At 43.3% G+C, this 72,089-nt stretch overlaps 1 long non-coding RNA gene across 1 annotated transcript; it reads left to right on the top strand.

Moving 5' to 3' along the window:
• The first annotated feature begins 28,141 nt into the window (after window positions 1-28,141).
• Window positions 28,142-63,917, top strand: LOC140741160 (uncharacterized). The gene is made up of 6 exons (XR_012102014.1): window positions 28,142-30,551; window positions 35,464-35,921; window positions 49,506-51,381; window positions 54,243-54,434; window positions 57,265-57,741; window positions 60,386-63,917. It is a non-coding gene; the product is annotated as an uncharacterized lncRNA (long non-coding RNA).
• The last annotated feature ends 8,172 nt before the right edge of the window (window positions 63,918-72,089 follow it).

Below are 72,089 nucleotides of genomic sequence, written 5' to 3'. Positions count from 1 at the left end.
AATAAATAAAATTCCTCTGTTCTTCCACACTGCTAAGAACCCTGTCAGTAACTCTGTAGTCTGTCCTCAAATTTGACTTTCCAAAGTCAATCACTTCACGCTTCTCCAGGCTGAACTCCATCCGTCACTTCTCAGCCCAGCTCTGTATCCTATCAATTACCTTTGTAACTCTCAATGACCCTCTGCACTATCCACAACCCGCCAGCCTTTGTGTTATTTTCAGACTTACTCATCTACCCTTCTACTTCCTCATCCAAGTCATTTATAAAAATCACGAAGTGCTGTCCCTTTTGAAACACCTAAGCCCTGGTAATGGCCACAAAATCGTAGTGACAGCTAAGCCTTGTAATGGCCACAACATCATAGTTCTGTGTATTAACCAATGCTCTGTTCATCGCCCTTATTTCTGATACATCTTGCATTAAAATAGGCACACTTCAACCCATTTAACTGCCTTTTTAAACAAAAGAAAATCTGCAGATGCTGGAAATCCAAGCAACACACACAAATACCGGAGGAATTCAGCAGGCTAGGCAGCACCCATGGAAAAGAACACAGATGACTTCCTGGGCCGAGACCCAAGTGTCTCATCAGACCCAAAGATCCCGGCCCAAAACGTCGACCACGCTCCTCTCCATAGATGCCGCCCAGCCTACCGAGCTCCTGCACCATTTGTGTGTGTAGCTGCCTACAATTTTGACCTATTAATTGTCTATCCGTCCTCATGGTCTTTCTACGCACTACATCTACCTGTACAATAATTCCCCATCTTCTGACCTAGCAATCGGGTTACCGTCCCCCTGCCAAACTAGTCCAAACCCTCCCCAACAGCTCTAGCAAACCTACCTGCAAGAATATTGGTCCACCTCAGGTTCAGGTGTAAACTGTCCTTTTTGTACAGGTCATACCTTCCACAGAAGAGAACACAATGATCCACAAATCTATAACCCTGCCTGCTGCAACAATTCCTCAGCTGCACATTTATCTGCCATATCAACCTATTCCTACCCTCACTGGCACGTGGCACTGGAAACATTTCAGAGAGTACTACCCTTGAGGTCTTGCTTTTCAGTTTCCTACTTAGTTCCTTATGTTCTTTTTTCTCTCCATGTCATTGGTTCCAATATGTACCAGAACATTAGGCTGCTCACCCTCACCCTTTAGAATGCTCTGAACCCTATCTGGGATGTCTGTGATTCTGGCTCCCAAGAGGCAACATACCATCCAGGAGTCTCTCTCATATCTACACAATCTGCCATCTGTTACTCTAACTATTGATCACCCCTATCAACCTATCATCACCACTCTCCTTTTCTCCTACTTCCTTCAGTGCTGTGTCATTCCTCTGGTCTTGTTCCCCCATCCCCCCAACAGTATGTTTTTGAGGGGAATGTCTACAGTAGTACTCCCTGCCTATTCCCTTCCCTGTCCTGAGAGTCACCCTAGCTACCTGCCTCCTGTAACTTCAGTATGACTACCTCCCTGTAATTATCGATCACCTCCTCATTCTCCTGTATGAGAAGGTATTCCAACTGCAACTCCAGTTCCCTAACATGGTCTATAAGGAGCTGCAGCTCAATGCACTTCACACAGATGTAGCTATCAGGGTAACTGGAGGTCTCCCAGATCTCCCACATCTGGCAAGAACACATTACCTACCTTGGAACCATTCCGACTTCTCTAGCTAGTAATTCTGGAACAAATTATGTTTTAAAAGGAAGGGATATTAGCGATTTTAGTGGGATTAAAAGTGTGGCTAAATTCTTAGAGCTTCATGAGATGTATTCCATGCTGTTGCGGGAGGGTTGCTGGGGCCTTCATAGATGGTGTCAGTTAAATGACGGACAGCAAACCCTATACCTTCATTCAAGAAGGTCAGTTGAGATAAGTGAAGGCAGTGAGTCTAACATCAGTGGCAGGAATACAGCCTTCAATAATGTGTGCATTGATTATAAGAGTAGGGAGATTGCAAATATACAATATATGAGTTAGCTCCTAGCTGGAGTAGTGAGTGTGATTCTATAGGAAAAAATGTGATTTTACTGGAGAGAATATAGAGGAGGTTCACCAGGATGTTGACTATGATGGAGCAATTATGAGGAGAGACTAGATTTGTTTTCCTTGGGTACCTGACAGAGGAATACAAAATTATGACAGGCATTATTAGGGTAGATAGTGAGAAACTTTACTTCTTAACAGAGATATGAAATGATCAGAGGTCATAGATTAAATTAAGTGGCAGGAGGGGAATTGACGATGAATTCTTTCATGTAGATGGTGGTTGAAAACCAGGTGTTGGAGGTAGGTACTCTCATAACATTTAATAACTATTTACCGTAAATGAACACTTGAGATGCTATGTCATAGTAAGCTATAGGCTGAATGCTAGAAATTGGAATTAGTACAGATGGGTACTTGATGGCCAAATAGACACAGTGGGCTGAAGGGCTTGCTTCTGCATTATTTTAACTCAATGATAAGGGTGACCCAATGACCCAATAATGACTGGAAATACTCAGCAGTTCAGGCAGCATCTAAGAAGAGATAAACAGGATTAATGCTTCAGATAAATGTCCTTTCATCAGAACTGTGTACACTTAGAAATCAGGCTTGTTTTAAATTGCAGAGGGGTGGAGGGTATTGAAGAGAGCAAAAGAAGTGCCTTTGGAAGGCTAGAAGCCAGGAGAAAATGCATGACACAGATAGGTATCAGCTGAGGGAATTTGAAAAAGGGCTTGGTAATGGCAGGAGGGAGAAGAAAGGAGAGGGAAACAAACACCAGAAAGGAAACATGTTCTAACTGTGACAACATTGCGGCTACTGCAAGACAGGAGGATGCAGAGAAAGCTCAGTGGAGTTACATCATAACTAGCCAAGGATTGAAAAGTATAGTAAAATGCAGGAGGTAGTGGATGATCTTGAACGTGCATTACTATTATTTGCCATCATCAGTTTGGTTGCAATAACTTAGAAACGAAAAGTTGATACATTTGCCTTTTTATTAAATAATTGAAAAGCCTAATTTTGCAAGATAACTGAGTAGACTGTGAAACACCAAAATAAAAAGCAAAGAATTCAAACCCTAGATAAGATTGAGTGAATTTGTATCCATTATGAACCAGATGGCACATACTTAAGGTAATTTGTAGAAGAACCAGTGGGAACTGGAAAAGAAAGAGTTGTAGGAGATGTGACAAGAGAGTCATGGCTTTGGAAGAGCAATTTCAAACAAAATATCTGTATGGCTTTCTTTTGTGCTGTATTCTCTCCCAGTAAGATGCTGTGCCATGGGTGGTTTTATTGTGATTCTGTTATAGGGACAAGAGTTTAAAGAAATGGGGTTTTATCTGTTATGATCCTGGGAAATAGAGTTGAATGAGAAAGAGTTTGAGCCCTGTATTACCCAAAGAAGTGATAGATCAGTGAGCATTTAGCTTAAAAGAGATAAGACAATAGATCAATGAATGTCTAAATAAAATTAGGAAAATAAATTTTAAGAGTCTATAACAGGCAAGACTGTATCAAGTGGCGTGTTGTCCTGGCAAGATCATAAGACCATATAACGTTGTAGCAGTATTAGGCAACTCAGCCCATCGAGCCTGCACTGCCATTCCATCAAGGCTGATCTATTATCTCTCTCAACCCCATACTCCTGCTTTATCCACATAACCTTTGACACCCTTACTAATCACGAACATATTAACAACTGCTTTAAATATATTTAAAGACTTGGCATCCACAGATTCACCACCCTCTGGCTAAAGAAATTCCTCATCTCTGTTCTAAAGCAAAGTCCTTCTATTCTGAGTCAGTGCTCTCTGATCCAAGATTCCACCATTATAGGAAACATCCTCTCACATCCACTCTATCTAGTTCTTTCAATATTCAAACAACAGGAAAATCTGCAGATGCTGGAAATCCAGGCAACACCTACAAAATGCTGGAGGAACTCAGCTGGCCAGGCAGCATCTTTGGAAAAGAGTAAACAGTTGACATTTTAGGCCAATATCCTTCATCAGGACTCATTGTTCAATAGGTTTCAATGGGTTCTTCCCACCCCGGGTCTAAACTCCAGCAAGTACAGGTCCAGAGCCATCAAATGCTCATCATGACATTAACCCTTTTATTCCCAGATAATTCTTGTGATCCTCATCTGGAATTTTAAGGGATTCTACAGAGGGATTAGCCAATGTTGTTCCTCTGTTTAAAAAAAAAGGGTCTAAAAATAAACCAGGAAATTATAGGCTAGTAAGCCTGACATCCATAGTGGGAATGATGAGAAGGTATTCTAAAGGACCAGATATATGAATATTTGGATAGACATTGTCTGATTAAGGATAGTCAGCATTGGTGTGGTAGGTCATGTCTAATCAATCTTAGAGTTTTTTGAGGAAGTTAACAGTAAAGTTGATTAAACAGAGGCAGTGGATGTTTTGTACATGGACTTTACCAAGGCATTTGACAAGATCCCGTATGGAAGATTGGTCAAGAAGATCCAGTCACTTGGCATTCAAGATGAGGTAATAAATTGGATTAGATATTGGCTTTGTGGGAAAAGCCAGAGTGGTAGTAGATGGTTGTCTCTCAGACTGGAAACCTGTGACTAGTGGAGTGCCGCAGGGATCAGTGCTGGGATTGTTTTTTGTCATTTATGTCAATGATCTAGATGATAATGTGGTTAACCAGATCAGCAAATCTACAGATGATACCAAGATTGGGGTGTAACAGTGAGGAAGACGTCCATGACTTGCAGAGGAATCTGGACCAGCTGGAAAAATGGTCTGAAAAATGGCAGATGGAATTTAATGCAGACAAGTACAAGGTGTTGCACTTCTGTAGAACCAACCGGGGTAGGTCTTATATAGTGAACAGTAGGACACTGAGGAGTGTGATAGAACAAAGAAATCTGGGATTACAGGTCCATAATTCATTGAAAGTAGTGACCAGGTAGACAGGGTTGTAAAGAAAGCTTTTGGCACATTGGCCTTCATAAATCCAGGTATTGAGTACAGGAGATGGGATGATATGTTGAAGTTGTATAAGACATTGGTGAGGCCTAATTTGGAGTATTGTGTGCAGTTTTGGTCACTTATCTATAGGAAAGATGTAAATAAGGTTGAAAGAGTACAGAGAAAATTTACAAGGATGTTGCTGGGACTGGAGGACCTGAGTTATGTATTGTGTAATGAACCAGACTTAATGAGGGAGCTTTAAGGTAAAGGAACCCTTAGAAGATAGTGATCATAATATGATAGTGAAACCCCGCTGGTCTCCATGGCTGCATACGTCTAGGGAATATACTCTCTGGTCCTGCCAAGCTCGTGAGATTGAGACAGCTCTCCTACCCTAAACCCCGGTTTGTGTGGGTGCTATGTAGTTTGCTACCCTGTTACAACTCAGCGCAAAGAAACAACAGACAGCACACTGCATACGATTAAAGGAATTATATGTATGAATCTTAACTAAAGGGTTAGTAAAGAAAAGAAAGAAAAAGCAAAAGGGGCTCATTATAACTAAACAGTCAAATGTGAACAAGTTGGAGCTCAACTCTTCCCACAATTCATATTCACTGATCCTCAGTCAACCTCGCTGCCTGGCTCCATCGAATCACGGTCCCCCACCAGGTCGAATCCTATGACTGGTACTCTCCAGAGTCTTCTCTCTTCATCTCCCATTGAACAAAAAAATCCAAGACCAACCTTCCTAATTGGATGACACACATTCCTCAGCATCCCTTATCTTCAACAATAACCCAAAACAGCTGAAAGCAGAACACACTGCTCTTACAGAACTGTTAAAATGTGAACCAGGGTGTTACAATAGAATTCATCCTGCAATTTAGAAGGAGAATCTAAAGTCAGATGTATCAGTATTACAGTGGAGCAAACAGAATTACAGAGACAGAGAGAGGAGCTGGCCAAAGTTGATTGGAAGGTGATACTAACAGAACAGCATTGGCTGGAATTCCTGGGAGTAATTCAGAAGGCACAGGATAGATATATCCCAAAGATGAAGAAGTGTTCTAAAGGGTGAATGAGGCAACCGTGACAAGGGAAATTAAAGACAGCATAAAAGCAAAAGAGAGAGCATTTAATATAGCAAAAATTAGTGGAAGGTTAGAGGATCTGGAAGCTTTTAAAAACCTGCAGATGGCAACCAAAAAGCCATAAGGAGAGAAAAGATGAAGTATGAAGGTAAGCTATCCAATAATATAAAAAGAGTGCACCAAAAGTTTTTTTCAGAAACATAAAGAGTAAAGGAGAGGGGAGAGTGGATATCAAAGCACTGGTAAATGATGCTAGAGAGGTAGTAATGTGGGACAGAGAAATAGTGGACAAATGTAATAAGTATTTTGCATCAGTCTTCACTGTTTTGGACATGAGCAGTATGCCAGAAATTCAAGAGTGTCAGGGAGCAGGTGTGAGTGTAGTTGCTATTACTAAGGAGAAGGTTGTTGAGAAACTGAAAGATCTGAAGGCAGATAAGTCACCTGGACCAGATGGCTCTGAAAGAGGTAGCTGAAGAAATTATGGAGGTATTTGTATTGATTTTTCAAGAATCACTAGATTCTGGAATGGTTCTGGGGGACTGAAAAATTGCAAATGTCACTCCACTCTTTAATACTAGAGAGGTATAAGAAAAGAAATTGTAGTCCATTTAGCCTGTCTTCAGTGGTTCAAAAGATGTTGGATTCCATTATTAAGGATGAGGTTTTGGGATACTTGGAGGCACATGATAAAATAGGCTGAAGTCAGCATGGATTCCTTGAGGGAAAATCTTGCCTGACAAACCTGTTGTAATTCTTTGAGGAAATAACAGGCAGGATAGACAAAGGAGAGTCAGTGGATGTTGCTTACTTGGATTTTCAGAAGGTCTTTGACAAGATGCCACATATGAGACTGCTTAACAAGATAAGAACAGGAAAGATACAGCATGAGTAACTGGCAGTTTGGCTAACTGGCAGGAGGCAAAGAGCAGAAATAAAGGGGGCCTTTTCTGGTTGGCTTCCAATGATTAGTGGTGTTCTATAGAGGTTGGTATCGGTACTGTATCTTTTTACATTTTCTGTCAATAATTTGGATGAAGGAATTGGTGGCTTTGTGACCAAGTTGGTGGACGATGTGAAGATAGGTGGAAGAGCAGGGAATGTTGAGGAAGCATAGAGTCTGTGAAGGACTTAGATGGATTGGGAGAATGGGCAAAGAAATGGCAGATGAAATCTAGTGTCGGGAAGCATATGGTCATGCACTTTGGTAGAAGGAATAAAGGCATAGACTAATTTCTAAATGGGTTGAAAATTCAAAAATCAGAGATGCAGTTTTGGGTCCGTTATCTAAGAAAAGCTGTGCTGCCATTGGAGAAGGTGCAGGGGACATTCACGACGACGATTCCAGGCTCTGCGCCTTTACTTGCTGGAGTTTAGAAGAATGAAGGGGGATCTCATTGAAACCAATTTAATATTGAAATGCCTAGATAGAGTGAATGTAGAGAGGATTTTTCCTATTATTGGGAGTCTAGGACCAGAGGGCACAGCCTCACAGAGACAGAGACGAGGATTTTATTTTAGCCAGAGGGTGGTGAACCTGTGGAATTCATTGTCACAGATGGCTGTGGAGGCCAAGTCGTTGGGTATATTTAAAGCTTAGATTGAGAGGTTCTTGATTACTCAGGACATCAAAGGTTACAGGAAGAAGGCTGGAGAATATGGTTTGGAGGGATAATGGATCAGCCATGATGAAATGATGGAGCAGCCTTCATGGGCTGAATGGCCTCATTCTATTCCTATGTCTTACGGACTTATGTGTCAACTCTCTTACTTTGTTCCTCTGTTAGGTTCTGCCTGCTCTTCTCCCAATAGCACAGTACCATTCTTTACTCCTCAGTCAATATTCCCTGTCATTTTAATGCTTTTCAGCAGTGCAATTCTCTGCTGGACTCTGGCCAGAGACACATTTAACATATAATATTTGCCAGATGTGATTCAAAGCCAAGCTGTAAATGCATTGAAGGTGGCATTCAAGTGCTGGCGCCATATCACTGCCATCACTGGTGGACAACCGGACATTGCAATCTATTTTTTTTCCCCAGGGAATCTATGGAGGTAGTGGGCCATTAGATGTGCTGGTGAAATGCAAGGACCCTGCAGTGAGCAGTCAGGAGTGAGACCTGTTTCATGGATAGTGCAGTGCAGCCTCTGAAGGAGAATGCAGGAATCAGTTTTAAGATAAGCCGTGTAGTTCAGTAAGAGAGGATGTAATTTAGAGTTACTGTAAGTATCTTGTAAAGCTGCACACAGTAATATGTAGGTCAGACACAACTGGATGAGATTCATATTTCTCTGTTAGTGCCTCTCTTCTAAAATACTAGTACATTTACTTGAAACTGTGCACCACATTTGAGTTCTGACTAAATCTCTCACTTTCTTGCATAGATCAGTAACTTTAGTAACTGGATTTCAGTAACTTAAGACAATGTACTGTACGAGAGCGCTTCTGTGTACCATAACATCAGTTATACCTTTTTAATCACCTATCTGAAATAGTGCTATGGGATCATTAGCACACACCCAAGAGAGCAGGCTGTGCTTTGATTTTGTATCTCATCGAAAAGACATAGTTGTTGGCAGGATCAAAAGTGGTGATGAATCAGTACATTAGGGAGATTGAAAATCTGGCTGAGTGGTGCCACAACAACAACCTCTCACTCAATGTCAGCAAGACCAAGGAGATGATTATTGACTTCAGGAGGAGGAAACCAGAGGTCCACCAGCCAGTCCTCATCAGAGGATCAGAGGTGGAGAGGGTTAGCAAATCTAAATTTTTCAGCATTATCATTTCAGAGGATCTGCCCAGAGTCCAGCTTGCAAGTCTCATTAAAAAGAAAGCACGGCAGTGCCTCTATTTTCTTTAGAAGTGTGAGAAGATTTGGCATGACATCTAAAACTTTGATAAACTTCTATAGATGCACAGTGGAGAGTGTACTGAATTGTTGTATCACAGTCTGGTATGGAAATGCTTAGAAAAAGTAGTGGACAGTCCATCATGGGCAAAGGCCTCCCCACCAATGAGCACATCCACAATGTGCGCTGTCACAGGAAAGCAGCATCCATCAGAAACCGTCACTATACGTGCTAACCAGAAGTCATGAATGACTGCAGAGGTGCGTGCGCTGCTGAGGACCTGCGACTCTGCCTTCAGAGCAGGCGACAAGGCAACCCTAACAACAGCAAAGGCCCGGGCTATCAGAGGGGCAAAGTCACACCCAGCGAATCCACAGCCACTTCCAGGACAGCAGCAACACGCGGCGCATGTGGAAGGGCATCCAGGACATCACCAATTACAGGACAACATCACCTGACTGTGCAGGTGATGCCTCCCTCCCAGATGCGCTGAATAACTTCTACGCCAGGTTTGAGGCAGCAAATGACATGGCAGCGAGGAAATCCACCCCCCCTACAAATGTCTCACCGTGGCCGATGTGAGAAGAACCCTGTGCAGGCTCAACCCACGGAAGGCTGCTGGACGAGACAACATCCCTGGTAGAGTGCTCAGAGGATGTGCAGACCAGCTAGCAGATGTTCTCACTGACATCTTCAACATCTCCCTGAGCAGCGCCACCGTTCCAACGTGCTTCAAGGCCGCTACCATCGTTCCCGTGCCGAAGAAGTCTTCAGTGTCCTGCCTAAATGACTACCGTCCCATTGCACTCACATCCATCATCATGAAGTGTTTCGAGAGGCTCGTCGTGAGGCACATCAAGACCCTGCTGCCCCCCTCACTGGACCCCCTGAAGTTTGCGTACCGTCCCAACTGCTCAACAGACGACGCCATTGCCATCACCCTCCACCTGGTCCTAACCCACCTGGACCAAAAAGACACATGCGTTCGGATGCTGTTCATAGACTTCAGTTCGGCATTCAACACAATCATCCCTCAGAAACTGATTGGAAAGCTGAGCCTACTGGGCCTGAACACCTCCCTCTGCAACTGGATCCTAGACTTCCTGACTGGGAGACCTCAGTCAGTCCAGATCAGGAGCAGCATCTCCAACACCATCACACTGAGCACGGGGGCCCCCCAGAGCTGTGTGCTCAGTCCACTGCTGTTCACTCTGCTGACCCACGACTGTGCTGCAACACACAGCTCGAACCACATCAACAAGTTCATCGATGAGATGACCGTGGTGGGTCTCATCAGCAAGAACGACAAGTCAGCTTACAGAGAGGAGGTGCAGCAGTTAACGGACTGGTGCAGAGCTAACAACCTGTCTCTTAATGTAAACAAAACAGAAGAGATGGTTGTTGACTTCAGGAGGGCGGGGAGCGACCACTCCCCGCTGAACATCGACGGCTCCTCGGTAGAGATCGTAAAGAGTACCAAATTTCTTGGTGTTCACCTGATGGAGAATCTCACCTGGTCCCTCAACACCAGCTCCATAGCAAAGAAAGCCCAGCAGCATCTCTACTTTCTGCGAAGGCTGAGGAAAGTCCATCTCCCACCCCCCATCCTCATCACATTCTACAGGGGTTGTATTGAGAGCATCCTGAGCAGCTGCATCACTGCCTGGTTCGGAAATTGCACCATCTCGGATCACAAGACCCTGCAGCGGATAGTGAGGTCAGCTGAGAAGATCATCAGAGTCTCTCTTCCCGCCATTACGGACATTTACACTACACGCTGCATCCGCAAAGCAAACAGCATTATGAAGGACCCCACGCACCCCTCATACAAACTCTTTTCCCTCCTGCCATCTGGGAAAAGGCACCAAAGCATTCGGGCTCTCACGACCAGACTATGTAACAGTTTCTTCCCCCAAGCCATCAGACTCCTCAATACCCAGAGCCTGGACTGACACCTTACTGCCCTATTGTCTTGTTTATTATTTATTGTAATGCCTGCACTGTTTTGTGCACTTTATGCAGCCCTAGGTAGGTCTGTAGTCTAGTGTTGTTTTTTTCTGTGTTGTTTTTTACGTAGTTCAGTCTAGTTTTTGTACTGTGTCATGTAACACCATGGTCCTGAAAGACGTTGTCTCATTTTTGCTATATACTGTACATAGCAGTTATGGTCGAAATGACAATAAAAGTGACTTGACTTGAAAGGACCCCCACCATCCAGGCCATGCTCTCTTCTCGCTGCTGCCATCAGGAAGGAGGTACAGAATCCTCAGGACCCACACCACCAGGGTCAGGAATAGTGATTACCCGTAGCAATCAGGCTCTTGAACCAGATAACTTCACTTAACTTCACTCACCCCAACACTAAACTGCTCCCACAACCAATGGACTTATTTCAAGGACTCTTCATCTCATGTGCTTTATTACTTATTTATTATTATTATTATTATTATTATTATTATTTTGTTTTTTTTTCCTTTTTACATTTGCACAGTTATCTTTTGCACATTGGTCATCTGTCTTGTGTGCAGCTTTCAACTGATTCTATATTGTTTCTTTATATTTACTGTGTATGCCCACAAGAAAATAAATCTCAGTATTGTATATGGTGACATATATGTACTTTGATAATAAATATACTTTGAACTTTGACATAGTTCAGTTGTCACTCCAGATTGCTCTGGAGTCTGAACCTATTTTTTGTAGTCAAGTCTCAGGAATGGGGCTTGAACCTCAACTTTCTAACTGAAACCCAGGAATGAGACCCACTGAGCCACGCCCAACACAGGAATGGAATGAGGTCTTTCACTTCCCATTTGATACTGACCCACACCATTACTCTTTTACTGTTACAGCTCAGATGTTCAGCAGTGCAAATGTAAATTGTGTCTCAGGGTTGGTGTACCTACATATAATTGACTTTTGGTGGTGCTGCTGAGTTTGGCTGGTGCAACAACGCCACCAGTTGATATCCATCCTGTCTGTAATGTGCAGACTATTATAAACTGGGTTCAGTGTTGCTTTCAAAACTAACAATTTCAACAGATGCAAGAATAAACTACCAGCAGTATTCCACTTTTTCATCAATCCTTGTTCCTTTTCTCTGAAAGGCAGCTGGACCATTCAGTATTCACCCCTCTGATAACTTCCTAGGCAGACCCTCAGGATGGAGGGTGACCTGCTTTCTTTCGAGTAATATGGGTTCTGAGTTCTGTGATGAGGTCAGTGTGCGACAATAGACTCTTGCCACAAATGGGGCAGAAGGTGGTTGATGGGGCAGGGAGGTGAATAGTCTATGAGATGGTGTACTACTTCTGCCCTTTACACAGTGCTTCTGTGTGTTCTTGATTCATGAACTCAAGTGTCTCAATGCCACTTCAAATGCCCCTCCATTTTGAACGGTTATGGGCCAGAGGTTGTTGAAGTCAGCATGGATCAGCATCGAGAATTATGATATTGTAGCCATTAGTGAGACTTGGTTGCAGGAGGGGTAGGACTGGCCACTCAATATTCCAGGCTTCCATTGTTTCAGACGTGACAGAGCAGGAGGGATTAAAGGGGGAGGGGTGGTGTTACTAGTCAGGGAAAATGTCATGGCAGTGCTCCGTCAGCACAGACTGGAGAATTTGTTTGGTGAGGTGTTTTGGGTGGAACTGAGGAATAAGAAAGGTATGACCACGTTAATGGGACATATTACAGACCACCCAACAGTTCAAGGGATTTAGAGGAACAAATTTGTAGCGAGGTTGAAGACTGTTGCAAGAAACATAAAGGTTGTTATAGTAGGTGATTTTAACTTTCCACATATTGACTGGGAATTCCATACTGTAAAAAAACTCGGTGGGATAGAGTTTGTTAAATGTGTTCAGGAAAGTTTTCTTAATCAGTACGTAGAAGTCACAATGAGAGAGTGTGTTATACTTGATTTGTTGTTAGGGAATGAGACAGGGCAGGTGACAAAAGTTTGTGTAGGGGAACACTTTGCATCCAGTGATCATAATGCCATTAGTTTCAAAGTAAATATGTAAAAAGAAAGCTCTGGTCTGTGGGTTGAGATTCCAAATTGGAGAAAGGCTAATTTTGATGGAGTCAGAAATGATCGGGCAAGTGTGGATTGGGACAGGCTGTTTTCTGGTAAGGGTGTACTTCATAAGTGGGAGGTTTTCAAAAGTGAAGTTTTCAGAGTACAAAGCTTGTATGTGCCTGTAAGAATAAAAGTTAAAGATAACAGCTTTAGGGAACCTTGGTTTACAAGAGATACTGAGACCTGGTTAAGAGAGAAAAGGGAGGTGCATAGCAAGTATAGGCACATAGGAACATATGAGGTGCTTATGGAGTACAAGGAATGCAAGAGAACATTTAAGAAAGAAGTCAGGAGGGCTAAAAGAAGGCATGAGGTTACCCTAGCAGACAAGGTGAAGGAGAATCCCAAGGGATTCTATGGATCTGTTAAGGGCTAAGGGATTGTAAGGGACAAAATTAGTCCTCTGGAAGATCAGAATGGTAATCCATGGGTGAAGCCAAAGGAGATGGGGGAGATCTTAAAAGGATTTTCTGCATCTGTATTTACTCAGGAGATGGGTACAGAGTCTATAGAATTAAGGCAAAGAGGCATCAACTTCATGGACTCTATACAGATTACAGACGATGAAGTGTTTGCTGTCTTGAGGCAAATTAGGGTAGGTAAGGGTATGATAATTAGGGTACACAAATTTGGGTTGGAAAGTGTATGGTCATGCACTTTGGTGGAAGAAATAAACAAGCAAACTATTACTTAGACGGGGAGAAAATTCAAAATGCAGAGATGCAAAGAGACTTGGGAGTTCTTGTGCAAGATACCCTAAAGGATAATCTTCAAGTTGAGTTGGTTGTGAAGAAGGCGAATGCAATGTTGGCATTCATTTCTAGAGGTATAGAATATAAGAGCAGGGATGTGATGCTGAGGCTCTAGAAGACACTTGTGAGACCACACTTGGAGTATTATGTGCAGTTTTGGGCTCCTTATTTTAGAAAGAATGTACTGTCATTGGGGAGGGTTCAGAGAAGATTCATGAGAATGATTCCAAGAATGAAAGGGAACTGTATGAGGAACGTCTGGCAGCACTTGGGCTGTATGCCCTGGAGTTCAGGAGAATGAGGGGGGATCTCATAGAAGCATTCCGAATGTTAAAAGGCCTGAACAGATTAGATATGGCAAAGTTATTTCCCATGGTAGGGGATTCTAGGATAAGAGGGCATGACTTCAGGATTGAAGGTTGTCCCTTTAGAACTGAGATGCGGAGAAAGTGTGGATAGTCAGAGGCTTTTTCCCAGGGCTGAAATGGTTGCCACAAGAGGACAGGTTTAAGGTGCTGGGGAGTAGGTATCGAGGAGATGTCAGTGGTAAGTTTTTTTACTCAGAGAGTGGTGAATGCGTGGAATGGGCTGCCAGCAACAGTGGTGGAGGCGGATACGATAGGGTCTTTTAAGAGGCTTTTAGATAGGTACATGGAGCTTAGTAAAATAGAGGGCTACAGGTAAGCCTAGTAATTTCTAAGGTAGGGACATGTTCGGCACAACTTTGTGGGCTAAAGGGCCTGTATTGTGCTGTAGATTTTCTATGTTTCAATGTTACTAAATTACTTCAGTCAGAGGGTGGTAAATCTGTGGAATTTGTTGCCATGAGCAGCTGTGGAGGCTAAGTCATTGAGTGCATAAAAGGCAGAGATAGATAGGTTCTTGCTTAGCCAGGGCATCAAAAGGTATGGGGTGAAAGAAGGGGAGTGGGGATGACTGGAAAAATTGGATCAGCTCACGATTGAATGGTGGAGCAGACTCGATGGGCTGATTGGCCTACTTCTGCTCTTATATCTTATGGTCTTATAAATCCCCAGGGCCCGACAAGGTGTTTACTTGAACCCTGCGGGAGGCAAGTGCTCGAGTCCCTAGTGGAGATACTTAAATCATTCTTAGTGACAAGTGAAGTGCTGGCAGATTGGAGGATAACTAATGTTGTTCCACTGCTTAAGAAAGGCTCTAAAAATAAACCCAGAAATTATAGGCTGGTGAGCCTGACATTAGTAGTGGGAAAGTTATTGGAAGGTATTCTAAGGGACCAGATAGGTGAGTATTTGGATAGATGTGTATTGATGAAGGAGAGTTAGCATGGCTTCATGCCTGGTAGGTTGTGTTTAACCAATCTTATAGAGTTTTTTGATGAAGTTACCAGGAAAGTTGATGAAGGCAAGTCAGTGGATGTTGTCTCCATGGACTTTAGTAAGGCTTTTCACAAGATCCTGCGTGGGAGGTTGGCCAAGAAGGTTCAGTAGCTTGGCATTTAAGATGAGGTAGTAAATTGGATTAGACATTGGCTTTGTGGGAGAAGGCAGATAGTGGTAGTAGATGGTTGCCTCTCTGACTGGAGGCCTGTGAATCCCTGGAGTGTCGCAGGGATTGGTGCGGCATCTATTGCTGTTTGTCATCTACGTCAATGATCTGGATGATAATCTGGTTAACTGGGTCAGCAGATTTGTGGCTGACGCCACATTTGAGGGTAGACAGCGAAGCAGGCTCTTGTGGCTTGCAGCAGAATCTGGACCAGCTGGAAAAATGGGCTGAAAAATGGCAGGTGGGATTTAGTGCAGACAAGTGTGAGGTGTTGCACTTTGGTAGGGCCTGTCAGCGTAGGTCTTACACAGCGAGAAAAGTTTAAGACAATAGACAATAGGTGCAGGAGTAGGTCATTCGGCCCTTTGAGCCAGCACTGCCATTCAATGTGATCATGGCTGATCATCCACAATCAGTACCTCGTTCCTGCCTTCTCCCCATATCCCTTGACCCCGCTATCTATAAGAGCTCTATCTAACTCTTTCTTGAAAGCATCCAGAGAATTGGCCTCCACTGCCTTCTGAGGCAGAGCATTCCACAGATCCACCACTCTCTGGGTGAAAAAGTTTTTCTTCAACTCCATTCTAAATGGCCTACCCCTTATTCTTAAACTGTGGCCTCTGGTTCTGGACTCCCAACATTGGGAACGTGTTTCCTGCCTCTAGCGTGTCCAATCCCTTAATAATCTTATATGTTTCAATCAGATCCTCTCTCATCCTTCTAAATTCCAGTGTATACAAGCCCAGTCGCTCCAATCTTCCAACATATGACAGTCCCGCCATCCCGGGAATTAACTTCGTGAACCTATGCTGCACTCCCTCAATAGCAAGAATGTCCTTCCTCAAACTTGGAGACCAAAACTGAACACAATACTCCAGGAGGGGTCTCACTAGGGCCCTGTACAGCTGCAGAAGGACCTCTTTGCTCCTATACTCAACTCCCCTTGTTATGAAGGCCAACATGCCATTAGCTTTCTTCACTGCCTGCTGTACCTGCATGCTTACTTTCAGTGACTGATGTATAAGAGCACCTAGATCTCGTTGTACTTCCCCTTTTCCTAACTTGACACCATTCAGATAGTAATTTGCCTTCCTGTTCTTGCCACTAAAGTGGATAACCTCACATTTATCCACATTAAACTGCATCTGCCCACTCACCCAGCCTGTCCAAGTCACCCCGCATTCTCCTAACATCCTCCTCATATTTCACACTGCCACCCAGCTTTGTGTCATCTGCAAATTTGCTAATGTTACTTTTAATCCCTTCATCTAAATCATTAATGTATATTGTAAACGGCTGCGGTCCCAGCACCGAACCTTGCGGTACCCCACTGGTTACTGCCTGCCATTCTGAAAAGGACCTGTTAATCCCTACTCTTTGTTTCCTGTCTGCCAACCAATTTTCAATCCATGTCAGTACCCTACCCCCAATACCATGTGCCCTAATTTTGCCCACTAATCTCCTATGTGGGATCTTATCAAAGGCTTTCTGAAAGTCCAGGTACACTACATCCACTGGCTCTCCCTTGTCCATTTTCATAGTTACATCCTCAAGAAATTCCAGAAGATTAGTCAAGCATGATTTCCCCTTCGTAAATCCATGCTGACTCGGACCAATCCTGTTACTGCTATCCAAATGTGCCGCTATTTCATCTTTTATAATTGACTCCAGCATCTTCCCCACCACTGATGTCAGGCTAACTGGTATATAATTCCCTGTTTTCTCTCTCCCTCCTTTCTTAAAAAGTGGAATAACATTAGCTACCCTCCAATCCTCAGGAACTGATTCTGAATCTATAGAACATTGGAAAATGATTACCAATGCGTCCACGATTTCTAGAGACACCTCTTTAAGTACCCTGGGATGCAGACCATCAGGCCCCGGGGACTTATCAGCCTTCAGACTCAACAGTCTATCCAACACCGTTTCTTGCCTAATATAAATTTCCTTCAGTTCATCCTTTACCCTAGTTCCTTTGGCCACTATTACATCTGGGATATTGTTTGTGTCTTCCCTAGTGAAGACAAATCCAAAGTACCTGTTCAACTCGTCTGCCATTTCCTTGTTCCCCATAATAAATTCACCCGTTTCTGTCTTCAATGGCCCAATTTTGGTCTTAACTATTTTTTTGCTATTCACATACCTAAAGAAGCTTTTACTATCCTCCTTTATATTCCTGGCTAGCTTACCTTTGTACCTCATCTTTTCTGCCCGTATTGCCTTTTTAGTTATCTTCTGTTGCTCTTTAAAAGCTTCCCAATCCTCTGGTTTCCCGCTCATCTTTGCTATGTTATACTTCTTCTATTTTATTTTTAAACTGTCCTTGACTTCCCTTGTTAGCCATGGTCACCCCCTACTCCCCTTAGAATCTTCTTTCCTCTTTGGAATGAACTGATCCTGCACCTTCTGTATTATTCTCAGAAATACCTGCCATTGTTGTTCCACTGTCATCCCTGCCAGGGTATCGTTCCATTGAACTTTGGCTAGTTCCTCCCTCATGGCTCCATAGTCCCCTTTGTTCAACTGTAATACTGACACTTCCGATTTTCCCTTCTCCCTCTCAAATCGTAGATGAAAACTTACCATATTATGGTCACTACCTCCTAATGGCTCCTTTACCTTGAGTTCCCTTATCAAATCCGGTTCATTACACAACACCAGATCCAGGATTGCCTTCTCCCTGGTAGGCTCCAGTACAAACTGCTCTAAGAATCCATCTCGGAGACACTCCACAAACTCCCTTTCTTGGGGTCCAGTACCAACCTGATTTTCCCAGTCTAGCTGCATGTTGAAATCCCCATTACAACCGTAGCATTACCTTTGCGACATGCTAATTTTAGCTCTTGATTCAACTTGCGCTCTATATCAAGTCTACTATTTGGGGGCCTGTAGATGACTCCCATTAGGGTCTTTTTGCCCTTACAATTTCTCAGTTTTATCCATACTGACGCTACATCTCCTGATTCTATGTCACCCCTCGTAAGGGACTGAATTTCATTCCTCACCAACAGAGCCACCCCACCCCCTCTGCCCACCTGTCTGTACTTTCGATAGGACGTATACCCTTGAATATTCATTTCCCAGCCCTGGTCCTCCTGCAGCCATGTCTCTGTTATTCCTACAAGGGGTACATGAGGGGAAACATCTTCACTCAGAGGGTCCTGAGAGTGTGGGACGAGATACCAGTGCAGTATGTGAGTTCACTTCCAATGTTTAAGATAAGTATGGATAGTTACATGGATGGTAGGAGTATGGAGGGCTATGGTCTGGGTGAAGGTCGATGGTAGTAGGCAGTTTAAATGGCTTGGCATGCATAGATGGGCCAAAAGGCCTGTTTCTGTGCTGTACTTCTCTATGACTCTATATAAACTAAGTGACACAGTTCTAAAAGGGGTGCAGTAACCCAGGGGTTTATATTCAGATGTCTTTGTGGGTGGGAAAACAAGTTCATAAGACTATTTAAAAAAAACCTGACAGAGTTTTCTTAGAGACATGGAGGATCTCCATAAATATGTAAAGGAAAAGTATGTAAAGCTTCAGAAGTCAGGATCAAATGAAGTGCATGAGGAATATAAAGGAGCCAAAAAAGAACTAAAGAAGGGAATTAGAAAAAACAGGAGGGGCCATGAAAAGTTCTTGGCAAGTAGGATTAAGGTGAATCCCAAGGCATTCTACTGTATATATACATTGAGAGCGAGAGAATAACCAGGGAGCACTCAGGGATAAAGGGGGGAACATTTACTTGGATACAGACAATGTGAGTGAAGTACTTAATGACTACTTTGCTTCAGGGTTTACCAAGGAAAAGGATGTAGAGGACCAGGATATCAGTGCTGTGTGAATATATATGTTTAGAGGTCAAGGAAGAGGCAGTGTTGGACTTCCTAGTGAATATTAAGGTGGATAAGTCCCCAGGGCCTGATGGGATTTACCCCGGGTTATTGAAGGAGGCAGGAGACTAGAATGCTGGGCCTTTGCCCACAACCTTCGTGTCCTCTCTAGCCATAGGCAAGGTCCTGGAGGACTAGTGGGTGACTAATGTTGTACCTCTATTCAAGAAGGGAAAATTCAACAAGGGAAAATCCTATGAACTGTTGACCAGTGAGTCTCATGTCAGTTGCAGGGAAATTGCTGCAGAAAATTCTTCGGGATGGGATATATGAGCATTTGGAATCCCATGGCCTAATTAGAGCCAGCATGGCTTTGTGCATGGCAGTTCATGCCTTACCAACTTGATTGAGTTTCTTGACAAGGTGACGAGAGAGATTGATGAGGATAGGGCAGTGGATACTGTCTACATGGATTTTAGTAAGCCATTTGACAAAGTCCCTCATGGGAAGCTAATCCAAAAGATTAAGATGCATGGCAAATTGGCTGTTTGGATTCAGAACTGGCTTGCGCATAGAAGGCAGAAGGTAGTGGCTGAAGGGACTTTTTGGAGGTCTGTAATTAGTGGAGTTCCGCTGGGATCTGTGCTGGGACCTCTGCTGTTTGTGATATATGTAAATAACCGGGATGAAAATGTAAGTGTGTGGGTTAGTAAATTTGCAGATGATACCAAGATTGGTGGATTTGTGGATAGTGTAGAAGACGGGCAAAGAATACAGCATGATACAGATCAGTTGCAGATATGGGCCGAGAAATGGCCAATGGAATTCAACCCAGATAAATGTGAGGTGTTGCACCTCAATAGGACAAATGCAAGGAGGCTGTCAAGATTGTCAAGATTCTTTAAGTGTTGCTGAGCAGAGAGATCTTGGGATCCAACTTCGTAGCTCCTTGAAAATGGCTATGCAGGTTGTTAAGAAGGCTTATGGAATGCTTGCTTTTTATTAGTGGAGCCATTGAGTTCAAAAGTCAGGAGGTTATATTGCAACTTTATAAAACTCTGGTTATACCACGTCTGGAGTACTACATACAGTTCTGGTCGCCCCACTATAGGAAGCATGTTGAGGCTTTGGAGAGGGTTTACCAGGATACTTCCTGGTTTAGAGGGCATGTGCTATCACAATAGGCTGGATAAACTTTGGTTGTTTTCTCTGATGCACTGGAGGATAAGTGGAGATCTGATAGATGTTTACAAGATTATGAGAGGACCAGATAGTGTGAATAGAGTATCTGTTTCCCTGGGTTGAAATGTCTAATACCAGAGGCATACATTGAAGGTGAGAGGAGGTAGGTTCGAGGGGAATATGAGGAGTAAGTTTTTTACTCAGAGAGTTGTGGATGCCTGGAATGTTGATAAAGGCAAATATATTAGAGCCTTTTATGAGAAGCTTGGATAGGCTCTTGGATGTAAGGAAGATGGAAGGATATGGTCATGGTGTAGGTAGTAGAGATTGGCGTCTGGGTGATTTTGATTTGCTTTCTAGCTTGTTAGGCACGACAACATTGTAGGCCAAATGGCCTGCTCTTGTGCTGTACTGTTCTTTGTTTTATGTTCTAAGTGATGAAGTACTGCATGCAGTTCTGGTCTCCTTACTTGAGGAAGGACATACTGGCTTTAGAGGTGGTGCAGAGGAGGTTCACGATGTTGATTTGGAGATGAAGGAGTCAATCTATGAGGAGAGATTGAGTCACCTGGGACTATACTCACTGGAATTCAGAAGGATGAGAGGGGATATGACAGAAACATACAATTATGAAAAGAATAGATAAAAAGGAGGCAGGAAAGTTGTGTCCACTTGCGTGCGAGACGAGAACTAGGGAACACAGGCTCAGGATTTGTGGGAATAGATTTAGGACGGAGATGAAGAGAAACTGCTTTTCCCAGAGAGTAGTGAGTGTATGGAATTCTTTGTCCCAGATAGCATAGAGGCTGTCTCATTGCATATATTTAATGCGTTTAATGAGGTCAGTGTGGGACCGTAAATTTTGCCATAGATGGGGCAGGAGGTGGATGATGTGGTGGGCAGGTGTATAGTTTATGAGGTAAAGCACTTTTTAATAAATATATTTAATTTGGGGTTATCCAAGATGGCTCTGATGAATCACAGCGACATGTTGTGGGATGCTTCCAAAACTTCTAAATACACTTCTTTTGAGTTACTTTACTGCAATCTGCAGCCTGTAAGTTCCCTTTAAGCAATGTATTTTTGAACCATCTTAACGAACTAGGGATTTCACAACCTTCTGAAAGACTCAATGGACTTAACTCTCAAGCATGCAGGTACAACACCTTTAAGTGGACGAAGGTACATCGCCACGGCTGAAAGAGAGGGTGGGAGGGAAACTTCAAGCCAGGATGCAAAGCTAAAGAATTAAACTCCCTCTACCCAGCATCTTGTTAGCAAATGTACACAGTCAATGGACAGCAAGACTGAGGATCTAAGGGTAAGATTGTGCACTGGCTGGAAATGAGGAATTGCTGCGTTTTGTGTTTCACTAAGACATGGTTCACTCGAGGTATGTTGGATATGTCGGTAAGATCCGAGACCTTTTCAATACACCGGATGGACTGGATTACTGATTCAGAGAAGGCAAAAGTTTGGGTTTGTTTTTCATGATAAACTCATTGTAGTGCTCAGATGGAAGAGGTCTTGTTCTCCCGACCTGGAACATCTGATGATTTAGCGCTGGCTGTTCTACTTAACAAGAGAGTTCTCTGTGATCCTGACAGGAGTTTACATACCACCAAAGGCAGATGTTAAACAAGCACTCGATGTATTGAATGCTGCGATTGGAAAACAAGAAATAGCCTACCCTGATGCCTTTCAAATCATTGTCAGGGACTTTAATCAGACTTGTTTGAAGGAACAAATGCCCATTTATCATCCACATATCACTTGCAGCACCATGGGTCCCAGCATAATTCACTGTTACACTATGATTAGAAATGCCTGCCGTCCCATGCCTAGATCACATTTTGGGAAATCTGATTACTTAGCTGTCCTTCTCCTACCTGTATACAGGCAGAGGCTAAAGAACAAGGCTCCAGAGATTAGGACAACAAAGAGGTGGTCAAAGGAGGCTGAGGCACAGCTATGAGATTGCTTTTAGTTGGTAGATGGAGCTGTGTTCAAGAAGTTATCAGAGGATTTGAAAGAATACACCCCAGTTATCACAAACTTTATAGAAACAGTCGTAGATGAGTGTGTCCCTACAAAATCATTCAGAATCTTTCCTATCCAGAAGCCGTGGATGAACCATGAGATCTAGAATCTGCTGAAGGTTAGATCAGTGTCATTCAGGTCTGGTGACCAACTCAAATACAAGAGGTCCGGGTACAATCTCCAGAAACCCATCTCACATGCGAATTGGCAATTAATGAACCCATCACCTAGGTTATGCCTCGTTCTCATTGCTCTCATCAGGGAGGAGGTCCAGAAGCCTGAAGGCACACACTCAGCAATTCAGGAACAGCTTCTTCCCCTCTGCCATCTGATTTCTGAATGCATATTGAACCCATGAACACTACCTCACTACTTTTTAATTTAGAATTAGGCCATCTGGCCCATTGGGTCTGCTCTGCCATTCAATCATGGCTGAATGTACTGCTACCACAAGGACAACAAATTTCATGACATATGCCAGTGATATTAAACCTGATTCTGATTCTGGACCAAACTTGAATGATGCCTAACACCTGTGGCAGGGTTTGAATGCTATCTCCTCCTACAAAGTGAAACCAAGTGACATTGGTGAAAACAAGGCTTTGATCTCAGATGAGTTCAATGCCTTTTATGCTTGCTTTGACTATCAAAACCTGGAGGCAACTCCACGAACTCCCACAGTGCCTGATGACCCTGTGATTTCAGCCTCTGAGGCCAATGTGAGAGCATCCTTCAGGAGGGTGAACCCATGGAAAGCATCTGGGCTAGACAGGGTACCTGGCCAAATACTGAAGATCCATGCTGAACAAATGACTGAAGTGTTCACCAATATCTTCAACCTCTCACTTCAGCAGTCTGAAGTGCTTCAAGTAGGTTTCAATTATACCGGTGCCAAAGAAGAACTTGGTAACCTGCCTCTGTGAGCCTTGTCCAGTAGCACTTATATCCACTGCAATAAAGTGTTTTGAGAGCATGGTAATGAACCATATCAACTCCTGCATAAGAAGCAACTTGGATCCACACTAATTTGCCTACCATCACAACAGGTTAACAGCAGATTCATTGGCTCTTCACTCAATCCTGGAACATTTGGACAGTGAAGATGCTCTTCATTGACTACAGCTCTGCAGTCAATACAATCATTACCTCAAAACGAATCAATAAGCTCCAAGACATTGACCTCAGTACCTCCTTGTGCAATTGGATTCTTGATTTCCTCACTTGCAGACCCCAGTCAGTGCAGATTGGGAACAACGTCTCCTCTACAAGCATTATTACCCCAAGGCTGTGTGCTTAACCCTCTGCTCCACTTGCTTTATACTTATGAATGTGAGGCTAAGCACAGCTCCATGCCATATTTAAGTTGGCTGAATCAAGGTTGGTGACAATTCAGCATATAGGAAGGAGACTGAAAATCTGGCTGAGTAGTGCCACAACAACAACCTCTCACTCGATGTCAGTGAGACCAAAGGGAAGATTATTGACTTCTGGAGGAGAAAACCAGAGGTCCATAAACCAGTCCTCATCAGGGACTCAACTGTGGAGAGGGTCAGCAACTTTAAATTCCTCGGTGTTATCATTATAGAGGACCTGTCCTGGGTCCAGCATGTAAGTGACATTACAAAGAAACAGCAGCAGTATCTCTACTTCCTTATGAGTTCGTGAAGTTTCGGTATGTGATCCAATAATTTGACAAATTTCTATAGATGTGTGGTGGAGAGTATATTGATTGGTTGCATCACTACCTGGTATGGAAACACCAATGCCCTTGAATGGAAAATCCTGCAAAATGTAGTGAATTCTGCCCAGTCCATCATGGTGTCATGTGTAAAACCCCTCTCCACCATTGTACGCATCTACATAGAGCACTGTTGCAGGAAAGCAGCATCCATCATCAAGGACCCCCAACATCCAGGCCATCCTCTCTCCTCATTGCTGCCATCTGGAAGGAGGTACAGGAGTCTCAGGACTGCATCACCAGGTTCAGGAACAGTTATTTACCCCTCAACCATCAGGCTCTTGAACCAGAGGGAATAACTTCACTCAACTTCACACATCCCAACACTGAAGTGTTCCAACTAAAGTGGACTCACTTTCAGGGACTCTTCATTTCATGTTCTTGATATTTATTGCTTACTTATTTTATTATTATTATTTCCTATTTTCTCTTTCTTTTTGGATTTGCAGTTCATTGGTTTTTTTGGAACATTGCCTGTTGTCCGCTCTGTTGGGTGTGATCTTTCATTGATTCCATTGTGTTACTTGTATTTATTAAGATTGCCCACAAGAAATTGAATCTCAGGGTTGTATATGTTGACATATATGTACTTTGATAATTTGAACATTGATATGTTGAAAATGGAGCAAGCTACAGTAGATTTTTGCAGGGGATTTATGGGTTGTGGTAGGTGAAGCTGAGTCCACAGCCAGATCAGCCATGATTTTATTGAATGGTGGAGCAGATTTTATGTTTAATGATTGAACCTCAGCTGGAGGTTTGTGTCTAGTTCTGGGCACCTAAAACAGATGTCAAAGTCTTGAATTGCACCAGGACTATGTTTATTTAGAAACAGTTGTGAATCTAGCTTTGTTCTTGGAATTGAGAAGATTAAGGATAGATTTAACTGAAATTTTAAAAATCATGTTAAGAGTAATTAAAAAGAAACAGCTTTCACTGGACAATAACCGGGGCATGGGTTTAAGGTAATTGTTAAAAGAAAACCTGGGGAAAATTGGAGAATTTAAAAAATATACTCCAACCTGTTGTGATCCTACCTCATTACCTGAAATATTAGTAGAAGTAGAATCAATCAAAAATTTTATATGCAAGTTATATGTTTAAAATGTGCATTTGTCTTATTTTAGGATCATGGCGACAGGGAGTGCAGCAACCTCAACAGTTTTTTGAAGAACATCAGGAACCTCTTTACCAAGCTCCAACAAGCATCGATGTTGCAGTTAAAGAAAAGCACTGCAATTTGTGTGTTAAACGTTGATAAATTTTGACAAATGAACAAGGATTCTATTGGCAAAAAGAGAATCTCCAAAGATGAACCCTATGGTTTGGATTCAGTGATTGAAACAGGACAACATCTTCACATTGATTGATTATAATGTTGAATGTCTGTCAATCATCTGGGGGGAAATTAAATGGGTCTACTGATGAATGTCATTATTGGAACAGATATCTTCTGGAATATGTATACTGGATAGCTTTCTACCATAGAAAAGGAAACAGCTGAGTCTTTTCCAACACATTCAATCACTGAATGTCAGCGTCTACCAGCAAGAATCAGCTTTCACCACAGATTCGCAGGAAGAGGGCCAATCAGCAGGCATCTGGAGTTATGTAGTCAACTTTAGACTAGTCTATTACAACAGAAAGCTGGTAAGTGCATGAAAGAATGATTTTGTGAGATCTTGTGCACAAATTGGCTGTCACCATTGTCAACCTAACAACAGTAACTATACTACAAAAGAGCTTAATTAACTGCAAAAGACTTTGGTACAACCTCAGAGTCTGGTGCAGTATCACAACAGTGGGAGTTCTTCAAATTTTTTTCAAGCATTATCTTTCCATCAGGTGGGGCATCATTTGTGGGTTTCTATCCTAGGGTTTAACAACATTCACTATTCAGTCAAATGAATCCTTTATCATTCAACATATTATTTGTTCACAAATTCTGCTTTGTGCCTCTTAGCACTCTTCTGTCAGAGGTTTCTTCAGTAAATTTTCTGCTGCTTGTAATATCTTGAGTTTTGAATGCATTGGAACTGAGTCCAGTTAAAAGGATCCTGCCTGTAGCCTGATTGAAAGCAGCTTCCATGATATGTTGAAATGGTGAACTTACCTTTTTATCTTGCTGTAGGATGTGATATTACAGACAGTGGGATGAAAACAGCTGAAATAAATTCTCCAAAGAACATCAGGAACCTGTTCAACGGAGCTCCATGAAGTCCTTGATGCCACAGTTGTTTGAAGAAATGACAACATATACCCATTCATGGCCATAAATACTGGCATGTGAACTGAGTTAATTGAGAAACCAGATCTCCAGAAAGGAATCTGAAGTTTTGGATGCAATATTTGATACAGGGTGATATTGGTTGAGATGTTGAATATTTATGAATCGTCTGGGGGGAAAAGAGAAAGGGGCCACTGATGGATGATAGAATGCTTTTGGGAATATGTATCTTGGATGGTTATATAACATGGATAACACCATATGGAAGATTGCAGCACTGCTGAACTCTGAATCTTAACAGCCAACCACAGGATACAAATCTGATAATCAATTCCCATGCCAGTACTCTGGAGTAAAACAGGTTTCAGCATCAACGGAGGAAAGGACTATTTCTTTGGGGGAACAATCTGGTAAGTACTTTCAATGCAGGAGGTTCACACCCTGATGACAATCATTGTGAAGCAGCAAGGAAAGCGACCTTGTATCCATGGAACTGCATTGCAGCAAAACTCAGGAAAATCTGACAGGGAGACAGGAGGTGAAGAAAATTTGGATGAGTAAAGGTTGAAGTAAGTGGTTCTCAGTGACCATTCCTTGCTCTATTTCCTGGCATTAAGGAGAATTACCTGCCTCAAATGTAAAAGTTTTGCACTGATTACCTTTCACAACTGTTCATGGTATTAGGAACAGAATTCTAATCTGCACAAGTCCCATTTGTCTTGCAGGATTCTAAGTATGGAGAATGACCAGACAAGTAGTTAATACATGGAGTGCTGGAGACAGAGGAACACTCAAGACCTGAGCTGAGTGACATCTCAGCACTGTGTTGGGCGTACATAAATGAGGTGATCTAACAGAAGTGTATGAAATTGTAAACAATATGGAGAATGTCAATCTAGGGAAGTTAAACTAAACCAAGAGGAAGGGGGTAAGAAGGTCAAACAAATGGAAGTGTAAGTCTAGTAACAATGTTTCTTTTTATGCAGCGAGCTATTGACACTTGGATGCTATTCCCAAATGGAATAGTGGCAGTGAGAACCCCAAAAGCAAGAAACATGGGATAACGAAGGGACTGCAACATCTTTCTGGATCGATGGACCGGGACAGAGCAATTGTCTTTCCTCAGCTATTCCACAAACTCAGCTTGCTTGAATGATTCCAGGTTTGAGGGACTTGAGTTACCTGTAGAGACCAGAATAGCTGGGGTTATTCTTGGAGCAGAGGAGGCTGCAAGGAGATCTGATATTTAAAATTGTGAAGGGTAGACAAAGTGAAACTGTTCTCATTGGCAGACGAGTCAAGAACCAGGGTACATAAAGTGAAAAGGGTTGGTAAAAGAACCAAATGTGACATGATGAAAATCTTTACACAGCAAATGCACTGCTGGGGTACTAGTGCAAGGGGTTTCAATCATAGCCTTTAAAAAGGAATTGGATATAAGTATACAAAAGGAAAGGGCTGTGGGCAGAGGAAGGGAAGTGAGATGAGTGAAAAAGCCAAATGGCCTCATTACATGCTATAACCATTCTGTGATTCTCTAAGTGAGTGCCTCTTAAGTTAGCGGAACTTATTTGCTGCTAGGCCAGGGTTTTAGTTGTGCCCATCCCTATTTAGCCTGAAGAGCGTGTCCTGGAACTGATACAAGCCATTGAGCAATTAAATAGAGGTTCACAAATTAATTGATTTTAACTTTTACTTAACAATACAACTGTTTATGTCATGCTTGAGCTCCACAATTTTTAGGTTGGTGTGCCTAAAACAGCCTGAAACAGTCAGTCAGTTTCAGCTATCATAGTTGTGTGACACTCCTCCAGCCTCACTTCATATATGTCAATCCACCTGCACCAACCTACAACTCTTGGAGCCTCTCAGCAATCCAACATACAATCTGCTATGTATCTGTCCACCCATACTAGACGAAAAAAGCATGTTCATGCATTAGGCCATTCTGGAACAAAACATGCCTTCACATAAGCAGAATATATTTTGCTTGAGCTTCAATTAATTGCTTAGGTGGCTTACCAATCCTTTCCAGCTCATAAATACCTCACAATTGATGTGGTAGAGTTTTGGTTTGTGAAGATAGAAAACAAATGATAGTGATTTAAGATTCCATCTGTGCTTAAATAAAAACTAAACTGAATTTCAGAGGCACAAACAGATATCAAGAGCCAGTTATTTCAAATATTTTAGTTAAAAATAATAACATAGTTATGGAAATGAAACTGGAAAATTCGCAATATACAAAGGCATCCAGGTCCTTTAATTGAGAAAGAAGCATGTTTCTATCTAATATGCTCTCCTGCTGTCACTGACCTTACTTGAGTAGTTCCTTAAGTTCCAGCTGAACTTGCTCTTGGCCTCACATGAAGTCCACACTTGAGCTCTATCCAGCAAAGTACAGTAAGCAATAAACTAGTGCATTTGGTTTAATTATAGGGCTCCTGTCTCTGAAACAACTAAACAGCTCATATAACCTGATGAAATGATGAACTTGTATTCGTTTGTTTTGCTGTAGGGTGATGGCTGTTGCTACTGGGGACAAAGCAGCTGAAGGATCTGAAGCACATCTCCAGAAAACACTGGGAACCTGTTCGTCAGAGCTCCATCAAACCTCAAAACTTCAGTTGCTGGGAGAAATTTATTTGTTCGATCATGATAAATGCTGATCTGTCAACGATGGATTAATCTCAGAAATCAGATCTCCAGATCCCTGGAGTTTGGATGCATTGTTTGATTGGTTGGCATATTGAATATCTGTCAGTCGTCTGGGGGGGAAACAGAATGGGGCCACTGATGGATATCATTTATTGGAATGGATACCTTTCCAGGATACATGTTGTTTCACACTACCATGAAGACCACAGTGGTTGTTGTTGCAATGCATTTGATGGCTGAATCCTAACAACTAACAACTGGAGTCAACGCATTCTCAGGATGGATTCCGTTCCTGTACTGCAGAGGGAAGAGGCATTGATAACGATCAAGAAAAAGAGTTGGTTTCTCTGCAGGAGGTTTTTCCTTATTTATTATTTTCCTTATTTATTTTTTCCTTGTTTATTTTCTTCAGGTGGGATGTTCCTTCCATCAGACAGAGCCACTTGATCTTCTGCAAGAGCAGCAGCTGAAAGCTAAAATGAAGAGTGATCCGGTGATTCGAGCTAACATTCTCTCCAGTTGCAGAGGAGGTCTCTTCACTTCTAGCTGTACCTATTCCTGACCATACCTAAAATTTATTTATTCATAGATTCAGGCCCTTCCAGTCTTTCCGGTCCAACAAGCCATGCCGTCCAGTAACACACCTATTTAACACTAGTTCAATTTACATTGACTAATTAACCTACTACCTGGTACATTTTTGGAATGTGGGAGGAAACCAGAGCACCCGGAGGAAACCCATGCGGTCACGGGGAGAATGTACAACCTTCTCACAGGCAGCGCTGGAATTGAACTCCGAATTCCGATGCCCCCTAGCTGTAATAGCGTTGCGCTAATCTCTACACTACCACGGCGCCCTATATTAAGACAATGCAGAAAGACCACTTATAGGGCTGCTGCCTCAGGTATGGCTGAAAGCAGCTCATGTTACCTATCAAGATATTGAACTTGTCTCTTTCTCTTGTTGCAGGCCGATGGCTCTTGAGAATGAAGACAAGGCAACTGCAACACTTCTCCAGAGAACATGGGAAATCTGTTCACCAGTGCTTCTTCCAACTTCACTACTGCAATTGTGGGGAGAGATGGTGAGATTTACTTTTGATGAAATGTTATCAAGCTGAACATTAACTTTGTTTCCTATCTCCACAGATGCTATCTGGCCTGCTGTATATTTCCAGCATCTTCTGTTTTACTACCCAAAATTTATTCGTCTGTGAATGACAACTACGGGCTCATCAACAGAGAGAAATCGTGTTGTTTGGATGCAATGTTTGAAACAAGATTATGTGTGCATGTTAATTTGGTTAAAATGTCAGACTATCAGTCGTCTGGGGGGAAATAATAGAAAGGGGCCATTGATGGATATCGTTATTGGGTTGGATACCCTTCTGGAAAAAGTATTGTGGATAATTTTACACTGTGGAAAAGACCACAGCAGAGCAACATGTTTGATCTTGGAAACTTAACAGCCAACAGCAGGAGACAACTGCATTTGGTGCCATTGCTTGAAGGCCAGAGGGATTCGTGAACAGGCTTCAGCGTTAATGGAGAAAAGCGTATTTTTTTCTCATCTGAACATAAAGGCATCTTTTTGTTAAAATGAAAAAAAAGATGGTAAGTGTGAAAAGTGATGGTGCAAGAAACCTGAAACATAATATTACTGATCTAAATTTGGAACAGCTTCATTCTAGGCCTCAACCCCAACCATGTGTGCTGTGGAGGAGCACTTCCTCCTATGGGAGGAGTCCAACTTTAGTTATGGTCTAGTACACTCACACTTGCTGCTCACTTTACATTTTGAGTTATGAACACAGTGTTGAAGGGCAGTCCTAATCTGATCATCAGAATCTCCTTCTTCATTACAGACTATTTGTTGGTTGGTTTATTATTACTGTCAAGTGTACCAAGATACAGTGAAGAGATTTTGTTAGCATGCTTTCCAAACATACTTAACATGCATATCATTCCATACATAACTATGAGGATAGGTTGAGTGACCTTGGCCTTTTCTCCTTGGAGTGACGGAGGATGAGTGTGACCTGACAAGGTGTATAAGATGATGAGAGGCATTGATTGTGTGGATAGCCAGAGGCTTTTTCCCAGGACTGAATTGGCTAACATGAGGGGGTATAGTTTTAAGGTGCTTGGAAGTAGGTACAAGCAGGATGTCAGAGGAAAATTTTCCCACACAGAGAGTGGTGGGTGCATGGAATGCACTGCCAGCAGCGATGGTAGAGGCGGATACAATAGAGTCTTTTAAGAGACTCTTAGACAGACACATGGAGCTTAGAAAAAGTACTATGAGGTATGGAAATTCTAGGTAGTTTCTAGAATAGATTACATTGTCGGCACAACATTGTGGGCCAAAGGGCCTGTAATGTGCTGTAGAATTCTATGTTTCTATGTTATACTGAAGTAGTAAAAAGAAAACAAAATGCAGAATAGTATTAACAGTTACAGAGAAAGTGCAGTGCAGCTAGAAACATGAAGTGCAAGGGTGACAATCAGGTTGATTGGGAGATTAGGAATTCATCTTTTAGCACATAACCGTGGATGTTGCATCCCAGCTGTCTATGTGATATGAAAGGCATGGCAGTACAATATCTAGAGCAAGTTGTTGCCCATGCAGTAGGCTTCCCTTCTCCACATAGCTGATGACTCCAAAGGAATGGCATAGACCAGTACAGTTTGTCACCAGTGGCATTGCAAGAGTTGCCAGACACCATGGAATTCAATGTAGGACTGCCTTCAGGACTTCAGGTCTGGAATTTTCCTTGGGATTTACTCCGCTAACTTCCCCATGTGTGGGTATAGCTGTCACCACCACGGATTCGGCAGTGCAGTAGATACGGCAATTGCGGTTGTGTATTTGCACGTGTCAGCTAATTATTATTTAATCGTGATAGTATTTAACTCCATACTTGTTGTCGCAGTGCTTGTCGAGACTTGGACAGAGCACAGCAACACTTTGCTGCCTGTTTGCCTTCGGCCTTCCCTGAGAAATTGGACTGTAGAGTCAACTGACTGAAGACTAGCGGTATTCGTTTAATGTTTACATGTTCTTTTCAGCCGCAGTGCAGGCTTCGTTTTCCATTTGAGAGTTTTAGTTAACAGCCTTGTTTGGCCTCGTGTTCATTGTTTTATTTTCCCTTTAACACTGTTTGCATTAAAGCTTGTGAAGCATCGGCCTGCTTCAGTGTTTCTCACTCTGCACTTGGGCCATATACGAACCATGTAATGGCAAGTCTCGACCACCAGCAGAGAGAGAGCAGCTGACCTTGGCCGTGAGATTCATTGGTCTGGTAGGAGACAAGCTACAGGCAATGGAATCTGTTCTCAATGAAGTTACAGAAGCAATGAGACAGATAACCTCGTGCCGACAAGCCCAGTCTCTCTTGTAGGAACAGATATCGTCCCTAGCCGCAACTGTTCAACAGTTCACCACAGACAATCAGACTCAGGTGTCTGCGATTTCCGCACTCACGGCCGCTGTCCACGAACTTACTGTGAACAGCCAGCATCAGCTGACAGCTATTAATGTTCTCACCAACTCAATTCAACAGCTTCAGGCCACCTCAGTCCCACTCCCAGCATCTCACAGGTCCTCCTTTACTGCTGCCCCAATAATCTCTGCTACTAATGCTCCCGCTCCCGCACCCAGACCAGAACCGGCTCCCACGAACTTTCAGGAACCGAATATTCCACCACAAGGCAGGTATTCTGGTGATCCCGATGGTTGCAGGAATTTCATTACTCAATGCGAGCTGACATTCCAAGCCCAGCCTGGTCATTTTGGTAATGATGCGTGAATATTGGCGTACATGGTCAATCTTCTTAACGGACCTCCACTCAGCCTGTTCAATCCTTTACGGGAGCAAGGATAGCCCGCAGCCCAGTCGTTCCAACATTTCATGTCAGAGTTAAGGAGGGTTTTTGATTTTCCAGTATGGGGTCAGGAGGCTGCCCACCGACTCTTGGACCTGCACCAAGGCAGAGGAACGGTGAGAGCCTATTGCTGTCACCCGTTTCGTATATGGCCCAAGTGCAGAGTGAGAAACACTGAAGCAGGCCGATGCTTCACAAGCTTTAATGCAAACAGTGTTAAAGGGAAAATAAAACAATAAATGCTAGGCCAAACAGGGCTGTTAACTAAAACTCTCAAATGGAAAACGAAGCCTGCACTGCGGCTGAAAAGAACATGTAAACATTAAACGAATACCGCTAGTCTTCAGTCAGTTGACTCTACAGTCCAATTTCTCAGGGAAGGCCGAAGGCAAACAGGCAGCAAAGTGTTGCTGTTCTCTGTCCAAGTCTCGACAAGCACTGCGAAGACAAGTATGGAGTTAAATACTATCACCATTAAATAATAATTAGCTGACGCGTGCAGATTCACAACCGCAATTGCTGTATCTATGGCACTGCCGAATCCGTGGTTGTGACAATAGCCGCAAGGCAGCAAAGGTTTGAGATCAGAGCTTTCCTTCTTTTAGATGAGTTGCCAACCACAGCTGACAAGCCCTATCTGCCCAAAACAACTGGCTTTAAGATGCTGGTAAACCTGCCTTTGCCCCTTCTTCTTTCAGTAGAGATGGTTCTGCCGAGCTTAGTAGCTAAGCCACGTGTAGGTCAGGAGCTGGACTTGGTTGTCAGAGGCCATTTGTGGTGCACACCATTGGGAGCATTTAATAGGTTGTGGGAGCTAATCCCCACTATCACCCCCAGATATGACAACCTTAAGGAGCCATTAAAGAAGTGATTGAACAACAACAGCCACTCATCATCTTTAATGGGGAGCCAGGCAAAGATGGGTGATTCGCAGGGGTATTCATGTGCATTTCCTCAGTTAGGCAGCATTACCTGGCACTAGAGCACAGATGCTGGAAATTGGAACTAAAATCTGAGACTGATAGAAAACTCAGTAGGTTAGGCAGAGTTAATATTTCAGGTCAATGATTCGTAATCAGAGCTGAAGAAAGTTCAAAGTACTTTTATTATCAATGTATTCTGTATACAACTTTTGAGATTCGTCTCCTTACAGGCAACCACAAAACAAAGAAACCCAGTAGAACTCATGAAAAAAGAAGACTATCAAACACCCAATGTACAGAAAAAAAATTCATGCAAACAATAAAAGTAAGCAAATTACATTCAGAACTGAAGTTCATGAAAGTGAGTCCACAGCTACGAAGCCAGTCCAGGAGCCCATTGGTTGCAGGTCACAGCCTCAGATCAGTGCAGAGACAGGTAAACCTGGCAGAGCAGTGAGCTGAGCATCAGCCTGTCAGTCGCCTCCAGCCCCGCCACCCTGGCCTTTTCAATCTGACTGGCGCTTAAAGCGGTCAAACAGCAGGTCATTCCTCACTCTTGGACCTGGGCCCTGCAGCTTTGATACGCTCTTGGGCCTGAGACTCGCCGTTTCAATTTGGCCCATACCCAATCTTTCCAATTTGGCCTGGCGCTTAAATCAATCAAGCATTGATCTGTTCTTTGTTCTCGGGCCCGAGGTCCACCACTTCGAGTCTGCCTAGCCTCGGTTCTGCCACTTTGAATTGTCTCCAAGTCTACTCCAGCGACCAAATATTGGCTTGTCCCCCACACTTGGGCCCGGGCCCCACTGCCTCGATTCGGCCTGTACATGCCATGCCGCAATCGCCCTACATCTTCAAGACTTTATTTTGCAGTGCAAAAATGCCAGGTCATACAGGCAGTTCGAAAACTCAGCTCCAAAAGGGAAGTTGCAAATTGTTGATTGCAGTGATCATTTTCAATAAAAAGTGTGAGTAATAAAGTAGTTAATAGCTGTGTTTGCTGCCAGCAAGTCAGCGCTGGGCTTCACCAGCACCATCTTAAACCAGAACTGTTAGGGATAGAACAGATTTTAGGAAAGTACAGAGGTAAGGGAAACATGCGAGGAATAAATAAAAATGAAGGCCTGTGAAGGCAGAAAAGATTAAATGACAATAGGCACAGTGGCACAAGGAAAAAAAAGCTTTAATGACAATGTCCTTATTTTCAAGTGCCATTACAATGTACACTGGACAATCTTTAGGTTGTTAAATGTGCTACAATCATTGACGGTTGTACCGCTCAGGATAGCTATTTGGTATCAATGTTTCTGAATCAAACATCTTGTGTTCAAGCCCAAATCCATTTAAATATGTATCAAAAAGCAAAAAACATCACAGATGCTAAAAATATGAAGTGAAAGCAGAAAATGCTAGAAATGCTAATCACGTTAAGCAGCATCAATGGAAAAGGAAACAGTAAACGTTTCTAGCCAAAGGTCCTCTCTTGGAATCATCTAATGAATGATCAATGATTTGAAACATTAACTTTGTTTCTCTCTGAATAGATGCTGCCTGACTTGTCGAGTGTTCTTAGTATTTTTGTTTTTGATTTGAAGTTTCTAGTACCTGCAATTTTGTTTTACTTTTCCATTTGTAGAATCATGCTGTGAACATTTTTGCTAATCAGTTAACCCAACTTAGAAAAGGAAATGATGAATATTTTTTTCCCCTTATTGTAGGTTGACGTCCACCAAACAGCTGGAAGGACCCCAGTAGATCTTCAAAGAACATCAGGATCCTGTTCCTGAGAGCTCTTGGAAACCTTCTGTTTGCATTCTACTAGAAAAATAGTGAGATTTACTTCTTCAGTGTGGTTAAAATGATGAATGTTTGTGAATCATCTGGGGGGTAAAAGAAAAGGGCCACTGCTGGATCTATTTTTGTGATGGATACCTTTCTGGGATACAAATATTGGAAAAATTTCTTCTGGCAACGGGAGTGAAGCAATTAATTCTTGAAAATTTAACGACCAGCATCAGGAAGCAGCTTGCATCACATGCTCTCAGGATGGATTTAGTGCCAGAATTCTTTCGGAAGAATTGCAGTCAACAAGCTTCAGTGCCAGTGGAGAAAAGAAATCAGATTCTCTTGATCTGTAAAATGATCATTTTGTGGGACCGTATAAGAAAGATCATTGGTAAGTGAAGGAACAATGTGGGAAAAGATTCAAATGAGATGTATTGATTTGTAAATGGAAACAGCGTTGAGCGCAGCACAGAACGGGAACAGAGCAGCACAGATCCATTGCTGAGAATCAACTGCTTCATTCTCAGCCAATGTAATGATTTTTTCCTTTTTTTATCATGTCGCACCAGACAGTCAGCCATTCTTGTCTGGCGCGTGGTGTCAGGATTGGTCTCCTTTCGGATTAACCGGGTCACAGTATGAACATTCCTGACTCGACCCTTGTATTTTTTACGAGGTCGAGTGGCTATCTCGACGCTCAACCCCGCACAGATGGAAAGTGTACTCGGGGGTGGCCCAACTTGGATTTGAACTCGGGAGCCTTCGCTCCGGAGTCCGGCGCTGATCCCATTGCGTCACCAGCTGGCTTTTATCCTGTGAAAGCAATAACAGAATGGACTCAGCTGCAAGCCAATTTTACATTGACTAAAGTAACTGCTTAACGCTCACTTATTTTGAAAATACACACAACAGCTGTGGAGAAAATATCAACCAACCACTGCATGAGAGAACAGTTTCCAAAAACCTTAGAATAAAGAAATAAAAAACACTTTACTCTTTCCCAGTGATAATGGCTCTTTATCTTCCACATAGAAGAGAGAAAACATTTCATCATTCGCTTTGAAAGAGTAAAAGCATTTTGACTTCTCCCAGAGAGAGAAAACGAAAGAAAAGTATCTCCCCAAGTTTCCCAAGGAAGTTTCCCCAAGAGGAAGACCCAGATTTATCATTTTCACAGACAGAGGTAGACAGAGAGAGTAATCAGTTCACTACTAGCACTTCTTATATGATGAAACCTGGGTGTGGCAGGGAGTTCAGTAGTCTTAACGCCTGGGGGAGAAGCAGTTTCCCATCCTGACAGTTCTTGTCCTAATGCTACAGTACCTCCTGCCTGATAGTAGGGGATCAAAGAGATTGTGGGACAGATGGGAGGGATCATTGACAATGCTGAGTGTGGTAAACTACATATACCTGTCTGGACACGCCCCTCTGCTGACTGCTCCTGTGGCTCCTCCCACAGACCCCTGTATAAAGGCAATTGGGGCACTGCTCCTCCCTCAGTCTCCAAGATGTCGTGGTCTCTTTTGCTGCTAATAAAAGCCCATCGTTCGCCTCCCGTCTCCGAGAGTTATTGATGGTGCATCACCGAGGGCCCTACGTATGCAGCACTTCTGATAAATATCTTGGATGGGTTCAAGAGAGACCCTGATGATTCTCTTCAAATCATTTGTAGGGACTTGTGACCAGACACCTTGCAATTCCCATACCACATTTTCAATGGCGCTCCTGTAAAAAATATAGTTAAAATGGGGGGTGGCTCAGAGCGCATGGGGTCTCACTTGCCTCAATTTCCTCACAAAGTGGAGACATTGTTGTGCTTTCTTGACCAAAAAGGTGCTGTTGAGGGACCAGGTGAGATCATCTGTTATGTGCAGCCCCTGAAACTTGGTGCTCCTGACACTCTCCACAGAGGAGCAATGTATGTGCAATGAGGATTGGTCACCCTGCACCTTCCTAAAGTCCACAACCATCTCTTTGGTCTTGTCCCTGTTGAGACTCAAGGTATTGTGCTCACATCATTCCAGCAAGCGCTCTATCTCCTCTCTGTACCATCTCATTGTTAACGTTGATGAGGCCAACCACTGTTGTGCCATCACCAAACTTCATGATTCTGTTTGAATTAGATCTAGCAGTACAGTCATGTGCCAGCAGCATGAACAGCAGTGGGCTGAGCACACAACCCTGGGGTGTGTCAGTGCTCAGTATGATGGAGCTAGAGGTGTTTCTGCCTACATGAAATGACTGTGGCCTTTCTGTCAAGAAGGCCCAATGAGGACAGATTACTTGCCAGCTTCTGAGGGATGATCGTTTTAAGTGTTGAGCTGAAGTTAGTAAAGTGCATCCAGGCATAATAGGCACCATTTTCCAGATGAGACAGGATGGAGTGGAGTGTAGAGACTATGGCATCATCAGTGGACCAAAATGAACTGGAAAGGGTCCAATGTAGTAGTAAGGTGGGATTTAATGTGATCCATAACCAGCCATTCATAGCACTTCATTTTTGATGAGATCAGTGCCACTGAATGGTAGTCATTCAGTTAATCGCTGTCGCTTTCTTGAGCACCAGGATGATGGTGGCCACCTTAAAGCCTGAGGGAACAGTGGACTTTTCCAGAGAGATGGTGAAGATATCTGTTAGAACCTCAGTTTAGTTTAGTTCAATTGTTTACACATATTGAATAGATTATTAAAAAATGTACAAAAACAGAAATACTGTATACTAAAAAAAGTGAGGTAGTGTCCAATGATTCAATGTCTATTTAGGAATCGGATGGCAGAGGGGAAGAAGCTGTTCCTGAATCACTGAGTGTGTGCCTTCAGGCTTCTGTACCTCCTACCTGATGGTAACAGTAAGAAAAGGGCATGCCCTGGGTGCTGGAGGTCCTTATTAATGGACGCTGCCTTTCTGAGACACCGCTCCCTGAACATGTCCTGGGTACTTTGTAGGCTAGTGCCCAAGATGGAGCACAATATAAGCCCTTTAACCTATGATGCTGTGCCAACATTTTAATCTACTCCAAGATCAATCTAATGCTTCCCTCTCACATAGCCTTCCATTTTTCTTTCATCCATGTGTCTATATAGTGTCTCTTAAATGTCCCGAATGTACAGTATTTGCTTCTACCACCACCTCAGCAATATGTTTCATGCACCCACCTTTCTGTGTAAAAAACCTACATCTGATATCCTCCCTACACTTTCTTCCAATCACCTTAAAATTATGCCCTCTTGTTTAGCCATTTCATCCTGGGGGAGAAAAGTCGCTGGCTGTCCATTCTTATCTATGCCTCTTAACATATTGTACACCTCCATCAAGCCACCTCTCATCTGCCTTCACTCCAAAGAGAAAATCCATAGCTCACTCAACCTATCCTCAAAAGACATGTAATCTTATCCAGGCAGCATCTTGGGAAATCTCCTCTGCACCCCTTCTAAAACTTTCACATCCTTTCTGTAATGAGGTGACCAGAATTTTACAGAGCTGCAGCATTACCTCATGGCTCTTGAACACAATCTCAACCTTTGAAGGCCAACACACCATAAGCCTTCTTAACCTCCCCACCCCCCCCCTCAACTTGCACAGAAGTTTGAACGATCTATGGACTTGGACACCATGATCCCCCTGTTCCTTCACACTGTTAAGAATCGCCTCCCAAAAACCCTGTGCTCTGACTTCAAGTTCAACTTTCCAAAGTGTATCACTTCACACTTTTCTGGATGGGACCGATTCTTTTTATGTTGTATATCAATGATTTAGATAATGGAATAGCTGGCTTTATGGCCATGTTGCAGATGATATGAAGATTAGTGGAGGGGCAGGTAGTGTTGAGGAAACAGGTAGGCTGCAGAAGGAGTTAGATTAGGAGGATGGGCAAGAGAGTGTCAAATGAAATACAATATTGGAAAATGCATGGTCATGCATGTTGGTAGTAGAAATAGATGTGCAGACTATTTTCTAAACGGAGAGAAAATCCAAAAATCTGAGATGCAAAGGGAGTACTTATGCAGAACACCCTAAAGGTTAATTTGCAGGTGGAGTTGGTGGTGAGGAAGACAAATATAATGTTAGTATTCATTTCAAGAGGTCTAGAATACAAGAGCAGGGGTGTGATGCTGAGGCTTTATAAGGCACTGGTGAGGCCTCACCTTGAGTATCGTGAACACCTCATCTAAGATGCATTTTGGGAGTCTTATCAAGATAGGTCATGTGCCATGAATGATAGGATCCTAAAGAGTAATGAAGAACAGGGGACCTTTATGTACAAAAAGTGGCAGCTCAGGTGGGGAAGAAAGCATATGGGCTGCAGGCCTTCATTAGCCAGGGCATCATAGGAGTATGGAATTCATAGTAGAACTTTACAAAACTTTGATTAGCTGGAGGATTCTGTCTTCACATGGTTACCCCACTTACAGGAAGAACAAATTTACATTAGATGGGGTGCAGAGGAGACTAACGTGGATGTCATTAAACTGCAAAGAAAGCAAAAAAAGATTTATAAGGATGCTGTCTGGACTGGAGGGCTTGCATTTTAAGGTGAGGCTTTGATATTTTTCCTTGGACGTAGGAAGCCAAGGGATGACCTTATAGAGGTTTATAAAATCATGAATGGCATAGATAAGATGAATGGTCACAGTCTTTATCCCAACGTAGGGGTTTCTAAAACAGAGGGCATAAGTTTAAAGTGAGAGGGGAAAGATTTAAAGGGTACCTGAGGGTCACCTTTTTCACAGAGTATGCTGAGTATATCAAACAAGCTGCCAGAGGAAGTGGTAGAATTATGACATTTAAAAGTCCCTTGGACAGGTACATTGATAGGAAAGGTTTATAGGGGTAGTGGCCAAACACAGGCAAGTGGGACTAGATCATATAGGCAACATGGTTAGCACAGGCAAGTTGGGCTGAAAGGTCTGTTTGCAATATAACTCTTTGACTCTGTGGAGATGTTGCTTAGGATGGAGCATTTTATTTATGTAGAGAGATTTAATAGGCTGGGTTTGTCATCCTTGGAGCAGAGGAGACGGAGGAAAATCCTGATAGAGGAAGACAAAATTATAAGGAATATAGGTAGAGTGGATATTAGATAGAAGGTTTTGAAGCAGAGATTCTCACAGCATTTAAAAGTATGTGTACAAACATTTGAGTTGCTAAGGCATAGAATGCCACAGAACAAGTGCATGAAAATAGGATTTGTATTGATAGGTACTTGATGGCATTCCCATACAGAGAAAGAGAGTGGTGGGTAGGGAGATAGAGCAACAAAAGAGAGAGAGAGAGAAAAAAGAAAGAAAATATTTTTGGCATTGTCCCAGCAAGAGAGAACAGGGTAGTGAAAAATGCATATAAAGATGTAGCTAGAGAAAGGGAGAGACTATTTCATGTATTCCTGGGGGTAGAGAGAGGGGGTGACTATTCACATACTCCTGGAAATGTGGGGGTGAGGGTGAGAAAGGGGAAGAGAGAGATAAAGCATTTTAACATGTTTCGAGAGAGAGAGAGAGAGATATATATGGGGGAAGGGACACACAGATCGTGAGAGGCAGAGTGCGGCCATTTCCGCATACTCCTGCAGAGCCAGAGCGCCACCACTTTGTGAATGAGAGAAAGCAAGAGAAAGCAAACATGTTAACATGTTCCCTGAGAGAAGCTGGAGGGAGACAGAGAGAGAGAGATCTTTTCCTTCGTCTTGAAAAGTGAGAGAAAAATTAAGCGTTTTATAATTCCTCGACCGAGAAAGACAGATAGATAAAGGGAGTTAGAAGGGACACACCGATCTTAAGAAGCAGAGCGATCATTTCCACATACTCCTGCAGAGAGAGCCCCACCATTTTGTGAACTTGTGGAGAGAGGAAAGAGAAAGCAAACATTTTGACACGTTCACTGAAAGAAGCTGGAGGGAGACAGAGAGAGGGTGAGAGAGAGAGAATTTCACATGTTCCTAGTTAGAGAGAGACAAAGATAGAGAGAAGGATGCGCTACCTCACATTCTCCTGGAGAGACAGAGACAGGGACAGTGAAAGGCACAATTTCACGTAATCCTGCGGGGGGGGGGGGGGGGTTAGAGAGAGAGAGAGAGAGAGAGAGAGAGAATTTCACATATTCCTAGTTAGAGAGAGACAAAGATAGAGAGAAGGATGCGCTACCTCACATTCTCCTGGAGAGACAGAGACAGGGACAGTGAAAGGCACAATTTCACATAATCCTGTGGGGGGGGGGGGGTACAGAGAGAGACAGAGAGTGAGAGAGAGAGAGAGAGAGAGCCACCATTTTGTGAACTTGTGGAGAGAGGAAAGAGAAAGCAAACATTTTGACACGTTCCCTGAAAGAAGCTGGAGGGAGACAGAGAGAGATACAGTGAGAGAGAGCGAATTTAACATATTCCTAGTTAGAGAGAGACAAAGATAGAGAGAACGAGGCACTACCTCACATTCTCCTAGAGAGACAGAGACAGTAGAAGGCACAATTTCACATAATCCTGTGGGGCATAGAGAGAGAGAGAGAGAGAGAGAGCCACCATTTTGTGAACTTGTGGAGAGAGGAAAGAGAAAGCAAACATTTTGACACGTTCCCTGAAAGAATCTGGAGGGAGACAGCGAGAGGGTGAGAGAGAGAGAGAAAGAGAGAATTTAACATATTCCTAGTTAGAGAGAGACAAAGATAGAGAGAACGAGGCACTACCTCACATTCTCCTAGAGAGACAGGGACAGTGAAAGGCACAATTTCACATAATCCTGTGGGGGGGGGGGGTACAGAGAGAGACAGAGAGTGAGAGAGAGAGAGAGAGAGCCACCATGTTGTGAACTTGTGGAGAGAGAAAAGAGAAAGCAAACATTTTGACACGTTCCCTGAAAGAAGCTGGAGGGAGACAGAATTTAATATATTCCTAGTTAGAGAGAGACAAAGATAAGAGAGAAAGAACCAGGCACGACCTCACATTCTCCTAGAGAGACAGAGACAGGGACAGTGAAAGGCACAATTTCACATTATCCTGCGGGGGGGGGGGGGGGGGAGAGTTAGAGAGAGATTCAGAGAGAGAGAATTTCATATATTCCTAGTTAGAGAGAAACAAAGATAGAGAGAAGGATGCACTACCTCACATTTTCCTAGAGAGACAGAGACAGTAGAAGGCACAATTTCACATAATCCTGGGGGGGAGAGTTAGAGAGAGAAAGAGAGAGAGAGAATTTCACATATTCCTAGTTAGAGAGAAACAAAGATAGAGAGAAGGATGCACTACCTCACATTTTCACTAGAGAGACAGAGACAGTAGAAGGCACAATTTCACATAATCCTGTGGGGGGGGGGGGGTTACAGAGAGAGAGAGAGAGGGAGCCACCATTTTGTGAACTTGTGGAGAGAGGAAAGAGAAAGCAAACATTTTGACACGTTCCCTGAAAGAAGCTGGAGGGAGACAGAGAGAGATACAGTGAGAGAGAGAGAGAGAGAAAGAGAGAATTTAACATATTTCTAGTTAGAGAGAGACAAAGATAGAGAGAACGAGGCACTACCTCACATTCTCCTAGAGAGACAGAGACAGTAGAAGGCACAATTTCACATAATCCTGTGGGGTATAGAGAGAGAGAGAGAGAGAGCCACCATTTTGTGAACTTGTGGAGAGAGGAAAGAGAAAGCAAACATTTTGACACGTTCCCTGAAAGAATCTGGAGGGAGACAGCGAGAGGGTGAGAGAGAGAGAGAGAGAGAGAGAGAGAGAGAGAAAGAGAGAATTTAATATATTCCTAGTTAGAGAGAGACAAAGATAAGAGAGAAAGAACCAGGCACGACCTCACATTCTCCTAGAGAGACAGAGACAGGGACAGTGAAAGGCACAATTTCACATTATCCTGCGGGGGGGGGGGGGGCGGCGGGAGAGTTAGAGAGAGAAAGAGAGAGAGAGAATTTCACATATTCCTAGTTAGAGAGAAACAAAGATAGAGAGAAGGATGCACTACCTCACATTTTCCTAGAGAGACAGAGACAGTAGAAGGCACAATTTCACATAATCCTGTGGGGGGGGGGGGGGGGGGTTACAGAGAGAGAGAGGGAGCCACCATTTTGTGAACTTGTGGAGAGAGGAAAGAGAAAGCAAACATTTTGACACGTTCCCTGAAAGAATCTGGAGGGAGACAGCGAGAGGGTGAGAGAGAGAGAGAGAGAGAGAGAGAGAGAAAGAGAGAATTTAACATATTCCTAGTTAGAGAGAGACAAAGATAGAGAGAATGAGGCACTACCTCACATTCTCCTGGAGAGACAGAGACAGGGACAGTGAAAGGCACAATTTCACATAATCCTGTTTGGGGGGGTGGGGTTTGAGGGAGAGACAGAGAGTGAGAGAGAGAGAAAATTTCACATATTCCTAGTTAGAGAGAGACAAAGATAGTAAGAACGAGGCACTACCTCACATTCTCCTAGAGAGACAAAGACAGGGACAGTGAAAGGCACAATTTCACATAATCCTGGGGGGGGGGTTAAGAGAGAGAGAGAATTTCACATATTCCTAGTTAGAGAGAAACAAAGATAGAGAGAAGGATGCGCTACCTCACATTTTCCTAGAGAGACAGAGACAGTAGTTACAATTTCACATAATCCTGTGGGGGCGGGGATAGTGAGAGAGAGAGCCACCATTTTGTGAACTTGTGGAGAGAGGAAAGAGAAAGCAAACATTTTGACACGTTCCCTGAAAGAAGCTGGAGGGAGACAGAGAGATACAGTGAGAGAGAGAGATTCAGAGAGAGAGAATTTCACATATTCCTAGTTAGAGTCATAGATAGAGAGAACGAGGCACTACATCACATTCTCCTAGAGAGACAGGGACAGTAGAAGGCACAATTTCACATAATCCAGTGGGGTATAGAGAGAGAGAGAGAGAGAGAGAGAGAGAGCGAGAGAGCCACCATTTTGTGAATTTGTGGAGGAAAGAGAAAGCAAACATTTTGACACGTTCCCTGAAAGAAGCTGGAGGGAGACAGAGAGAGGGTGAGAGAGAGAGAGAATTTCACATATTCCTAGTTAGAGAGAGACAAAGATAGAGAGAAGGAGTCACTGCCTCATTCTCCTAGAGAGACAGAGACAGTGACAGTGAAAGGCACAATTTCACATAATCCTGCAGGGGAGGGTTTAGAGAGAGAGAGAATTTCACATATTCCTAGTTAGAGAGAAACAAAGATGGACAGAAGGATGTGCTACCTCACATTTTCCTAGAGAGACAGAGACAGTGATAGGCACAATTTCACATAATCCTGTGGGGGGGGGGGGTACAGAGAGAGTGAGAGAGAGCCACCATTTTGTGAACTTGTGGAGAGAGGAAAGCGAAATAAACATTTTGACACGTTCCCTGAAAAAAGCTGGAGGGAGACAGAGAGAGGGTGAGAGATACAGTGAGAGAGAATTTCACATTTTCCTAGTTAGAGAGAGACAAAGATAAGAGAGAACCAGGCACTACATCACATTCTCCTGGAGAGACAGAGACAGGGACAGTGAAAGGCACAATTTCACATAATCCTGTGGGGGGGGGGGGGTACAGAGAGAGACAGAGAGTGAGAGAGAGAGAGAGAGAGCCACCATTTTGTGAACTTGTGGAGAGAGGAAAGAGAAAGCAAACATTTTGACACGTTCCCTGAAAGAAGCTGGAGGGAGACAGAGAGAGATACAGTGAGAGAGAGCGAATTTAACATATTCCTAGTTAGAGAGAGACAAAGATAGAGAGAACGAGGCACTGCCTCACATTCTCCTAGAGAGACAGAGACAGTAGAAGGCACAATTTCACATAATCCTGCGGGGTATAGAGAGAGAGAGAGAGAGAGAGAGAGAGCCACCATTTTGTGAACTTGTGGAGAGAGGAAAGAGAAAGCAAACATTTTGACACGTTCCCTGAAAGAATCTGGAGGGAGACAGCGAGAGGGTGAGAGAGAGAGAGAGAGAGAAAGAGAGAATTTAACATATTCCTAGTTAGAGAGAGACAAAGATAGAGAGAACGAGGCACTACCTCACATTCTCCTGGAGAGACAGAGACAATAGAAAGCACAATTTCACATAATCCTGTTGGGGGGGGGGGTTTGAGGGAGAGACAGAGAGTGAGAGAGAGAAAAAATTTCACACATTCCTAGTTAGAGAGAGACAAGGATAGAGAGAACGAGGCACTGCCTCACATTCTCCTAGAGAGACAGAGACAGGGACAGTGAAAGGCACAATTTCACATAATCCTGTGGAGGGTGGGGGGTACAGAGAGTGTGAGAGAGAGAGAGAGAGAGAGAGAGAGCCACCATTTTGTAAACTTGTGGAGAGAGGAAAGAGAAAGCAAACATTTTGACACGTTCCCTGAAAGAAGCTGGAGGGAGACAGAGAGAGATTCAGAGAGAGAGAATTTCACATATTCCTAGTTAGAAAGATTCATAGATAGAGAGAACGAGGCACTACCTCACATTCTCGAAGAGAGACAGGGACAGTAGAAGGCACAATTTCACATAATCCTGTGGGGGTGGGGGGAGGTACAGAGAGAGAGAGAGAGAGAGAGAGAGCCACCATTTTGTGAACTTGTGGAGAGAGGAAAGCAAAATAAACATTTTGACACGTTCCCTGAAAGAAGCTGGAGGGTGAGAGAGAGACAGAATTTAACATATTCCTAGTTAGAGAGAGACAAAGACAAGAGAGAAAGAACCAGGCACTACCTCACATTCTCCTAGAGTGACAGAGACAGTAGAAGGCACAATTTCACATAATCCTGCGGGGTATAGAGAGAGAGAGAGAGAGAGAGCCACCATTTTGTGAACTTGTGGAGAGAGGAAAGAGAAAGCAAACATTTTGACACGTTCCCTGAAAGAATCTGGAGGGAGAGAGAGAGATTCAGAGAGAGAGAATTTCACATTTTCCTAGTTAGAGAGAGACAAAGATAGAGAGAACGAGGCACTGCCTCACATTCTCCTAGAGAGACAGGGACAGTGAAAGGCACAATTTCACATAATCCTACGGGGGAGGGGGGGGTACAGAGAGAGAGAGAGAGAGAATTTAACCTATCCCTAGTTAGAGAGAGACAAAGATAGAGAGAACGAGGCACTACCTCACATTCTCCTGGAGAGACAGAGACAATAGAAGGCAGAATTTCACATAATCCTGCGGGGGTTGGGGGGGGGGGGAGAGAGAGAGAGAGAGAGAGAGAGAAAATTTCACATATTCCTAGTTAAAGAGAGACAAAGATAGAGAGAACGAGGCACTACCTCACATTCTCCTAGAGAGACAGAGACAGTAGAAGGTACAATTTCACATAATCCTGCGGGGGTTGGGGAGAGAGAGAGAGAGAGAGAGAGAAAATTTCACATATTCCTAGTTAAAGAGAGACAAAGATAGAGAGAACGAGGCACTACCTCACATTCTCCTAGAGAGACAGAGACAGTAGAAGGTACAATTTCACATAATCCTGCGGGGAAGGGGGGTACAGAGACAGAGAGAGGGTGAGAGAGAGGGATACAGAGACAGAAAAATGGAGACATAGACAGGGAGACAGAGATAGAGAAATAGACAAAGAGGGGAACCACAGAGAGACCATCATACATTCCCAGTGAGATACATTGACAAGTGGTTGATTATTTTGTAATTCCTGGAGTGAAGTGGCAGATAACTGGAGAGAACTACCATTTCTGCATGCTCGTATTTCCTAGAGAGAGACACCAGATTTCCAGCTATTCCCTTAGAGAGAGAGAGAGAGAGAGAAAGTGGCCAATAATTTTCACTATTTTCACTACTTCCACTATTAAAGGTGAAAGTGAACAAAATATCTACAAATTACATGAGAAAGGAAGTCAGAGACAAAAGAGAGAGAGAAAAATGTAAGGGGGGAAACAAGTCTTTCCCATATTCCTGAGAATTTCCTATTTCATCCAGTAAAGGATAGAGTGAGTGGGAGAATGGTACCCTTTTATCAGAAGGAAGAAAAAGAAAAGACCTTCGCCTCTCCCAGAGACCGAGAAAAGCAGTAAATTCTATTTATTCCCAGAGGAAGCAATCAAAAATTTTAACAGAAAGTGAGAGACAAAGTTAAAGAAAACAAGAGAGAGTGACACCATTTCCACTATTCACAGAGAGGGAAAACATTCTCCTATATTCCTAAATAGAGAGACAGCAGCTATTCTGACATGTTCCAAAAGAGAGGGGTAATTTGTGACATTCAATTATTTAAAAAAAGAGAAGTGAGGGTGTGGCGTGGTGTGTAAGCAATGCAGATATACAGAGATGTAGCGAGAGAAAGCAACCATTTTGTTATGCTCCCCAAGGGAAGTGGGGAGGGTTTAATGAAAGATGCAAATACAGAGAAAGAGAGATTGAAAGGGAGAGAAAAAGCAGACGAGGAGGAGAGGGAGAGAAAGAAAGGGAGACCGATCATTTCAACAAAGCCCTGGAAGGAGATTGAGATGAGAGAGTGAGAGAGAAAACACAATTCCACAAGATAGAAAGCAAAGGATAGGGAGAGCCATTACACATTCTCCCTGGGAGGGGTTTTGAAAATAACTCCCGATTTACTCAGGAAGACTACAGTACATTAGTTATTTCCCAAAAGCAGAGGAAAATCCTTTTCCATTCACTCTCAGGACAGAAATCACTTCAGAGATAGCACAGTGTTGCAGCTAGTATTGCTGCTGCCTCACAGCTCCAGTGATCCAGATTCAATCCTGACTTTCAATGCAGTCTATGTGGAGTTTGCATGTTCTCCTTCTGAGTTTCCTCTGGGTGTTTCTGTTTGCTTCCACATCCCAAAGGGGGCAGGTTGGTTGGTAATTGCCTGCTGTAAGCTGCTTCTAGTGTGTAGGTGATTGGTGGAATCTGGGGGGGAATTGATGGGGATATGGTATTAATGTCGCATTGGTGTAAATGGGTGGTCGATGGTAAGCATGGATTTGGTGGGCCACTCCAAGGAGGCAAATCATTTCCATATTTTCTGGGATTGCCCTAAATTAAGTTTATATTGGAAAGGTATTCATAGAACTTTAGGTCAGGTATTTAAGACCCAGATACCTCTGAACTTTGAGACGCTCTATTTGGGACATGTTCTGTTTTTGGATCAGAAGAAAGACATAAAGTTGCTACAGGTCCTCTTAGCGGCAAGTAAGAAATCAATCACCAGAAAGTGGCTAAATCCAATATCACCTACATTAGAAGATTGGCATGAAATTATTTTGGAAATATTTAAAATGGAAAAGATGACCTACTCTTTGAGAATTCAAAAAGAAAAATTTAATCAAATTTGGAATAAATGGATTGAATTTATAACCCCAAAGCGAGCAGACTCTGATTGACTCTCCTAATGATTTATACTGCTTTTCTCATCAACACAGTAATATCGCTAATGTAAGCACCCTTGGTTCAATTGTTTACTGTTTTATTTGAAAGTGGGGAATTAACACAAAGGAAAAGATTTGGGAAAGGGGAAAAATATGAAAAAAATTAAGTAAATAAGTACAAACATAGGGATTGGATAATTATGTTTGGGGGTAGGAGCAAACATGAACAAGTTAGGATATAAAATCCTGCAATGGTAGTTACATAGGGTTACATATAATATTTTGGACCAGAAGTAATGGTTCAGAAGAGATACATGGAAATTATTATTAATTCACTATTATTACTATTTTTCTTAACATTTATCGTCATTGTTTAGTCTAATAGGGTGGAATTACAACTGCACATAATTATCTATTTAAGTGCCTTATTACTTTTTATATTATCTCAATGTGTACTTATGAATGTATAAAAAATTATAGATTAAAATTAAATTTAAAAATTTTTAAAAAAAGGATTTGGTGGGCCAAGGGCCCTGTACTGTAATGTACAACTATGACTTCCCAATACTCCCTGACGTACTGAATTGTATTGGAACATGCTTATATATCTGTTTGCAAAAGCATGCTTTAAGCTAGTCTTTAGCTATAATTTTGAAAGAAACAAAGATATATCTCAGGGAAGTTAATTCTTACTCCTGCTCTTTAGGGAACTCATCGCATTTATCAACTTAAAGTGGCACCATCGAATTGAGACAAGATAGGTACCTTTTCTTCAACTGGTGGGTGAGAAAACATTGATTTATTTTTACCTTGCAATTTCTGTTAGAATCTCCATTCCCTGCTCTATTTCCTGCCATTAAAGAGAATTACCTGCCTCAAATGTAAAAGTTTTGCACTGATTGCCTTTCGCAACCGTTCATTGTATTAGGAACAGAATTCTAATCTGCACAAGTCCCATTTGTTTTGCAGGATTCTGAATGTGGAGAATGACCAGACATGGAGTGCCGGAGAGAAAGGAGTACACAACACCTGAGCTGAGTGACTTCTCAGCAATGTTCCTTTTTATTTTCATTTTTTCCCCTTTTTGTTATTATTTGGTAATTCCATATACAACATGATCTTAAGCCTTCAAAACAAGTCTAGAATCTATACAGACTAGAATTATCTAGTAAACATTTCAGTCAAAATTTTTAAGTGGCTTATACAGTTCATTTTTGTGTGTCTCAAGTTTTCAAACCATCATTCCAAATCCCTTGCCATCTCTGGCTCTGTCTTCACTATGATGTAACATCTGTGTCTTCCAGCCTTAACAAATGCTTCTCCTGCTTCAGGTAATCTCAGATCAGTTCCTGCTTGGAGTTGTTCTGCAAGCTTTCTGCTTGTATTTATTTTTGGTGGAAGTGACCTCTGAAGGAGTTTTCTGCCATCCCTTCCCCATTTTTGCCTCTGATCTAATCCTTCCTATCCAATTCTTCCTCTAAATAGCTTTGACCAACTTTCTGGTTCATATGAACCCCACATTATTCTCCATAACTTCCCTCATCTTTCCCTACCTCCCACCCCACTCTCTGCTTTCTGCACAATCTCCATGGCTCCTTTGTCCACTCGTCTTTCCACACTGATCTCCCTCCTGGCACTTATCCCTGCAAGCAGGACAAGTGCTACACCTGCACCTTCATTTCCTCCCTCTACCTTCTCTCTCACCACCATTCAGTTCCCAAACAATCTTTCCAGGTGAGGCAACGCTCAATTTGCAAGTCTATCGGGATTATCTACAGTATCTGGTGCACCCGCTGAAGCCTCCTCTACATTGGTGAGACCCATTGTAAATTGGGGAACCGCTTTGTTGAGTACCTTTGCTCTATCTGTAACAGGTGGCATTTTCTTGTAGTCATCTACCTTAGTTCTACATCTCATTTCCATTCTGACATGTCAGTCCTTGGCCTCCTCTGCAGTCATGATGTAGCCATTCTCAGGTTGGAGGAGCAATACCTCATATTCCATTTGGGTAGCCTCCAACCTGATGGGATGAAAATCAATTTCTCTAACTAATGGTAGTTTTCCCCCACCCCCTTTCTCTTTATCCATTCCCGATCTGGCTCCCCTCTTACTCCTTCTCTTTTCATCTGTCTATCACCTCCCTCTGATGCCCGTCCTTCTTCCTTTTCTCCCATAGCCCACGTCTTTCTCCTATCGGATTTCTTATTCTTCAGCCTTTTACCTTTTCCTTCTAGCACCTCCTAGCTTCTCACTTCATCCCCCTCCCCCTCAACTGGCTTCGCCTATCATCTGCCAGCTTGTACTCATTCTCCTCCCCTCACCTTCTTATTCTGGATTTTTCCCCTTCCTTTCTAGTCCTGATGAAGTGTCTCAGTCCAAAACATTGCCTGTTTATTCCTCTCCATAGATACTACCTGATCTGCTGAGTTCCATTCATGTTTTGTATTTGTTACTCTGTATTTCAGCATCTGCAGAATCTCTTGTGTTTATTATCTAGATCAGGCCTCAAAGAGATATTGTGTCGGGCTCTGGTGAACCATTTTGCAACCCCATTGACCAGTGCTGGGCCTAACTGGTCTAAGGTAAGCTAGCAGAGGTGTGGTGAGACTGTAAATAATGTGGGAAAAATGAATTACATTCAACTGAGAACATAAAGCAAGCTAGTTCACACTCTTAGAGTCACAGAGTCATAGAACACCACAGCACAAAAACAGGTGTTTTGGTCCATCTAGACTGTGCTGATGTTAATCTTCCTACTCCCACTGAAATGTTGAAATGGAACCTCACCACTTCCACTGGCAGCTCATTCCACACTTTCACCACCCTCTGAGTGAAGTTCCCTCTCATGTTCCCTTAAACGTTTCACCTTTCGCCCTTAACCCATGACTGTTTTTCTAGTCTCAGACAACCTTGGTGGAAAAAGCCTGCTTGCAGTTACCCTATCTATACCCCTCATAAATTTGTATACCTCTATCAAATCTGCCCTCATTCTCTTATACTCTAGGGAATAAAGTCCTAACCTATTCAATCTTTCCCTATAGCTCAGGTCCTCATCCGGGCAACATCTGTGTAAATTCTCTCTGCACTCTTTCAACCTTCTTAATATCTTTCCAGTAGGTAGTTAACCTAAACTGCACACACTATTCCAAATTAGGCTTAATCAAAGTCTTATACAATTTATACAATTCTTAAAAGCAGAAAAAAGAAACTTTGCTATTGATATAGCGTTTTTGTATACAGTGAGTAATCAACAATGGACACAAAATGCAAAATGGAGCAGTGGAAGTGAGAACCCAGGATGTACTTAAGAAATAATTAGCTTGCATAACAAAGGGATGTGACATTTTTTTAGATGGATGGACTGGTATGGAGGAACTGGCTTTCCAAATCTGTAAATTCCTTGGCAAATTTAGATTATTTCTTTTTAGTACATGACAATGCTCTGAATGAATGGGTCGTGAGGTTAATGGGTCACCTTTGACCAGGAACTTAACTGAATTAGCCTGTAAATACTGCAACTAGGTGTTGAGTATACAACACCTCCTGACACCATGAAGCCATTTCACAATTACAAAAGCATGTCAGGAGTATAATGGGACAATCTCCATTTGCCTGAATGAGTGCAGCTCCAACAACTCTCAAGAAGCTTTACACCATCCACTTTCATTGCAGCCTTCTTGATTGATACCCCATCCACCACTCCAAACATTTACTCACTCTACCACTGGCTGTACTGTGGCTGTATTATGTACAATCTATAGAATATACAGCAATAACTCACCAAGGCTTTTCCAGCAAATAGGAACAGCAGCAGTCCCTTCAAGTCTGCTCTGCTTGTAAAATCATAGCTGATCCTACTTTCCTGCCCTCTACCCATAACTCTTGATTTTTTTAAACTAAAAATCTGTCTGTTTTCAACATATTGAAGGTTAGGGGCAAATCTTAAATGGACACCCCTTTATTTGGAGACCATGACCTTTCTGATGAAAAGAAACAGTCTCTCAACATTTACCCTGTCAAGCATCCTAAGTATAATATGTCTCAATCAGATAACCTTTCATTCTTTTAAACTCCATTGAGTAGAGTCCCAACTTGTTTAACCTTCCAACACACACAAAATGCTGGAGGAACTCAGTAGGCCAGGCAGCATCTATGGAAAAAAGTACAGTCGATGTTTCGACCTGAAGCATCGGCTGTACTTTTTTCCATAGATGCTGCCTGGCCTACTGAGTTCCTCCAGTATTTTGTGCATGTTGCTCGGATTTCCAGCATCTGCAGATTTCCTCTTGTTTGTGATGTTTAACCTTCCCTCTTTTTGTATGTGGGACCATTCTAGTGAACCTCTAACTGTTCCCAATAATAATATACCTGTATATTTCTTTAAGTATAGCACCAAAACTGTACACAGGACTCTAAACGCCCAATTCACTTGTAGTAAGACTTCCCTCCTTTTATACTCCAAACCCCTCTAACCACTTTGCCTGCTATGTCCTTGAAGAGCTGTAATAAAAATTTCAGACTCGATTTCCCCTTTAGCCATGCTAAAAAGGATGAAGGGTCTCGGCCCAAAATGTCAACTGTACTTCTTCCTATAGATGCTGCCTGGCCTGCTGCGTTCCACCAGCATTTTGTGTGTATTGCTTGAATTTCCAGCATCTGCAGATTTCCTCGTGTTTGCAATCTACATTTACCTGCTTTTTGCCTCCCATTCCTTTTGAATAATGGTATCACATTGGCAGTTTTCCATTCATTCAGTACTTCTCCAAAATCTAAGGAGTTTTACAACATTACAACCAGTGCATCCACTAAATTTGTGGCCACTTCTTTTAGGATCTTAGGATGCAAACTATCAGGTCAAGTGACTTGTCAGTCTTTAGCTTAATACCAGTTCTCTAATGATGGCATTTAATTCCTTCTCTGTATGTTTAGTATTCTTCTTGGACAGTTCCTTGAATTAATAGAATGTTTGTAGATTTACTACCATAAAGATTAGTGCAAATATATTGAACTTTTCTGTAATTTTCTTAGTTACCTATAACTAATTCCCCTATCTCTTTCTCTAAGTGACCTCTCTATTCCCTTTTATATGTTTCAAGAAACTCACTGTCAGTTTTCATATTTCTCGCTAGTTTGCTCTCATAAGTTACTTTATCCTTCTTGGTTAATTTTGAAATCCTCCTTTCCAGGATTCTGAATTTATTACAATCTTCAGCCCCACGACTAATTTTTATTACCTTATCTGGTTTATCCTTCAATTTAATACCCTCATTTACATCTACTTTTAAAATCTGTCCATTTTTTTGGGTTATATGAATTGCTGGCTGTCAGGAATTATTTCCTTAAACGTTTGGCAAAATTTCTTTGTTGTCATACTTGATAGTGCTTGTCCAATCCACATTAGCCCAATCTATTTTTGTAATTCCCTTTATCCCTTTAATTGTAGTTCTCTCAAATCTGCGACCTCCAGACATATGGAAACAGCGCCACCTGCCGGTTACCCCGCAAACCACACTCCATATGAACTTGGAAATGTTATCACCGTTCTTCATCATCGTTTTGTGGAGATACTGGAACAGTCTGTTAGAAGGAATTTTCTCAAGCTTAAGAATTTGGCAATAAGTTTGGTAGTTCTCTGGTAAGTTGTAGGTAAACAAATTTAAACTGGAACTTGTTTTAATATTTAATATTTAACCAAAAATTAAAACAGTTAAAAGAAGTGCAAGTTCATTAACTGTCAACATAAACTTTTTGTCCATGGCAGTTAACAATTAATCAGCAGTGATTCTCTAAACTGGGAGCAATTATAATGAGTAAAGAAATGAATAATCACCTATACCTTGGGTATAGCTCAAAAGGATTTTTATACGAGCTTCTGTAGATACACAATGTTTTTAAACACATTCACTCAGAAACTGTATTTAATTCTTTTTTGATAGGCAAACATATGCTGCTTTTAGAACCAAATCCCAATTAGATCCCCTACAAAAATGACATGTCATTAACCAAAGGTATTTTGAAGCCATGGTTTAATGGTTTATTATGTACTGAAAGAAAAGTAGTGATTTTCATCAGCCCTTCAAGACACACACCAGAGCAGCCAGACACCAGCAACTCACACTATAGCTGCTGGAGAGGAGGCCTCTAGTTTGAGTTGCAAGAGATCTGGCATTTCATCAGTGAGGAAAATATAATGATGAGGTCCTGTGTTCTGGGAGGAGGGACAGGACATCCCACAACCCCTCAGAGCCATTACTGGAAGAGCTTGGCAGGAGGTTGCTCAGCTGTCTCTTGCAGCTGTGAGAATCCTTGCACCTATTCTTCTTCAGTTTCTTTTCCTGTCTGTCAGGCTCCACCCGTCTGTAAACTGTTCTTTGACCATAAGATCATAAGACATAGGATCAGAATTAGGGCATTTGTCCCATCAAGTCTACATCACTATTCATCATGGCTGATTTTTCCTCTCAACCCCATTTTCCTGCCTTCTCCCATTATCTTTGACACTGTTACTAATTACAAACTGATCAGCCTCCACTTTAAATATACCCAATGACTTGGCCTCCACAGACATCTGTGGCTATGAATTCCACAGATTCATCACACTCTGGCTAAAGTAATTCCTCCTCATCCCTCTTGAAAAGGTACACCCTTGTATTCTGAGACTGTGCCTTCTGATCATGGACTGCCCTACTATAGGAAACATCCTCTCCATGTCCACTCTATCTAGGCCTTTTAATGAGGTTTCAGTGAGATTCCCCTTCATTCTTCTACACTGCAACAATATAGGCCCAGAGCCACCCTTTCTTAGATAAGGAGCCCAAAACAGCTTACAATACTCCAAGTTTCTCTTTTTACAGAGCAGGAGATCACAGACAGAGCTGGAGACTGTTCTTTGTGGACTTTATGCGCCATTTTTTAAAAAAGCAAGTGGGGCTTATTGGGACTTCCTGTAGAGTGGAAGATTTTGTGGGTTATTAGTAACTTAGGAAGGGTCAATAAAAAGGTTTAAGCAGAACGGCCATTGGGAGAGCGGCCATTCTTGAAGTGGGCCAGGGTTAGTGGGGAAAGCTTTGGTTCAACAGGCAGAGGCTAAGGGAGCTGAGTCATATTTGAAATCATTTATTGATTGTAGAACTGAGGCCTGAGAAGTTAGAGCCAAAGTTATATCAAGCTTGGCGAGAAGAGGTGGAGTAAGTGACCTAGGTGAGTGTGAAACTCAAAGGTTTCAGACAGAAGACACAGGTAGGAACAGGCAAGCTATTTTTTTTGTTGTCTGTAAATCCTTAGTCACGAACTCAGTGTAAATAGGATAGTAGCTAAAGCAGTAGAATGCTCCTCCTGTAAGAAATGGGAGCTCAGGGTACTTAACAGTTTCCATGATGACTACATCTGCAGGAAGTACACTTAACTGACAAGGTTAAGGAACTGGAGCTGGAGCTGGACGTACTCAGCACTGGGACCTCTGCTGTTTGTGATTTGTATGAATGTGCAGGAAGAAAATACAGAATAGATGGGTGGGTTAGTAAGTTTGAAATGTCTAATACTGGAGGGCATACATTTAAGGTGGGTGGGGGGTGGTTGAGTTCAAAGGAGATGTGAGGGGTAAGGTTTTTACTCAGAGCATGAAGTCTGTCTGGGGTGGTGGTAGAAGCAGATACACTACAGACTTTTTAAGAGACACTTAGATAAGCACATGAATCTGAGAGAAATGGAAGGATACGGGCATTGTGTAGGCAGAAGGGATTAGTTTAGTTTGCCATTTGATTACTGATTAATTAGTTTGGCACAATATTGTGAGCCGAAAGGTCTGTTGCTGTGCTGTACTGTTCTATGATCTAAATTTTATGTGCATTCTGACCAATACCTAATAAAGCTTCAGCATACATACTTGATTTTATATACTAGTCCTCTCAATATGAATGCTAACATTGATTTGACTTCCTTACCACAGACTCAATTTGCAAGTTAACTTTTAGGAATCTTGCACGAGGTCTCTGAAGTCCCTTTGCACCTCTGATTTCTGAATTTGCTCCCCATTTAGAAAATAGTCTACACCTTTACTTCTTCTACCAACGTGCATGACCCTAGACTTAAAAACACGATATTCCATGTGCCACTCCTTTGCCCGTTCTCCTAATCTGTCTAAGTTCTTCTGCGGACTCCCTTGTTCCCGATGACTACCCATCCTTCCACCGAGCAAACATGGCCACAAAACCATCAATCCCTTCATCCAAATCACTGGCACATAAGGTGAAAAGAAGCAGTCCTAATACTGACACCTACGGAACACCACATGTCACTGGCAGCCAACCAGGAAAGTCCCCACTTCTTGTTCTGACACTGGATACACTCTGTCATTGGCTCAGTTGGGCAGCATATACCGAACAAATGAGGCAGCCCTCACACCTGCTGGATGTCTACTGTAGGATGCTACTGGACTGACACTGGCTCTGGAATCACTTTTGCAGAAAACACCTGGCATCTTCCACCCTGATTCTGATGTTCGGATGACCCTCATTGCAACGGTGCTCAGCTGTAGCGGCGAGTCTTCAGGAATGCAGAGAGTTATGTTTTCCTGTCAGAGTCCAGTCCTTTGGGTAATGTTTTCTTTGGAAATTGTCTGGCAGTTGGACCTCCATGAGATGAAGTCATCATTCTCCTTAGAAATGTGGCATTGACCTTCAAGAAATTTTAATGGTGATGCACAGCCATCTGATCGTTCAGCAAGTGTAAACCTTTCCTGTTACTGAAAAGACACAGGTAATTGAAGTGAGCACCTGTTGGCCCATATATGCAGTTACTGCTGCCTTCACTTGTGGAAAAACCCATTGGCTCCTGAAATGAAGATAGGTGAAACCGTCCGTCCATACCTGCTGATGTCTCTGGTGGAAACAAATTGGGTGACGTGGCAGAGATCAGGTGCAACCCTTCGGGAAGATCTGGTGGTGAGTAAGCTGATTGTCAATGCAACCTTGACCTTCATGGAGCGGCAAAGGCACGTGAGCGTGACAAGATATTTGCTGGAATTTGCAATGTGTTCAATTCCATATACAATTCTTCAGCAAATGAATGTATGCATGGGCTGACAAGCATGAGTTTGCATGGAGCCATTGGAGAGTCAATTGTGGGAGTGAGCTGAGCCAGTTGTGACATTCTGCATGCCTGACATCATGAAGAGCTAGTGGTGAATCACTTCTGGGAGCAAGATTGGAAAAAGTGAGCGGGGCCAGTCGGGATATTCTGCATGCCGGAGATTCCTCAGAGCCTTTAGCAAGTCAATTGTGGGAGCAAGATTGGAAAAAACAATTCGGGGACAGTCGGGACATCCTTGCATGCCGGAGATTGCTCAGATCCATTAGCAAGTCAATTGTGGGAGCAAGATTGGAAAAAGTGAGTGGGGCCAGTCGAGACATTCTGCATGCCGGAGATCATGGAGTGATTATGCACTTGACAAGGCCCAATAAAAGGAAGTCAGGTGTAAGTGAAGAGGTTTCTGTGGGAGTGACCATTGTGTGAATTCGCCAGTGTTAGAGTGGAAGATTTGAGGCTTAGCTCAAAGAGGCGAAGGGTAGAGTAAGTTTCTGGTAAGTTTTTTCTTCTTTCTTTGTTAATGTCCAATTCGTGCAGTGACAGTGATGGTCCAGGGTCAGCAATGGGTACTTCATGTTGGATATGGGAATTCTGGGTGAGCTGAGTTCTTCCTGAAAAATACAATTAGGTGAAGTACAAATAGCTGCAGCTCCTTACAGACCGTATTAGGGAAATATGGCTGCAGTTTGGTGACCTACAGCATCTGCAGATTTTCTCTTCTTTGAGATTTGACAAATGAATGCATGGCTGAGGAATTGTGTAGGGATCAGAGTTTCATATTTTTGGAAGATTGGTATCTCTTCTGGGGAGGATATGACCTATGCAAAAAGGACAAGTTACACCTGAACATGAGAGGGACTAAATACCACTACAGGGAGGTTTGCTGGAGCTGTTGGTGAGGATTTAAACTAGTTTGACAGAGGGATGGATGCCAGAGGATGGGGCAGTTGGTGTGCAGGTAGATGCAGCATGTAGAGAGACTGAGAAAGACAGGCATTCTATGGGGTAAAATTACAATATATGGGATTGGGTGAAGTGTGTCTATTTTAATGCTATCAGCAATAAGGGTAAAGAACTTAGAGCATGGATCAGTACATGGAACTATGATGTTTTGGCCATTATGGACATATGCCTGTCACAAGGGCAGGAGTGGCTGCTGAATGTTCCATCCCAATAGCAACAGAGACACTGAGGAACAGATAGGGAGCCAGGTTTAAGAAAGGTACAAAAATTAACAGGGTTGTTGTCATGGAGGACTTCAACTTCCCTCATATTGATTGGCACCTCTTTATTGTAAAAGGTTACGTGGGGCAAAATGTGTTAGGTGTGTCCAGGAAGCATTGGTGACAGGCTGAGGAGAGGAGATGCCATACTATATCTGGTGCTAGGCAGAGTGTTGGGTCTCTTGAAGTGTATTTAGGAGGTTAGTTTCCTGGGCTTGATGATATATAAGCAGGTTATTGAGGGAGGAAAGAGATGACATTACTGGGGTCTTGACCAATATCCTCATGTCCTCTCTAGCAACTGGTGAGTTCCTGGAGGACTGGCAAGTAGCTAATGTTGTTCCATTATTCAAGATGAGAACCAGGGATAATCCTGGAAACTATAGACCAGTAAGTCTCATGTCAGTGGTAGGGAAGTTATGAGAGAGAATACATAGGGATAGGATTTATGTGCATTTGGAAATCCCTGGCCCAATTAGGGACAGCTAGCATGGCTCTGTGCAGGGCATGTTGTGTCCTAGTAAGTTAATAGAGTTTTTTATCGAGGTGATTAGGGTAGTTGATAAAGGTAGAGGTGAGAATATTATCGACATGGATTTTATTAAGGTGTTTGACAACGTCCCTCAGGGGAGGCTGAAGCTGAAGTTTAAGATGCATGGGATTGATGGTGAATTGACTGTTTGGATTCAGAACTGGCTTGCCTATTGAAAAGAGAGGGTAGTGGTCGAAGGGACTTATTCTAGCTGGAGGTCTGTGATTAGAGGTGTTCCTCAGGGATCAGAACTGGGACCTCTACTTTTTGTGCTGCACTGTAGGTAAATGACAAGAATGAAAATGGAGATGGGAGGGATAGTAGGTTTGAAATGTCTAATAGCGGAGGGCATGAATTTAAAGTGAGGGGAGTTGAGTACAAAGGAGCTACAAAGGGTAAGGTTTTTACCTAGAGAGTGGGTGTGCCTGGGGTGGTGTTAGAGGCAGATACATGACTAATTTTTAAGTGAAGTTTAAATAAGCACATGAAGGTGAGGGAAATGGAAGGATTGTATAGGGAGAGGAGATTAGTTCAGTTGGTCATTTGATTACTAATTTAATTGGTTTGGCACAACACTGTGGGCTGAAAGGTCTGTTCCTGTGCTGTACTGTTCTATGATCTATGTTCTATGTTCCAAGTGCAGTTTGACCAGTGCCTTTTAAAGCTTCAGCATTACATCCTTGCTTTCATATTCCATTCCTCTCAAAATGAATGCTAGCACTGAATTTGCCTTCCTTTCCACAGACTCAACCTGCAAGTTCAACTTTTGGAATCCCAAGTCCCTTTGAACCTCTGATTTCTGAATTTGCTCCCTGTTCAGAAAATAGTCTATGCCTTTACTCCTTCTACCAGAGTGCATGACCCTATACTTCCCTACACTATGTTCCATGTGCCATTTCTTTGTCCATTCTCCAAATTCTTCTGCAGACTCCCTTGTTCCTGAATCTGAATGTTACCGGTCTTTCCACCTAGCTTTGCATTACCTGCAAACTTGACCACAAAGATATTAATTCCTTCATCAAAGCCATTGATATATAACATGAAAAGAAGCAATCAAACTCTGACCCCTGCAGAACACCACATGTCACCGGCAGCCAAACAGAAAAGTCCGCACTACTTCTTCTGGCACTGGATACAGTCTGTCATTGGCTCAGTTGGGCAGCATATACCGAACAAATGAGGCAGCCCTCACACCTGCTGGATGTCTACTGTAGGATGCTACTGGACTGACACTGGCTCTGGAATCACTTTTGCAAGTTTCCACCCTGATTCTGATATTCAGACTAATTGCAACGGTGCTTAGCTGTAGCAGTCAGGCATTCAGGAAAGCAGAGAGTGGTGTTTTCCTCTTAGAATCCATTCCTTTGGGTACTGTTAGTTTGAAATTGTCTGGCAGTTGGATCTCCAAGAGATGAAGTCATCATTCTCCTTAGAAATGTGGCATGGACCATCAAGAAATTTTAATGGTGATGCACAGCCATCTGATCGTTCAGCAAGTGTAAACCTTTCCTGTTACTGAAAAGACACAGGTAATTGAAGTGAGCACCTGTTGGCCCATATATGCAGTTACTGCTGCCTTCACTTGTGGAAAAACCCATTGGCTCCTGAAATGAAGATAGGTGAAACCGTCCGTCCATACCTGCTGATGTCTCTGGTGGAAACAAATTGGGGTGACGTGGCAGAGATCAGGTGCAACCCTTCGGGAAGATCTGGTGGTGAGTAAGCTGATTGTCAATGCAACCTTGACCTTCATGGAGTGGCAAAGGCACGTGAGCGTGACAAGAGATTTGCTGGTGAATCCACTGTGTTCAATTCCATATACAATTCTTCAGCAAATGAATGTATGCATGGGCTGATAAGCATGGGATTGCATGGAGCCATTGGAGAGTCAATTGTGGGTGCAAGATTGGAAAAACGAACGGGGCCAGTCGGGACATCCTGCATGCCAGAGATTGTACAGATCCATTCGTAAGTTAATTGTGAGAGCAAGATTGGAAAAACGATCGGGGACAGTTGGGACATCCTGCATGCCGGAGATTGCTGGGAGCTATTCACAAGTCAATTGTGGGAGCAAGATTGGAAAAAGTGAGTGGGGCCAGTCGGGACATCCTGCATGACTGAGATTGCACAGATTCATTTGTAAGTCAATTGTGGGAGCAAGATTGGAAAAAGTGAGTGGGGACAGTCGGGACATCCTGCATGCCGGAGATTGCACAGATCCATTCGTAAGTTAATTGTGAGAGCAAGATTGGAAAAACGAAGGGGGCCGGTCGGGACATCCTGCATGCCGGAGATTGCTGGGAGCTATTCACAAGTCAATTGTGGGAGCAAGATTGGAAAAACGATCGGGGCCAATATGGACATCCTGCATGACTGAGATTGTACAGATCCATTAGCATGTCAATTGTGGGAGCAAGATTGGAAAAAGTGAATGGGGCCAGTCGGGGCATCCTGCATGCTGGAGATTGCACAGATCCATTCATGAGCTAATTATGGAAGCAAGATTGGAAAAAGTGAATTGGGCCAGTCGGGACATCTTGCATGCTGGAGATTGCTCAGACCATTTGTAAGTCAATTGTGGGAGCAAGATTGGAAAAAGTGAGTGGGGCCAGTTGGGACATCCTGCATGACTGAGATTGCTGGGAGCTATTCACAAGTCAATTGTGGGAGCAAGATTGGAAAAAGTGAGTGGGGCCAGTCGGGACATCCTGCATGCTGGAGATTGCTCAGATCCATTCGTGAGTTAATTATGGGAGCAAGATTGGAAAAACGAACGGGGACAGTTGGGACATCCTGCATACCGGAGATTGCACAGATCCATTCGTAAGTTAAGTGTGAGAGCAAGATTGGAAAAACGATCGGGGACAGTTGGGACATCCTGCATGCCGGAGATTGCACAGATCCATTAGCAAGTCAATTGTGGGAGCAAGATTGGAAAAAGTGAGTGGGGCCAGTCGGGACATCCTGCATGCTGGGGATTGCTCAGATCCATTCGTGAGTTAATTATGGGAGCAAGATTGGAAAAATGAACGGAGACAGTTGGGACATCCTGCATGACTGGGATTGCTGGGAGCTATTCACAAGTCAATTGTGGGAGCAAGATTGGAAAAAGTGAGTGGGGCCAGTCGGGACATCCTGCATGCTGGAGATTGCTCAGATCCATTCGTGAGTTAATTGTGAGTGCAAGATTGGAAAAATGATCGGGGACAGTCGGGACATCCTGCATGCTGGAGATTGCACAGATCCATTCGTGAGTTAATTGTGGGAGCAAGATTGGAAAAACGAACGGGGCCAGTCGGGACATCCTGCATGACTGAGATTGCACAGATCTATTCGTAAGTTAATTGTGGGAGCAAGATTGGAAAAACGAACGGGGCCAGTCGGGACATCCTGCATGCCGGAGATTGCTCAGATCCATTCGTAAGTCAATTATGGGAGAAAAGGTTTGAAAAAGTGACTGGCGCAAGACGAGAAATTCTGTATGACCGAGACTGCGGGGTGATTATGCACTTGACAAAGGCCAATAACAAGAAGTCAGATGTATGCGAAGGGTCACTACGGGAATGGCCATTGTGTCACTGGGACAGTGTTACAGTGGAAGATTTGTAGCTTGGCTCAAAGAGGCTTTAGCAAAAAGAGGCGAAGCGTAAGGTAAGTTTCTGGTAAGCTCCTTTCTTTCTTTGTCTAGCTAGCGTAGAGAGAATGTGTCCAGTTTCAGTGGGTCCTCATGTCAGATGTGGGAATTCTGGACGAAGAGTAGTCTCTCTGGAAACAGCAATTGCAAGAAATGCATCCAACTGCAGCTCCTTACAGACTGTTTTAGGGAACTAGAGCTGCATTTGGGTGACCTACAGCTCATATGGGAGAATGAGGAGGAGATAGTTAAGAACTACAGAGAGGTATCACTCCTAAGTTGCAGGGGCAGGTAGCTGGGTGACTGTCAGGAGAGGGAAAGGGAACAGACAGACATTATTATGTAGAGTACCTGTGTGCTGTTCCCCTCAATAAGAAGCATACCCCTTAGGATACTGTTGATGGGGGAGGAGGAGCTCCCTTATGGGGGCATGTCACAGGGTCAGGTTTTATCAAATAAAATTGATATATGAATTTGCTCCCCATTTAGAAAATAGTCTACATCTTTACTCATTCTATCAAACTGCATTACCTTATAATTCCCTGTGCCATGCTCCATCTGTCACTTCTTTGTCTATTCTCCTAATATGTCTAAGTCCTTCTGCAGACTCCCATCTTCTTAACTCTACCTGCCCCTCCATCCAGTTTTTTTATTGCCCATATAGGTGGCCACAAAACCATCAATCCCTTCATCCAAATCACTGGCACATAAGGTGAAAAGAAGCAGTCCTAATACTGACACCTACGGAACACCAAATGTCACTGGCAGCCAACCAGGAAAGTCCCCACTTCTTGTTCTGACACTGGATACACTCTGTCATTGGCTCAGTTGGGCAGCATATACCGAACAAATGAGGCAGCCCTCACACCTGCTGGATGTCTACTGTAGGATGCTACTGGACTGACACTGGCTCTGGAATCACTTTTGCAGAAAACACCTGGCATCTTCCACCCTGATTCTGATGTTCGGATGACCCTCATTGCAACGGTGCTCAGCTGTAGCGGCGAGTCTTCAGGAATGCAGAGAGTTATGTTTTCCTGTCAGAGTCCAGTCCTTTGGGTAATGTTTTCTTTGGAAATTGTCTGGCAGTTTGACCTCCAAGAGATGAAGTCATCATTCTCCTTAGAAATGTGGCATTGACCTTCAAGAAATTTTAATGGTGATGCACAGCCATCTGATCGTTCAGCAAGTGTAAACCTTTCCTGTTACTGAAAAGACACAGGTAATTGAAGTGAGCACCTGTTGGCCCATATATGCAGTTACTGCTGCCTTCACTTGTGGAAAAACCCATTGGCTCCTGAAATGAAGATAGGTGAAACCGTCCATCCATACCTGCTGATGTCTCTGGTGGAAACAAATTGGGGTGACGTAGCAGAGATCAGGTGCAACCCTTCGGGAAGATCTGGTGGTGAGTAAGCTGATTGTCAATGCAACCTTGACCTTCATGGAGTGGCAAAGGCACGTGAGCGTGACAAGAGATTTGCTGGTGAATCCACTGTGTTCAATTCCATATACAATTCTTCAGCAAATGAATGTATGCATGGGCTGATAAGCATGGGATTGCATGGAGCCATTGGAGAGTCAATTGTGGGTGCAAGATTGGAAAAACGAACGGGGCCAGTCGGGACATCCTGCATGCCAGAGATTGTACAGATCCATTCGTAAGTTAATTGTGAGAGCAAGATTGGAAAAACGATCGGGGACAGTTGGGACATCCTGCATGCCGGAGATTGCTGGGAGCTATTCACAAGTCAATTGTGGGAGCAAGATTGGAAAAAGTGAGTGGGGCCAGTCGGGACATCCTACATGCCGGAGATTGCACAGATTCATTTGTAAGTCAATTGTGGGAGCAAGATTGGAAAAAGTGAGTGGGGCCAGTCGGGACATCCTGCATGCCGGAGATTGCACAGATCCATTCGTAAGTTAATTATGGGAGCAAGATTGGAAAAACGAACAGGGCCAGTCGGGACATCCTGCATGCCGGAGATTGCTGGGAGCTATTCACAAGTCAATTGTGGGAGCAAGATTGGAAAAAGTGAGTGGGGCCAGTCGGGACATCCTGCATGACTGAGATTGCACAGATTCATTTGTAAGTCAATTGTGGGAGCAAGATTGGAAAAAGTGAGTGGGGACAGTCGGGACATCCTGCATGCCGGAGATTGCACAGATCCATTCGTAAGTTAATTGTGAGAGCAAGATTGGAAAAACGAAGGGGGCCGGTCGGGACATCCTGCATGCCGGAGATTGCTGGGAGCTATTCACAAGTCAATTGTGGGAGCAAGATTGGAAAAAGTGAGTGGGGCCAGTCGGGACATCCTGCATGACTGAGATTGCACAGATCCATTTGTAAGTCAATTGTGGGAGCAAGATTGGAAAAAGTGAGTGGGGCCAGTCGGGACATCCTGCATGACTGAGATTGCACAGATTCATTTGTAAGTCAATTGTGGGAGCAAGATTGGAAAAAGTGAGTGGGGCCAGTCGGGACATCCTGCATGCCGGAGATTGCACAGATCCATTCGTAAGTTAATTGTGAGAGCAAGATTGGAAAAACGAAGGGGGCCGGTCGGGACATCCTGCATGCCGGAGATTGCTGGGAGCTATTCACAAGTCAATTGTGGGAGCAAGATTGGAAAAAGTGAGTGGGGCCAGTCGGGACATCCTGCATGACTGAGATTGCACAGATTCATTTGTAAGTCAATTGTGGGAGCAAGATTGGAAAAAGTGAGTGGGGCCAGTCGGGACATCCTGCATGCCGGAGATTGCACAGATCCATTCGTAAGTTAATTGTGAGAGCAAGATTGGAAAAACGAACGGGGTCAGTCGGGACATCCTGCATGCCGGAGATTGCTGGGAGCTATTCACAAGTCAATTGTGGGAGCAAGATTGGAAAAAGTGAGTGGTGCCAGTCGGGACATCCTGCATGCCGGAGATTGCACAGATCCATTCGTAAGTTAATTGTGAGAGCAAGATTGGAAAAACGAACGGGGTCAGTCGGGACATCCTGCATGCCGGAGATTGCTGGGAGCTATTCACAAGTCAATTGTGGGAGCAAGATTGGAAAAAGTGAGTGGGGACAGTCGGGACATCCTGCATGCCGGAGATTGCACAGATCCATTCGTAAGTTAATTGTGAGAGCAAGATTGGAAAAACGAACGGGGCCAGTTGGGACATCCTGCATGCCGGAGATTGCTGGGAGCTATTCACAAGTCAATTGTGGGAGCAAGATTGGAAAAAGTGAGTGGGGCCAGTCGGGACATCCTGCATGACTGAGATTGCACAGATTCATTTGTAAGTCAATTGTGGGAGCAAGATTGGAAAAAGTGAGTGGGGCCAGTCGGGACATCCTGCATGCCGGAGATTGCACAGACCCATTCGTAAGTTAATTGTGAGAGCAAGATTGGAAAAACGAACGGTGTCAGTCGGGACATCCTGCATGCCGGAGATTGCTGGGAGCTATTCACAAGTCAATTGTGGGAGCAAGATTGGAAAAAGTGAGTGGGGCCAGTCGGGACATCCTGCATGCCGGAGATTGCACAGACCCATTCGTAAGTTAATTGTGAGAGCAAGATTGGAAAAACGAACGGTGTCAGTCGGGACATCCTGCATGCCGGAGATTGCTGGGAGCTATTCACAAGTCAATTGTGGGAGCAAGTTTGGAAAAACGAACGGGGACAGTTGGGACATCCTGCATGACTGAGATCACTGGGTGATATTCACTTGACAACGACCAATACCAAGAAGTCAGACGGAAGTGAAGTGGTCATTGTAGGAATGGCCATGTGTGAGTGGACCAGTGCAAGAGTGGTGGATTTGAGAGTTCAGCGAGAAGGGGCGAAGTGTGGGGTAAGTTTCTGGTAAGCTACTTTCTTTCTTTGTCCATTAGTGACTAGCTGGTGTAGTGAGAAAGTGCGCAATGGCAGTGATGGTTTCTTTATGTCAAATCTTAGAATTCTGGGTGAACTGCTGTCTTCCTGAGAACTACAATTGCATGTTGTACATCCAGCTGCAGCTACTTACAAACCTTGTTAGAGGAATGGAGCTGCAGTTGGATGAGCTACAGCTCATATGGGATAATGAGAAGGAGGTAGTTAAGATAAGCAGAGAGGTAGTTACCCCTTGTTACAGGAGGCAGATTGCTGGGTGACTGTCAGGACTGGGAAAGGCAATAGGCAGATAGTGCAAAGTAACCCTTTGCTGTTCCCCTCAATAACAAGTATAGCACTTTACATACTGTTTGGGGGGGGGGGAGGCGAATTGACCTAATGGGGGAAAGCCGCACCGTCCAGGTCTCTGGAACTGAGTCTAGCTCTGTGGCTCTGAAGGGAAGTGGGTGAAGATAAATACAGTGTTCAGAGGGGATTCTTACAAGATTGATTGAATTTTTTGATGAGGGGACGAGGGTGATTGCTGAAGATAGGCCTGTGGATGTTATCTACATAGACTTTAGTAAAGTGTTTGATAACATCACTCATGGGAGGCTGATGCAGAAGTTTAAGGTGCATGGGATTGATGGTGAATTGGCTGTTTGGATTCAGAACTGTCTTGCCTGTTGAAAACAGAGGGTAGTGGTTGAAAGGACCAGTTCTAGCTGGAGGTCTGTGATTAGTGATGTTCTGTGGGGATCAGTACTGGGACCTCTACTGTTTGTGATGTACTGCACATAAATGACAAGAATGAAAATATGGATGGGTGGGCTAGTAAGTTTGAAGGGCCTTATACCAGAGGGCATGCTCTTAAGTAGAGTGGGGGAGAGTTCAGAGGAGATGTGAGGGGTAAGGTTTTTACACAGAGCATGAAGTCTGTCTGGGGTGGTGGTAGAGGCAGATATACTACGGAATTTTTAAGAGATATTTAGATAAGCACATAAATGTGGGAGACTCGGAAAGATATAGACGTTGTGTTGGCAGAAGGGATTAGTGTAGTTGGATACTTGATTACTAATTTAATTGGTCTGATAGAACATTTTGGGCTGAAAGGTCTGTTTCTGTGCTGTACTGTTCTACGTTTTATGTTCCATGTTCCAAGTGTGGTCTGACCAATGCCTTATAAAGCTTCAGCATTACATCCTTCCTTTTATATTCTAGTCCTCTTGAAATAGACAATATGTGCAGGAGTAGGCCATTCAGCCCTTCGAGCCAGGACCACCATTCAATGTGATCATGGCTGACCATCCACAATCAGTACCCCGTTACTGCCTTCTCCCCATATCCCTTCACTCTGCTATCTTTAAGAGCTCTATCTAACTCTTTCTTGAAAGCATCCAGAGAATTGGCCTCCACTGCCTTCTGAGGCAGAGCATTCCATAGATCCACAACTCTCTGGGTGAAAAAGTTTTTCCTCAACTCCGTTTTAAATGACCCACCCCTTATTCTTAAACTGTGGCCTCTGGTTCTGGACTCCCCCAACATCGGGAACATGTTTCCTGCCTCTAGTGTGTCCAATCCCTTAATAATCTTATATGTTTCAATCAGATCCCCTCTCATCCTTCTAAATTCCAGTGCATACAAGCCCAGTCGGTCCAATCTTTCAACATATGACAGTCACGCCATCCCGGGAATTAACCTCGTGAACCTGCACTCCCTCAATAGCAAGAGTGAATGCTAACACTGCATTTGCCTTCCTCACCACCAACTCAACCTGCAAGTTAACCTTTAGGAATCCTGCACGAGGACTCCCAAGTCCCTTTGCACTTCTGATTTCTGAATTTGCTCCCTGTTTAGAAAATTGTCTACACCTTTACTCCTTCTACCAGAGTGCATGACCCTATACTTCCCTACATTTAGTGCATGTGCCACTTCTTTGCCCATTCTCCTAATCTGTCTGTGTTCTTCTGCAGACTTCTTGTTCCTGAACACTATCTATTCCTTCACTTAGCTTTGTATTGCCTGCAAACTTGGCCACGGAGCTATCAATTTCTTCATCCAAATCTTTGACATATGATGTGAAAAGAAGCAATTGAACACCGACCCCTGCAGAACTCCATCTGTCACCAGCATTGGATACACTCTGTCATTGGCTCAGTTGGGCAGCATATACCGAACAAAAGAGGCAGCCCTCACACCTGCTGGATGTCTACTGTAGGATGCTACTGGACTGACACTGGCTCTGGAATCACTTTTGCAGAAAACACCTGGCATCTTCCACCCTGATTCTGATGTTCGGATGACCCTCATTGCAACGGTGCTCAGCTGTAGTGGCGAGTCTTCAGGAATGCAGAGAGTTATGTTTTCCTGTCAGAGTCCAGTCCTTTGGGTAATGTTTTCTTTGGAAATTGTCTGGCAGTTTGACCTCCAAGAGATGAAGTCATCATTCTCCTTAGAAATGTGGCATTGACCTTCAAGAAATTTTAATGGTGATGCACAGCCATCTGATCGTTCAGCAAGTGTAAACCTTTCCTGTTACTGAAAAGACACAGGTAATTGAAGTGAGCACCTGTTGGCCCATATATGCAGTTACTGCTGCCTTCACTTGTGGAAAAACCCATTGGCTCCTGAAATGAAGATAGGTGAAACCGTCCGTCCATACCTGCTGATGTCTCTGGTGGAAACAAATTGGGTGACGTGGCAGAGATCAGGTGCAACCCTTCGGGAAGATCTGGTGGTGAGTAAGTTGATTGTCAATGCAACCTTGACCTTCATGGAGTGGCAAAGGCACGTGAGCGTGACAAGAGATTTGCTGGTGATTCCACTGTGTTCAATTCCATATACAATTCTTCAGCAAATGAATGTATGCATGGGTTGACAAGCATGGGATCACAAGGAGCTATTGACAAGTCAATTGTGGGAGCAAGATTGGAAAAAGCGAGAGCGACCAGTCGAGACATTCTACATGCCGGAGGTTGCTAGGATCCATTCTCAAGTCAATTATGGGAGAAAAGGTTTGAAAAAGTGAGTGGCGCAAGACGAGAAATTCTGTATGACCGAGACTGCGGGGTGATTATGCACTTGACAAAGGCCAATAACAAGAAGTCAGATGTATGCGAAGGGTCACTACGGGAACGGCCATTGTGTCACTGGGACAGTGTTACAGTGGAAGATTTGTAGCTTGGCTCAAAGAGGCTTTAGCAAAAAGAGGCGAAGCGTAAGGTAAGTTTCTGGTAAGCTCCTTTCTTTCTTTGTCTAGCTAGCGTAGAGAGAATGTGTCCAGTTTCAGTGGGTCCTCATGTCAGATGTGGGAATTCTGGACGAAGAGTAGTCTCTCTGGAAACAGCAATTGCAAGAAATGCATCCAACTGCAGCTCCTTACAGACTGTTTTAGGGAACTAGAGCTGCATTTGGGTGACCTACAGCTCATATGGGAGAATGAGGAGGAGATAGTTAAGAACTACAGAGAGGTATCACTCCTAAGTTGCAGGGGCAGGTAGCTGGGTGACTGTCAGGAGAGGGAAAGGGAACAGACAGACATTATTATGTAGAGTACCTGTGTGCTGTTCCCCTCAATAAGAAGCATACCCCTTAGGATACTGTTGATGGGGGAGGAGGAGCTCCCTTATGGGGGCATGTCACAGGGTCAGGTTACTGAGCCAGAAGGGAAGTGGGGAGAAGAGGAGTGCCACATTCAGAGGGGATTCTACACTTAGGCAAGCAGACAGGCGATTAAATGGATGTGAAAGAGACACCCAGATGGAATTTTGTTTCCCAGTTGACAAGGTCAGTGATGTTTCAGATCAGTCCACAGCATTCTATAGATGGAGGGTGGGCGGACGGAAGTTGTGACGCATATTGGTTCCCACAACATATAGGTAAGAAAATGGATGAGGTCCTGAAGAGGGAATGTTGTGATTTAGAAAGTAAGCTGAAAAGCAGGACCTCAAGGGTAGTGATCTCTGAAGTGCTGCATGTGCTTTGCGCCAGTAAGGGTAAGAATAGGATGATTTGGCAGATCAATGCATGGCTGAGGACATGGTGCGGGGGCAGTGTGTCTATTTTAATACTCAGCAAAAAGGGTAAAGAACTTCAAGCATGAATCAGTACAAAGAAATATGACTTTCTGGCCATTACAGAGACAGGCCTGTCGCAAGGGCAGGTACAGCTGGTGGATGTTTTAGCATTTATATATTTCAATAGGGATATGGAGGGAGGTGAAAGAGGTGTGGAAGTGTCATTGTTAATCAAGGGTAGCATCACAGCTGCAGAAAAAGAGAGTAACATGAAGGTACTGTCTACCTAGTGTAGGTGGAAATCAGAAGCAGGAAAGGAGCAATTACTCTATTGGAATACTCAGTTGAACTCACCACCCCCACCCCAATCCCCATTTGCAACAGAGACACTGAGGAACAGATCGGAATGCAATATTTGAAAGGTGTAGAAATACTAGTGATATTTTCATGCGGTTCTTCAACTTTCCTAATATTCATTGGTACCTCCTTAGTTAAAAGTTTTAGATGGGGTGGAATTTGTTAGGCGTGTCCAGGAAGCACTCCTGACACAATATGTAGACAGACTGACGAGAGAAAGACCACACTATATGCGGTGCTAGGCAGAGTGTTGGTTCTCTTGAAGAGCATAAAGGTGGAGATGCCCCAGTGCCTGATGGGATATACAACAGGTTATGGAGGAGGAAAGAGATGACATTACTGGGGCCTTGACCAATATCTTCATGTCCTCTCTTGCCACAGGAAAGGCCCTGGAGGACTAGTGAGTAGCTAAGTTTGTGTTCTATTTCAACAAGAGAACAAGGGGTAATCCTGGTAACTATAGACAGATGAGTCTCACATCAATGGTAAGGAAGGTAGCGGCCAGAATTCATAGGGATAGGATTTATAAGCATTTGGAAAACCATGACCGAGTAGGGAGAGCTAGCATAGCTTTGTGT

The sequence above is a fragment of the Hemitrygon akajei genome, chromosome 18 (assembly GCF_048418815.1).
Source record: "Hemitrygon akajei chromosome 18, sHemAka1.3, whole genome shotgun sequence".
NCBI classification, from domain to species: Eukaryota; Metazoa; Chordata; class Chondrichthyes; order Myliobatiformes; family Dasyatidae; genus Hemitrygon; species Hemitrygon akajei.
The sequence above is the reverse complement of the archived record's forward strand: the minus strand, read 5'-3'. Positions and strand labels throughout refer to the sequence as shown.